Source organism: Aptenodytes patagonicus, chromosome 2 (genome assembly GCF_965638725.1).
Source record: "Aptenodytes patagonicus chromosome 2, bAptPat1.pri.cur, whole genome shotgun sequence".
Taxonomy (NCBI): domain Eukaryota; kingdom Metazoa; phylum Chordata; class Aves; order Sphenisciformes; family Spheniscidae; genus Aptenodytes; species Aptenodytes patagonicus.
This window is the reverse complement of record NC_134950.1, coordinates 124462809-124533331: the sequence shown is the minus strand read 5'-3', so window position 1 is coordinate 124533331 and position 70523 is coordinate 124462809. Positions and strand designations below refer to the sequence as shown.

Below are 70523 nucleotides of genomic sequence, written 5' to 3'. Positions count from 1 at the left end.
GGGGTTGTTTAGCCTGGAGAAGAGGAGGCTGAGGGGAGACCTCATCGCTCTCTACAACCACCTGAAAGGAGGTTGTAGCGAGGTGGGTGTCGGTCTCTTCTCCCAAGTAACTAGTGATAGGACGAGAGGAAATGGCCTCAAGTTGCGCCAGGGGAGGTTTAGATTGGACATGAGGAAAAATTTATTTACTGAAAGAGTGGTTAAATGTTGGAAGAGGCTGCCCAGGGAAGTGGTTGAGTCCCCATCCCTGGAGGTATTTAAAAGACAAGTAGATGAGGCACTTAGGGACATGGTTTAGTGGGTGGTGGTGTTGGGTCGACGGTTGGACTCGATGATCTTAGAGGTCTTTTCCAACCCCAGTGATTCTATGATTCTATGATTCTATAATAGCACGGGCTTAAGTACAACTGATCTGAATTTTCTGATGAAACGCACTCAGATTTTACTCTCTTCTTGAGAATAGCTAACTACTTGGTGGTAACTTATACCTCTACAAATCAAGTACCTATCATCCACCTGCATTTTTTCACCCTTCTTTCAAATCACCTTGCTCTCCTGCTTTCCAGGAGAGAAACTTCGAATGCTTAAGTTCAGCCTGTAAAAACTGTTCATGGGTTGGCACAGGGTGTGAGCTGAGACAAATGTTGTCCCAGGCTATCTGTCACTTCAGAAGCCATCAGTCCAACAAAGCCAGAAGCTGGTGTTACATTAAGGCATCTACGGCACGTCTGCTCCTATAAATACATCACTTACAGCGGAGACCTCTGTGGGTTGTCAAGGGGTGGGTTTGTATTTATGGTACCCATTGAATAAAAAAAGGGAAAATTAATTTCCTGTTTTGAAATGAGTCTCAATTTTATCAAAGGGAAAACTACATCATGAAGCTGACTAGCTGCCTGCAATTTAATGTACACAGCTTTCCTATTTAGCCATTAAGCAGATTATTCTCTGCTGGATGGATGTCTCATTCCTGTTAATGTTAATGATAGTCCCACATATGTCGTGACAGAATAAATGCCAAACTACGTGAACCATTTACTCCCTAAAGGGAAATGCAACTCCTTCAAGCAATGTAGGAATCTGCCAGCAAAGTGATGGGAGCCTGGGAAGAGTAGAGAGAGCTTCTAGCGAGGCTGAGATGTAGGGATGTTGCTTTGCCAGCTTTGGCAGTAAAGCCAACTGAAGACATTCCCACCCATCCTGTTCCCATCCCTGTCCCCTTGTGCTGTCGCCCCCTGCCCCCCGAGTTGAGGCAATGTAAACGAGCTGCTAACAAGACTGAGGTTTAAAACAGCCCTTCAGAAGAAACCAGAAGCTTGGTTGCGCTCGTTGGTTTTTAACCCAGCTCATTTCACAGTACAAGTGTACCAGAGCCACCGGGAGCAGCAAACCGTGGCTGGAGGCCAGGAATGAGCAATTAGGGCAAGGCTGGGGAGAAAACTTCCTATGCTGGCGTAGGAGGGAGCAGGAGAGCCGGAGGATGTGGAGTCATGCTGGGGTGCCTGCCTTGGCACACAGTGCATGTCTGTGCCACCTCCGCACAGTAACACCAGCTCACAGAGCTGTGGGTGAGCTCTGCCTCCGCAGAGGCTTGCCCAGCTGCTGGCTCCAGCAGGCCTTGGTCAGCACATGGCTTCCCGCCCAAGCCTTTGCCCAGGCTCTGAGGCAGGCTGTCCAGTCCTCCTGGATCAGAGCCTGGTCATTCAAGGTGCATCCCTGTCGTCTGCCCTCCGAGGCACCTCTGGAGGTCACATACACATGCCAGGGCAGCATGACAGGGGGCTCCATGACCTGGCAAATCCTGAAGACAGAAGGAAAAGGCTTCGCCAGAACATGTTTAGGAGTTCTCTATGCAGCCATAAAGCAGTTAGTTAGATGGACAAAAAGAGCAGGAGCTGGATGAAAATCAGCTCTCAGATTTACTGATTAAGCTGAAGAAGAGACTGGGATTTTGCTCTTTTATGAGGCTCTTGTAACTGCTGAACTACGTCAGTAAAATCAGCTTTAACCATGTGCTGTCTTTTCACACAGATTTCACATCTTAGCAAGTTTATCAGTAAACAAACGCAGTGGCACTACTTAATACCCTGAGTGCTAACTTGCCAGGGGGTCAGAGCCACTGCAGAGGAACTAAGCTTCTCCTGCCCAGCGTATTCCCAGGGGATGAAAACCCAGTGGGTATCCCCAGTAACAGCCCACCTGCAGACCTGGGATACTTCCACTCCCTGCACTTTGCCACCAAATACGTATTTCTTTACTTTAAAAAATAAAGAAGGTACTTGCATTTCTGAGGTGACCCTCATGGCGTGAATGCAAGAATACGTCATGTGGTGTTGAAGGAATCAAGTCACAGCAGAGGAGGGAAATTAAACCAGGCTTTTGCTGCTTCCACATAGAACCAATCACTGGATCAAGTTGTTTCCTCCCCACGTAGGGTTTTCTTCCATGGGTGAGTCAGGCCTAATTCACATGGAGTCTCTCATATGGTACCGATACGATATGAAAGAGAAAATAGACAGGAGGGTCCACATTGCACATCTGGCGGGTCAAACTCTGCAAGCCCTGTTTGGCTTCCCATATTCTCCTGCTTCTCAGGGACTGCTGGGGACTTTGCAAGTCCTGATGTGTTGCTGTGGCCAAGACAGCTCCATGCACAACGTTGCTGCTTACTGGTTGCAGGCAGTGGCTCCTGCTGATGTGTTTGACCTGCTCTTCTGGCTGGCTGTGGCTTGGTGAGCCACATTGCCTGCTCTGCCAGCCTGTGTTGGCTACAGCTTGCCATAGCAGTAGCAGCAACTGCAGCTGAGAGAGGGGAAGAGGACAGAGGGCAGAGGAAACTTCATGGAGAAATGCCCACCTTAGCTAGGACGGGCTGTGCTGTTCGTCAGGGAGGCTGTGAACTGTGACCAGTTCTTGGGGTCGACAGTGGAGGTGACAGTAGAGCATGTAACTCTGAGAGCGTGGTTGTCCATTCAGAAGCATGTGGCCACCACTGCCATGAAACAGGTCCAGCTACGAATGGCCAGCGCCGGCCAGCTTCATCTGTGCAGGCTGGCTGCTGGACAGGTGAGTAATGGTTGTGTACTCTGCGGCTACCACATGTTGTAAGAGTCACTGGTCATCAGCAGTAGTGGTTACCGATGGTTAGGACTGCACGGGAGCACCGCAGGGCGTCCCCACTTCTCTTAGCTGCACTCCACACTGTCCCTCAGTGGTCACCTATAGAAACAGCAATTTTTGAACTGTGTTCTAGCATAAGTTTAACAAGGCAAAATGAGCTCGATCTGGAGACATTCAGGCTGCTTGAAACTTTTCAGGAATTCTCATCTGTTTTCTTTTATGTAAAAACCTCGTTTGCCAGCATAGGTAATACAGGCATCAGTGATATCAGCAGTCTTCTTCTTCTCCTTGGAAGATCTTCTCCTCTGTTATCATGGCTAACGTATCATTTTATGGGATATTGGGATTGCAGATTGATGCTATTTAAGTACCGCTGCTGGATAAGAGTGGTGCATGCACCAATGAAGGGTAGGTGATGGGCACCGACTGGAAGCTTTACTCTGCCGAGCAGCAGCTGCAAAGGTAAAGGAGAGCAGAGGTTCAGGGACCTGCAAGACCACATGAGCTGCCCATCAGACATGCTGGCTTCAGTTGTAGTAGTCAGAAACATGTTATTCATGTCTTCTGTGTAATTTGCTTGCATGTCTAAATGTCCGATACAACAGCACGTGTCAGGCCACTGCAGGTGACTGAATGGCAGCATTTGGTCGCTCTGCTTTGGTCGTATGAACTCTCAGCATCATCATCTCATTAATTCTCAGGCCTCGGCTTGGGTGAGCACAGGGACCTGCAGGCCTGGGCAGGTCGCTTGTCTATGGGCAAGGCTTGCCATACGTTGTACAAACAACCCTGCCACAGGGCCAGTGGGAGGAAAAGAAACTTTATTAGGAAGGAAAACATGATTTTTATTGTTCCGAAAGAACAGTTGGTGGTGAAAGTGCCAACAGTGCGATAACATGTACAAGTTTGTGAAGCGTGCAAATGGACATGGTGACAAGCTGTGCCAAGGGTACGGGGGACTTTAGCCACAGAGCTGCAGAAGCGCCTCACACAGCAGCAAATAGCCCTTTCTGTTCGACGTGCTGGCTGGCTGGGTGTGGAGCACCATGGCAGCAGGCTGGTGCTTAGTCACAAAGATTTTGGGTCCTGCCAATGCTCTTTTTGCAAAGGCAGAAGAAGCGGAGTGACAGGGGTGGGCTGCAGCTCCCGGAGCCCATGACGGCTGGTGCAGGATCAGGCACAGAGCACCTCGCTGGGGGATGGTGAGGAGGAAGAAGGGTGCAGTGATTGCCTCTCAGAGGCACTTGCTACAGCCATATTTGCCTGTGTGATTTTCCATCAGATGCTGCTACATCTCCACGTCCACTTCTGTTGCCTGCTCTGGCTGAGCCAGGCTGCACTCAGCTGTCACAAGGCCTTCTCCAGCCCCATTGCAGATCAAACCGATCCCCTTCTCCACCAGTCACTTGCTGTGATGCCCTCTTCCTGGTCTCAGTCCTCTTGTATCTCCTCTTTACCATTCCCTTTCCTTGTCTCAGGTACGCAGCCAGCTCCTGAACCACAGTCCACTTTGAGGTGGGGTCTGTGACCTCCCAGGTGCCTCCTCCTTGGCTCTTTCCTTTTGCCTCGAGCTGCAGCCTGCTGGCCCGAGGTCGATGCTGCCGCTCCTCCAGGGCTGACTGTGCCAGCATCCCCCCTGTGAAGCAAGAGAAGTAACAAGCTGCTGTTCATTGCTTGGTTTCCACAGTAACAAAGATGGCTTTTTTTTTTCCCCTCCAAAAACACCCCTCCCCCCCAGTTTTCAGCTGTTATCTCCACCACTTCTCACGCGTTTCTGAAGACCCCAGAGATGGTAAGTCTATCCCTAGTTTCCCTCTTGAGCTCTTTTGTGTGCTGATGCATGAAAGCAGGTTCCCAGGGCTGGTGGTACACGCCTTTGCTGACCTGCTGCTGCGCTGCAATCTCTCTTTTACAAGGGACGCTGCATGGGGCCAGTTATCTAATTAACTGCTCATGTGTGCTTGGGAAGGGTTCAGGGTGCGCTGGTGCAGCCTGGCTAGCGATTGCATTACCGGCTCTGCAGGTAATGCCCTCCCTCCCTTTTTTGGATTACATGACAAAGAAACTGCATATTGACAAAGCCTAAAGGAATTTAGCAAGAGCCTTGCTGTGCAAGGCACAGCACCCAGAAAGGTGCTTCCTGCTATCTCGCAGAGCTGGAAAAACACGCACTCATGTGCTGGGACGAGGGAGAAGGAAGTCCTGCCGCACAGTTTGAGAGGCCTCAGCAAGCATTTCATTATCCCACTTTACATCTTCAGCTCATGGCTTGTTGCATCCATAAAACTGTATTGCCTTCAGGCTCAGACATTTCACAGAGGTGAGAAAGGGTCCACAGCTCTGTGCTTCGTAATTTAGGCTTTGCATAAATAATTTTGTTGCAGTCTGCTACACTGACTTCAGAAGGCTCAAGAAGGCTCAAAACCAGAGCTGAATTCATCCAGGTTAAGGCATACACTTTCTGTAGCCAGCGGCACATGGAGGAGAGACATGACCGGCATTGTGGTTGACCACCCTAGGCACTGCAGCCAGGAAGTCCATCGATAGCTGGGTGACCCACCAGCAGCCTTTGTCATGAGACGTAAGCAGGGCACAAACTCGCAGGCTCAGCTCCCACAGCTCTGCGCTGCCACTCCCCATTGCTGCTACGTGACTCACAGGCAGTTCAAAACCTTCCCTGATAAAGGTTTTGCAGAAACAAATACAGCAAACAAGAAGTAATAGAATAATAAAAAAAAACCCTTCAAGGAGAGCCAATATAAAGATTTCCTAACTTTTATTAATCAAAAGGGACAGCGTGATGGGGTAAAAATTGGCACTGATTTTCTGTGTGAATCACTGCATTTCCAGTATAACATGTCCTCCTGAACGAAGCCTGCAAGTCTCAGTTCTCATCAAATGCCTTTGCTGGAGCTGAACGCATGGTCCTTAAGGGTGCAGAGCTAAATGGAGAGCTGTGCTTGGAGGGTGGCCAGCTAAATAGGGGAAAGGGCAGCCACAGCCCTGGGCATGCTGACCAGGAGAAAAACTGGGGAGAAAGAGGCATATTTTGCCAACTGCACTCACAGTTATTTAGCCTGCAGCTGTAGCCAGGGAGAGAGTGAGCAGTATGTAGGGTGAATGCAAGCTCACATCCACTCAAGGTAACTCATTTTCTCATTACTGAGAAATGTAATGCACACGCTGACAGTGCCCTGCAGGCAAATGCAGCACTGGTTTTGGGTCTCCCCACCAGGGCTGCTTGCTGCAAGGCCAAGCGTCTCCAGGGGCTGGCAGCAGGAATTAGGGTCTTGGTTTTGGGTCTGGCCCCTGGATTGCTAGCACACGCAGGGTAGGACTAACTACTTGTCATCTCAGCACCCTTTAGCCTATGATGTCTGTTGTGGGTGCCTTGTGCCAAAACTCTGTCCCTCTCCTGGTACTGTGGAAAGCTGACTGGACATGGAGTGGCTGTCTGCGACCAGCTTGTCAGCCTCAAGTCATCTGAATGTGGCACAGCTTAGCTCCCTTAAAGTCACTCCAACCCCAGAAGCTGAGAAGGTCCAGGGAAAACCCAGCTCCACCTCCAGTCCTGGGCAGGGGTGACAGGTAAAATGAGTGCCTGTGCAAGGTAGGTTGGGATTGCAAGGACCTGGGCATGCAGAGAGGTGACATCTGGTCAGTGGCTGCAGCGTGGCTGAGGCCAGCATGGCATCAGGGAGGTGGCACAAGACTGAGAGTAGACCCGTGTGACCAGCAGCCACGCCACTGCAACACTGGAGTGCAGATGCACACACACAAAGTGCATCTGCAGTGGAGCTTACTCTGATGGGACATATTGCTCCTGATGCAGTGCAGTCCAGCCGCTGTCCCAGGAGGGATGGGTACCACTGGGGCCAAGAGGTGTAGGCACCAGCTCCCACTGCCCTGTGCAGCTTTGACAACGCCGGCACCCATCTTCAGGCTGCTTCTCTTCCCTTCTCCCTGTGGTTTTTCTCCATGGCAAGTTCTCAACCTATCCGTCTCCAAAGCAGGGCTTTTGGTCCCACACACTGATTCCTTTTTTCCCAGCCTGACCCCTTCTCCAGCAACAGCTGAAGTTGCAAGAGAGCAAAAGCAGGGTCTTGCAGGCCAGCAGCAAACTTGCTTTTATCATCCCTGCAATGCTACCATCGGCTCGAGTTGCTTCAAAATTTAGGCTCTGCTGACCTCTAGGGGACTGCGACAAACCCAAAAGCATAAAGGCTTCAAAGCTCATGGCATGCTACAGCCCTTCACACGCTCTTAAGGAGCCCTGTCGTGGGTATAATATAGCCAACACCCACTTCTGGGCCCTTTAGCACTACTAGAGGCTGTAAATAAAAACCTGGCTCCAACACTGCCTCTTCCATCGCACCATTATAGCAGCAATACCTTAAGAAAAGTGTACAAGCAAGGTAAATTTGTTGTGCAGAGATATTACCTGCTATCAGACTGCCCCATATAATCGCTGCTTTTATTTCAGTGTGGAGAAGCACTTCGGAGCTTGAGAGCTTGTGGCTTTCATCCCCTTCTCTATCAGTTTGTCTAATAAAAGGTATAAAAACCTTGCCTTGGTGTCACAACTACAGCACTACTCAGTGAAAAGCATGGATGCATACACCTAGGTATTGGAAATAAATGTGCTTTTTTATGGCATTTCATCACTCGCTAAACAAGTGGTGGAAGCAAGAACCTTGTCACAGAGAAGAAGGAACACAAAGACTTGTAGAAAGAAAGTGTAAAATTTGGTGTGCTCCTTAAAACAGCACATGGAGCTGCTGAGGGGGTAACTGCATTTCCCAGCTGACTCTGCCCGAGGACAGCTGTGGTAGGAGACAAAGCCTTAGGCAGGAGCCTACAGAGGCAACAGAAACTGCACACCTCTAATGGATCTGTTCTCCTTGATACAAAGCCAAAACCTATCATAGCCCTGGAATATCCCGATTTCTTGACGTGGGGAAGGCATGACATAATTCTGGAGAGCTGGAGCGTGGACAGACCCGGACTGAGGCAAAAGCTATGTACACGGCAGAGTGCTCCCAGCTGCAGCCACCACCTTGTGTGGGAGCTCCCCACCACAGCAGGGCAGCTTGTTGTCCCTGGGCTGATGTCCATATTAGCAGAGAGCTGCTATCTAAACTGTTTTAAGTTCACTCGACCTTCTGACGCAGGAAGAAGTCCATCCAGCAGACCTGAGCAGGCAGTGGGCTCCAAGTAGCTGAACACATGCTGGGACCGTCACCTCTTCCACAAGAGCGACTGTATCTGTAGCCAGAGCCTAATTGTCACGGTGGCTTCCACCATACGCAAAGGTCTCTCAAGAGGTTGTGGGGCTTGTATTGCCGGGACTGTGCACGAACACTAGGGAGTCAGTCCTGGCAGGCACTCCACCAGCCGCAGGAATGGCTTTGCAGACAACGCTGAGGGCTCTGGACACACCACAGGGCATGTAATTGGCACACTCCCTACTCAGCGCTCGTGCCCTGGGAAGTGCCAAAAATACAAGGCAAGTGCTAAGTTAAAGCACTTGCTCTTCCACAGGCTGGAAGATGTTCTTCAACCCACAGACAGAGGCTCATGACGAAAGGTAATGACTGACAGCATTCCTTCAACTGAAACAGGATGAGAAGATGTCAAAGCAGCAATTAAAAGTGCAGTGTTTAAAGAAAAGAGACAAATGAGTTGAACAGAACCACCAATATTCATTTCAGCATCGTTACATGTCTCTTAATTAGAACAGATGTCTCCCTAATCTGTGCAAAACAGAAAAGGACCCTGGAGGTCTGAAATACTGGCTCATCCACAAATATTACCACCAATTCCCATCTTCTGACAGCAAATCCACCACCTCAGACTGCGCCTGACCAAACCACCCGGCAGTTCTGGGTCCTGTCCTGCAAAGCAGGGCTTACTCTGCAGTGCCCAAAGCTCAGATGAAATAATTTTCTCCTCCTTACACCTGCAAACACCGTGTTTATCCCACCACGCACCAATAGTGCCCAGGAAATGCAAGCCTCTCATTCCCTTTGCCGCACGCATTGTAGCTACGCTTTAGCCCCTCAAAATCCCCGTTCAGTTGATTTTGCTCACAGAGAAAAGACTCCATCAGTCATCAGAGTTTGGTAAGCTCTTTAATGGCAAGCTCATGGTGTAATGACACTGCTGGATTTGATGCCTCGGTGGTGGGAGAGGAAGGAGGATCAGAAGAAAGGCAGGGCTCCACTGAAGGCTTACACCTTTTAAAGCGTTGAACAGAAGAGCAACATCTTTTGGTGACCCGTTTCACAGCTTTGTAGTCCCAAAGACAGAGAGATCTTCCAGCCAGAAAAATGGTGGAAAGCACACCAAAGACAGCCTTTGCATGGTGTGGCGCAACATGATTTCTGCTTGACGTGTTGAGTCTGACTGGTCCCTGCATTAGTAAAGGAAAACTTGACAACAAAAAAAAATTGCATTGACTGAAATCCAGAGCTGACGTTTCCACCACCACCCCCAAAGATGAAAGCAGACATCCTTTACATGCAGTGTTACCGCAGATCTTTGCCTACATGAGCAACAGCATGTCGGTACAGAAAGGGAATTTCAAAGTTCAATGTATTTTACATGAAACCGGGGAGCTTTACTGTAGTCAGCAGTAACTATTTCAAAGAAGCTTTTTTCTGCAGACAAATGAACGCCCTTTTTGTTAATCTGTATATTTGTTTATGACCAAGCTCGTACTGACAGTGCAGTGCTACGCAACTCTGTAGAAACTGGGGTTTGCAATAATGCAGATGTGCCTTTAGGGACTGTCTTTCTTTAAAAAAAAATCAGCAATGAGAAAAAAGTCAAACATAGAGCACGTAAATGATAATTTGGCTCACTGAACGGGTGGTAGTGGGTAAGTGAAGAGGTTTCCTTTGTACACCTGCCACAGATATCAGATACCAACAACGCAACTAAGTCTCAGAAGTCCCATAAAAACCTGAGGTGGCAGGGTCTGCCCTCAGAGTCTTTCCTATCAGAGGTAAGGACCAAATTTAAGGAATCTCTTTATTTTACTATCTGCCTTGGAAGTGACATCCCTGAGCCTTCAGCTCCGTGGTGACTCTGCAGGGACCACCTCAAGCCCAGCCTGTTACAGGGTCCAAGAGCCGCTGCCCTGAGTCACTCCTGCCTGGCTGTCACGTGAAGGCTTCCCAGCTGCAGCTGGCTGCAGAGACAGGCTGCGGGGGAGGAGGGGAGGTCCTGCCAGAATTAAACAGATAAAACAGAGTGTTTCCCTCTGCTCAGTGATTTACAGAAAGGGGCATCCATCTAGAGCCCCTGAAAGGATCCTTCCCAATTTCCCATGTTCTGTGGCCAGACCGAAACCAGCCAGTGCTGAGAAAGAGACCTGCAGGCTGGGCCAGGCTACCCAGCGACCGGCAGCCAGAGAGCTCTCATTTTCTGGATGCCCAGCCGGGAAAGCCTCAATGGGTCATGATTTTCACAGACTGGATTATTTAGCTAGGCATCGCTCCCTGTGAAAAGATCTTGCGTTTGGCACCTAAAATGACTGCTCTCTTCTGCATAACCGCTGTCCGGCATGGACCACTCATGGATCCTCAAGGGATAACACCTCTCCTGTGCTACCTCATCCCCCTGTGAGAAGGTGCTGCCTGTGCAGAAAGGGCAGGGCGGCTCAGTAACACACACTGCGCTGAACTGCAGCTCTCACAGATGCACCTGGCTCCAGGCTGAGGGAGATAGGTGTAGGTGTTTCTCTCCCCGTTCCTCCACTTCCCCTCTTCTGGGAGTGGGCATGTCTGAGAACAGCGTGGTGAGGCTGGACACAGGGTAAGGATGGAAACAAGATAAGGATGGATGAAGTGGTAACCTCGCCTCCTGCCACAGCTAAAGCTGACTGTGAGTAAAATAGCCATGGACTTCAGCCCTGGGTCCCTGTGAAAGATCAGGAAACATGTTGAAAGAGGCTGGGAATCTGTCCTGTATGGCAGCTTTCCAAAGCAACATCCATAATGTTATTCCAGTCACTTTCACTGTCACAGTCTCATGTCCCACCTTGCAGAGGGGGAAAGGGCAGTTACCTACTAAGCAATGCTGTAGCAGAAACTCCTCCCTGCTGCCCCCAGCCACCATCTCACACAGCACACCTTACATGGGACACAGCGCCAAGACGCAGCAGCTAGCGTGCAGGTCACTGATGCAGGAAAACTAGCTCTGGCTATTCCCATCAAAAGTGGCATTCTTACGAGCGTGCGACTTTCAAAGGCACAGCACTATGCACAGAGGGAAACTGCCTGGAAAACAACCCAGAGCAGGGCAGGAGGTGGAGCTGAAGTCTGGTAGGGTTCAGGTCATGATGCTCACGGGTGTGTTATTCCCGTTTCTGCGAGGAAAGAGTCTGCCAATTTTTTCTCTCATGAGCAAGTCCTTTTAAGAGATGTTACTGTGCACCTAATAAAGCAGCTTCCTGCCGACTGCTGCTCCTACCTACTCACACAGTATCATAAACAATAATGTTGGGGAAGAGAGGAGGAGAAGGCTTTTTAGTTTGCCTTTTCTCCATCCCTTCCTCTCTCAACCATCTCAATGCATTCATCAAGCAGGACACTAATGGAAAAACATGACCGAGCTCAAGGCCCCAGTAATGTCCAGAGCAGCTTTTTTATAAACTGCGTAAGTTCAATAAGCAGATACTTGGCAGGATGGTTTGGGCTGTCTCAGAAATCCCAGCATCTCTCTGAAAGGGGCCTTTCTCACTCTTGCCCCTGCTACCCAAACCAGTTGTTACATTTCGGAAATCTGCCCTTCCCTCTGGCATCCCACATATTTCTCATCCCCCAAGCAGCCCTCTGCTCATTGCATTCATGCAACTCATATTCAGAAGCGCCAGTTCTGCAAGAGGATCTGCTCTGGTATGTTTATATTTAGCTAGAGCATGAAATGCCTATGAAAAAAGGGCGAGGGAAAAGGGAGACTCTTCTGTCTCCTTTCACTAATGGTTTGCTTTGAGGATAGGAAATGATGATGCATACCTCTTTTCACCCACAGATCTAAAAGCACTTTATACACTGGTGGGCAAATATTACTAATGGCCCCTTTTACAAAAGGCTTAAGGTGGGACTTTCAAAGGAGTTACCCTGCTCCCACTGAATTTCATGGAGGCCTGGATGCGTAACTGGAAGCCTGCCTTGAATTCCCAGCCGCTGAGATCCACCCAAAGCTCAGGGCAAGGCAATGGCAGAGCTCTGAGCCCACATCTTCTCACCGAGTCCCCAGGCTTGCAAGCATTTATGCATGTGTTCGCAAATCTTGTGTCTCAGTCTGGCAGCCTTGCCACTGGGTCATGCTACCCCTGGTTAATTACTTAATGGCTACTAGCCTCAATATGTGGTGGGAGTGAGGGAAAAATAAAATACAAATAAAATAGAAAAATACTTTGTAATACAACTAAACCAGTTCCGCATCTCTTGCATCGTTTGGTAAGTATGGAACAAGTAACACAGTAATACAGAAATGTATTTGGTCAAAGTAAGCAATCAGTATTTTTTGATAAAATACGTTCTATATTAATGCTCATTCACATTTAATACACAAGTAAATTAAATTTTCTATGTATAAAATTCCAGTTTATTCTCAGTGCTGCCTGGTCATGCTTCAGTTCAGCAGCAGGGCTCAACACATTCGGCTCCCAGCAAAGTGAGAGGGGACAAGAGCACTCAGCTCTCTGCAGGACCAAGCCTCAGACATCCCCTGGAGCGCCCAGTCCTGCAGGTCCCGTTTGAACAAAATCTCGCTGGCTTCAGTGGGAATTTTGCAGGGGTGAGCGCTACAGAAGGGCCCCCCGGCTGTCCAGCACTTGCAGTCTGGTGTGGAAGTCACCCAAATGGCATATGGCATTCCGAAAAAAAAGTGAGTTAGTGAATGCAGAAAATAATATATCTACATAATTTACAGCATTATGTTTGCTTGCAACCATATGAATGCTCAACCGCTCATTAACAATTCAATCAATACGCAGGGTAAGGTAGCAGAGTGCAGTACATATTACAACCTCCTGTATGCAATTACAAGCACTGGATCTTAGTCCTTCCTCATTTCATGAATTCCTGCCTATCCCACTGCCACCCAGAGCCCAATTCTCCATTGAGCCTTGTGGAGTCAATCCTTCACAGCACTTAGGCCGGTTCAGATTGCGCCTGCACCTCCGCCGCAGGCCCCTAACACTGTGCAAGGGGTGCAAGGCACCTTCGCCTGTGGGTCCTCAGCTACCACCCACATCCACCTCTGCACCCTCCCCTCTGTTGTGCCGGCACTCATCTGTGCAGCCACGCGCTGAACCAGATGGCGGGACTGATGTGGCTGGAAAACTGCCTGTCCGTAAAAAGGCAGGGGGTTATTTCCCAGCCAGACCAACCCCGCAGCCCAGCTCATGATGCAGCCGTGCCCAGGGCTTGTGCAGGTGTGCGTGTGGGTGCGTGCACGTGCGTGCCGGTGCCAGCCACCTGCACCTAAGCAAAACGGGTGCAAGTGGCTAGCAAACCTGAACGGCAGGACTTTGCCCCCAGTTTGCGCTACTGTAAATTATGTCTTGCATTATGTTACAGCAGAGGAAAGTCAGCCCCAGAAGATCTACTTGTATGAGCCGCAACCAAAGGATTGGATGCTAAAAAGAGAAAGGTTCTCGTGAAGCAAGGCTCTGTTTAAGGTTATGGCATCTGTTTTAGCTGGAGAGGAAAGAAAAACTTAGGGACTTAAAGCAGGGATGGAAACCACTGGTCTTACACTTTATTTTAGTAAGCAAAAAGCCTATTGCTGCTGTACAGTGTTATACAATGAACTGCCACGGTTCTCACGTCACTAGTCCATAGAAAATGTGCTGCGACTACCATGTTTATGCCTGCATGCTGAAAGAATGTACAAAGTTGCATTAAGCTCTGTTTCTCTTCCACTTTTTTTTAATATTCTTAAACTCCGACTTTTACAGTGTTGCAGACACTTCTGTGCCTACTCAGGTACCACACACCATCCCGGTTATGGAAGGTCTTTGCCCCAGACTGGAAAAATCAAGTGCTATACACCTGTCAAGCCATCATCAGAAATGTAAACCACCAAGAAAACTTGCTCTCTTAAGTAACCTTGGGAAAAAAGTCTTTAAAAAATCTATTGAAAAGGAGACACTGCTAAACAGGGTTTTCAAAATGGTACGAGTTGTTTCTAGGAGTTGTCCAAGCATTTTCTCTTCGCTCACTTTTTGTTTTTATAAAGCTAATTCTGTATAAAAGGGCTTTTGAAGCGTGTGACCTTCATTTCACGATTTCTAAAAAATTGGAAAAAAGGAGTAAATTTAGAAACATTTTGCTCGATTGTGGAAAACAGATGTATTACAACAGAATCCCCTTTGCTTCTTATATTTTCAGTACAAAAGGCAAGTAAATAAAGAGACCCTGCCTCTTCACAGTCTGGCACTCATCCGAGTCACTTAAATCTACGCAAAATAGGTATAAAATACGAGGGGTCGTCTTCTCCTTTATACCAAGACCCCACCAAACCCCTCTGGGGAGCAAGTCCCCAGCTAAGTAAAACCTTACTAGTTTTATATCAGCCACAGTAGTAGTATTTTAGCTCCCCTCCAACGAGGTGTAAATGCCCGGGCTAGCTCAAAGGCCCAGGGAGAGGAACAGGTCCAGCATAATTTTAAGAGCCAGGTGCTGGTTTATACCCTTATGGCTTCAAAGCTAAGTTGCACTTCAATTCACGATGCCACGAGGTTTGAGTAGTAATTTGGCAGTGTATTAAAAACAGTGAAGCTTAAAGTTGGTTGTCACGCAGAAGTGGGATAGGCGACGGCTATTTTTTAATTGATTTGTAGGAAAGCAGCATTTGGATCACATTGGTGTCGGAGTACCAGGGTTGGTTATAACATGTACTGCTGATACTAATTACTCCCAGTTATTAATCCAGCACTTGTAAACTCAGGTGTCAGTAAAACGACATTAATATGTCTGACACCAATACTCCTCTGGATTTCCTGCTTCCCATTATTTTTGTCAAGCCTTCATGTGCACTTCTGCAGTACCAACCACTACTAAACTAGTGTTTTTCAGGAGAAATCTCTCCAAGTTTGGTACTTTGTCAAAAACCATAGCTGTTGAACTAAAAAGAAAAGCGCAGGTCACGTTTGCTCTCTGCGCTGGTTTCCTCGGAAAGGTCACCGGTGAGGACTCGGCACTCTCGCCACATGCTTCCTACATTCACGGTACTCTACATTCATGTCAGCGAACGCTACTCTTGAACACAAATCGAAGAGACAAGTCAGCAACAAAACTACTTCTAGACTGATAACGGCAGAATGCTACCAAGACAACTCCATAGAAAACCCACTGAAGCAGGAGCAAAATTCAGGTCACTTCTTAGCAAAGCTCATCACAGATTATTAGTATTAATTTTTTTTTTTAACCATTTTGTAAAACTTTTATCCTGGGAGCCAGATATCCCCATGTGATGCGCTAATTCGAACAGGCTAATGTGGGACCACCTGACCCCACCTGGTACCAAAGGCTTCCGAATTTTTTAGCTTCTCAGAAAATCACTGCTGACTGACACCCATCTGTTGATGATCAGCTTCTGGTTCCTCTTCTTCCACATCTGCGTTATATTCTTCAAATGCATCATCATCAACATCTGGAAGCCCAAGTAACTACAAAGAAGAGAAAATACCGTGTAATAGCGAATTACCCGCTCGTGCAGCTTCGCTGCAAATCTTCACACAATACCTAGGTGCCACTTCTTGAAAACCTCAAACCCTGGAATAACAGTATTGCATAACGAACTCGGCTCTCTTCCTCTCCCTCCTGTGACAGAGAAAGATTTGAAAATGCATCCTCACACCAAATTAACTGCTTGGAGACCGGAAGATAAATAAAACCAAAGCAAAGCACGTGCAAAAAGCTTCGCATTCTTCCCTGAGGTCATATCATGAATTGCTGAGTGTTTAGACTTGGCAGTGGTTTAACTTCAGAAAGAACCATGATAATACTATAGCAGTAGTTATCTCGGTTTAAGATTGTGTTCGGCAACCCTACAAAAGCCAAAGAAGAAAGCATCCTCATGCAGAACAGGCTAGTATGGAGTAGGCAAGGAGTCCCTAAAAATCTAAAGATCCCACCACGTTAAGTGCTTCTCTTTTACCCTTCACTCCATCGCACCAGATGAAGCCTTGCACGCTGGGTGAAGCCCTCGCAGTGAGAAATACTGTGTGTTCAACTCAAAATTGCCCGAGTCCCTTTAAATTTCTGCAAATTAGATTTGGGCTTGTGAAGAACAGCCAGCCCATTTCCTTGTACAATGTCTGGATGCTTCCACCTGATGGCTCCGATCACTGCAACGGCACTTGTTCGCTACAGGAAAAGGAGCAAACAGAGACATTTGAACTTTTCCCCTTTCTTCCAAAAGGTTGCCAAGCCAACAGAAGTCAGGAAGACAGATAAACCAAATAATAGTCAAAATAATGCATCTGTTGTGGAAAACTCATATTAGAGTCCTACACTTGCAGCTATTAATATCCACAAAGCAAAATCACATGCCAGGCATTATTGAGAATACCATGTATTTAGCTTGCCAGGGCTGGAAGAGCAGCACAGATGCATGCAACACTGTTTGGAGAGTGACGCAGCTGTTAGCTCTCAAAAGAGGCAAAACCCAGAAAAATCGGGAGGAGAATGACACTCGCTAGGTGGTAGCATGAAAATGAGAAGGCTATGACAAGGCAGATTTTTAGGGACCTAAACTAATTTGGTCTGTGATCAACATTCAAAATTATTCAGTGGGTACAAAGACAATGTACAGAATTAGCCTCTGGGTCCAATAAAGCTTGTATTCCTCACTGCCACTGGGAGAAAAACAGCTTTTTAGTTGCAGGGTTTCTTCAGGAGGGAAATGGAAGGAGAACTTACTGACTAAACCCCCTCCTTCGCATTTTAAAAATACTTATGGAGAGACCCCCAGCTGAAAATGTTCTTGTTTTCTGAACAGAACAAAGAGTAAATATTCCTATGCATACATATTTTTCAAATCAATTGCTTAACTGAACATGAAACTACTTGGTTCATTTTCAGGATGCGGGGGTTTTGTTTCATGTTGAAGCTAAAATTAAAATACTCAGTTTTTAAAATGCAAAAGTAAGACCTCTAGACTTTCTTATCCACCAGTATTATTTTCGCTAAACTGATTTGGTGTATTCAAATTAAATGTGAGTGTTGTACTGCTCTGTTTATATCACCTGGCAGAAAGAGCTTTGATCACATTTTTTTTGCCCAGCTCTGGTTATAATTCCTCCTTGATTTGTGGGGAAATGAGCCACGTGAGTCTTCATTTCATGGGATACTGTAAGCCTTTCCTGTGCAAAATTAACACAGAAAACACAACATACACCACGAGAACTGCAAAGACACGCACGATCCCGAAGGATGGGGAGCACATTTTGCCCTTGGGAAACCCAGCTCTCCTCTCCCTGGCACAGCGTAAATCAAAGAGTGATGCTGCTGACATAAACGGTTTTATGGAGCGTAGGAAGGATGGGGATGGGATGGGACGGGATGGGACGGGATGGGATGGGATGGGATGGGATGGGATGGGATGGGATGGGATGGGATGGGATGTTCCTCCAAAAGAGGCGCAGTTTTTCTCTCACGGACACTTTAGGATATTCCAAGGCACCGAGGACCTTGACCATGCAGGTCCTGCTTTTAGGGGTCGCATCTCGTCACTTCCCCCAGGACTACGGTCCCTCACCGCTGTTAACCCCTTACTGCTCTCTGGACTGCAATGACAAATCAGCCCACGCCTTGACCCCAAGGAGGGAGGATCAGGGTCCAAAGTGCAGGGAGCTCTACAAACATTGGGTCAAAGCAGAAGGAGGGTGTATAAAAGATGAGGACAAAATAAGATGATGAAGGTGGCCTGAGTTGTCCCTAGACCGACTCTCACCTTGTCTTCTTTCAAAGACACGAGTTTCTGCTTCTAGTCCGTATCTACTTCATATATTAAAGTATCAGCTATGTGCCAGACTTGAAAGCACTTTAATGGAGAGCGAAAACAAGGAGGAAAGAGGTAAAACAGGAAAGGGGTGTAGAAGGAGAGAGCTGATCCATTAACCAAACAGCCAAGGGGAGCAAAACTGCCAGGTGGGGACGTGTGGGGAGGAGGAGGACAGGAGGGTGGGGAGGAGGGAGGGACGACAACAACCAGCAGCAGCACCGCCTGAACTACATCTGTTTATTCCTGCTGGCCAAACGACCCATCTGGAGGTAAAGGAGAGGTCACTGGGACATGTATGAATTCAATGAATATGGGATAAATGGCTTTTACACTGCAGAATCCCCAGTTCAGATGTAAGCTTTTTAGGTTGAAGGTGAGCTCAATGCGGGAGCCCTGGAATTTGCTGCTGAATTGTACGACTCATCTTTTGGTTCTCTGCAAACTCTGCCAGTTGGTATGATGTCCCTCAGGCATTTTTTATTTTTTGTCTTTCTTAACTCTTTCAAAGTGCCCTGATTTTATACAAATAACCTAGTAGTTTTTAAGTCACGAAAGCAGAGTGACATTGCCTCCTACCAAAAGCTGACATACAAGCACACCGAAAAATAAACCAAGTACAAGACCGAGCTTTAGCGGTCCACACGATGCTACACTAGAGATAACGTGGTTCTGTCGAACCCCGGTGTGAAGGGCTTACTCTCCAGGCAGATGTGCTTACAAGCACCAGCATGGACACCTCTGGCACCAGAGAGACAAGGGCATCGGAGGAGCTGGGATGCTCTGAGGCAAATAGTGGTATTTGAGCCCAGTGCTACTGATATCACTTCATGTACCTGCGTGGTGCCTGGCACTTTCGGATGCTCCCTGAATGAGTGGGTAATAAGGCAAATCACAGAGTTTTGTGGAAACTGACCCAAGAAGGCAGTAATGGACAGAGACAACATCCCCACCACCACCTTCAGTAAAGAAACAGCTTGACCTCCTCTACAGCAGGATTTAGAGGTGTGGTTTAGCTGTCGCAGGTTGACCAACACTTTTTAAAAGCCTTGTCTAAATATCCTGCCCTGGCACTGTGTTTATGCCCATAAAACATAAGGGAGAGAAGCCTGAGAGCAGTGAGGGCTGGTGAGATGAGGCCTCATTGCCTCCTGAGCCCTGGGAAGAGCGGCGAGCGGAGGGAAATCTCTGTCTCTCACTGAGAGGGATGCTAACCGCTGGGCATCCCCGTTCTCACCACCTCCAAAACACGGGGCCCAGCAGTGTGAACAGCCAGTCCCTTCCCACGCCGCAGCCCCAGGGTAAGCCTGCAGAGACACAGCTGGGCTGTTATCACCAATGTGTGGAGCAGGGCTGAGATGAGTTACTGGGCAAAAATTGGTCCAGGAGCCTTCGGTTAAGGGAGGGCAGGTGCTCTTGCCACGCACAAGGGCATGGAGAGCTGCAGATGCACCACCGGTGTCTCCTCCTAAACACTTCCCTTCAAAGGACCCTGACAAAGACTTTCAAAACTGTCTAATAATCTTGGATGTCTGGCTGGATATACTGAAATGGAAAAGACTTTCAGAAGGTGCTTACCAAGCATATGCTAAAAACCTGGCCCCTCCTCAGTGTCTCAGGCTGAGTAGCCAGGACCATCAGACAATTCAGAAGAGCCCGGTCTGACCTTCAGCACCAGTTTCTCCTGAACTGCCATTTTTCAAACTGAAATTTGCCAGACCTGTTTCCAACAGCAGACTTGGTTGGGATAGTGGAGAAGAAATGCCCTGCAAATGCACTGTTACCGCCATGCTCACAGCAAGGTGGTTTCATTAGCAAAACAGGTCCAGCAGAGAAAGGACGGGGAACAGTGCAAAGTAATGCCAAGGAAATAATTTCCCCATACTGAGGAAAAGTAGTTTTGTTCTGGGAAAGGCCTGAGGGTGTAGAATAACTGTTTCCATACATCTACTGTAACACCCTTCACTTTTTAAAATCTATCCTACCATGCATGTGCTATTTTTAATAATTACAATAAGGGCGAAATGTCAATACATTCCTTATTAGACTTGTCTACACACAACCATACCTTGAATGATAAAACCGGTTTTGTTACGCTGATGCAAATCACTCAATACTAGGTCAAAGGAGAATCTGAGAAACTTAATCTTTGTGGTACATCCAAGAGAAAATGAAGAGGTACTTGACTACAGTCTGCAAGAGGTCTCTGACAATTGAGGACACTGCTCTTGAGCAGACAAAAGCATAATGAAATTCAATAGTTAGGAAGCAAAACTAGAAAAATGCAGATTGTAAATAAAAGTTTTTCTCAGGAGCATAACTAATGATGAGAAGAAAAAGCGCCCAGTAGTGTTGTATCCTTTAAGTCACCTGAAGACTTTACATCATGACTGGGTGTCTTTGGAAAAGAGATGCTCAAGCTCAACCACAATTTATGTGCTTGGTGGTAGGAACCATGGGGTGAAATGTGATGTATTAACGAAGGGCACAGACTAAATGAGCATAATGGTTCCCCTTGCTTTGAACCTTTTTATTCTGAAGAGTAGCTTAACTTGGTTTGACTGAAGCCAATTTCTCAGCAACTTAAGCTATGCTGAAGTAAATGTGGTTTAAATGAAATAAGTGATCTGTACCAATTTAATTAAGTCTTTTTGAAGTCCTCTTTAGTTAAACCAATGGAAGTTTCTCCTCAAAGACACAGCTTTTCTGAGCGGGAGAAAACAGCTATGAAGATCCAAGAGCCGAATACTGTTCTGGGAAACGTATTTATATTTTTTATGTTTTCACAATTACAAGCAGCTGTACTGATGGATCAGATTTCCAGTCCTTTCTAAGAAAAGTGTGCATCTGTTCTATTTATTTCCAGTCTCTCAAAGGATTCTTTAAAACGATGCTCTTTTATGTCGACCAGCTGCAGCGGTCCACGGCAAGGCAATGCAAGGGTGTAACACAGGGAGGGCCGGTGTTTTCATATCGGCGCTCCAGGCCCTCCCTTTTGCTCTAAATACTTGGGATACATTTTCAGCCTTCTCAATTAGTCAGCCAGAAAAAGAGAGGAGGAAAAAATGGCTACATTTTCAGTTGAGTTTAAAAACGTCCATCGGTCAGCTTTCCCATAGACATCACGGGAGCATGGCTCTGGCAACGAACCTCTGCTCTGCTTTGCACCAGCCCCTTACCCAGCCCAAGGCTCTCAAAAGGAGAGGCTGTGCAACGGGAGGATTTGGGAAAAATCAAGGACAACAGCCAGCCTAAGTCACCTCACTCTGATGCAACCCAGGCTTTGACCCAAATCTTAGTGTTCAACAAGGACAGAGAAAGCTGAACAGCAGCAAAACAGAAAAAAACACGCCCCCTCCCCACAAAAGCCAGCTTCTGCTCCAACCTCTTCTCAAGCAGTGACCAAACTGGCGTTTGCAAATACCAAGTGGCAACCATCCTAACAGCAAAATCTGGACCGCCTGGGGGAAAAAAAGCCAACCCTAAAATAAAACAAGCCACTCAGAGGAGAAACCTTATTTCCAGCTTCCCAGAGGTTTACTCTCGCTACTCAGATCCTTGCAAAACTCCCCAGTTCCAGTGCCAGGAAATAACTCTGCCACAAAGTCCCGCGGCGCTGACTCGCATCCCGTTCCTTGGAGTCAGCACTGCATCAGCAGGACGGGGGCCCCTGCGCAGCTGGGGAGCCGGTGCCACCGGCTGCCGCACCAGTTGGCCTCCCACCCTGCGCGGGAATCTCATCCTCTCAAACGCAGATGGAAATAAAAAGGCAGCTGGCTTCCAAGACACAATTTCCAATCGCCTGATAGTAGCTTATGTGCTAACACCCCTGCACCCAGGCAGCTGACTGGAGATGTAAGTCCCTGCAGAATAAAAACCACCTTGCTCCATCCAGTGCTATCCTATTAAAAGTCACAGATAATTGTCAATGTTTAGAAGTAAAAAACAGGCACTTACAGGTCTGAAGGATTTGAAGACTTTTTCCAATATTTCATGGAGTGTCTTTTTCCCACAGGAGGAGATGTAATCCTGTGCGAGCTGCAGAAAAGGTAAGCAGTCCTCGCTTTCGCTCCACACGTGCTGAAAGCCAACAGCAACACAAGAAAGAAAAGGCATTAACAGGAATTCACGCCAGCCTTTCCACGTGATTTTATAAGGAGACATGTTGTAAACATCTGCCAAAGTACACTGGGCCTCCTGCAGTTCAGACCTGCACTGGGGACAGGCACTGCAGGCTGTTTCAGAAGCCACGCTTCTGAGGAGGAACCTTGATTTTATTAACACGATGCATCAGAAAGCAGGGAAATCAATCCAGAAGAGAAAGGGCCTTATGGCTGCACCAGCAATGAAGGGTAAGCACACCTTGCGCATGCGCATTTTATGAGTAAAGGTGTTTTCGTCTGACATCAGCCCTGCTCAGACCTGGAAGTCACGTTGGGTTTTCTCTTCTTCTGCATCATCCGCTGCAATGAAGCCCTCAGGAAGAGCTAAAGCATCTCTTTGTCTTCCTGGCGTTAGTGCAAGTGTGATGCGACCCTGGAGGTGGAACTTGATGTGTAATTCTCTTGACGATGCAGAAGAAAAGATGCAAAATATACCCGCAGGTTAGACACAGAGCCAAGGACAGACATTTGGGCACTCACAACATCCTGACACTTCATGCCTCCCTCCCTGTTTTGAGGTTGACTCCTCCTAGACCCGAATCTTCTCTTCCTGGGCAGGCACATTTAAACCCATTTGGGATATTCCTCTTGTCTTGCTCTTGCTTCAGAGATGCTGGTTCCCCAGCCTGGCTCTGTGAAGCCTCTCCCGAAATTGATGCTTATTCTGCTGCTACGAGGTTGTTTGAAACAGAGCTGGTGAGCGATGGTGGAAGCACTCAGGCAACAATGCTTCTTGCACACAAGGGCAGCACGCAGCACAAGCTAATGCATACTTTTAAAGACCTTCTTTTTGAAAACTTTGTGCATGGGACTGTCTTAGGCAGTCTGCTACACAGAGAAGCGTAATACTGCAAAATTGGTTTGAGACTCTTGCATCTCTATTTTTGCACAGCAGCTCTTTTCCCCAAAGTGCCGTGCAGCTTTTTACGGTGCTATAAACAGTAGGTTATGCTTAAACAAGGAAAGAGGAGGGTCTCTTTGAAGCTTAACTAACATTCAGGGAAAGAGTCAGAACGACAGACGTTTCAATCCCTAACATAAGGCTTGCATGTCACTTTCCTGTTCAGTGGCAAATACCTGCCAGGGATGCAGTTTTACACTGATCGAAAGAAAACACTACTTAACATCACCTAAGCCGCATCTTTAAGACAAAAACTGTAACTGCCTTGCTATGAACCTCACTTGACCTACATTTTCTTTGCTGCTTGTTGCATTTTACAAGCATAAACATAGTGAAATGTTTTGTTATGAAAAGAGCCCTGCCTTACTGAGCAGGTTCTGCTCTTTCCATATAACCAGAGTCATCTCTTAACCAGTCTGGCAATAAAAATAAGTTCTTTACAGTCTTGCCAACTCTCAAAGGCACGTACCACAAGTCTCATCATACTTCATGCCATCTTAGAGTCACGGGCCTTGTAGTCCTATAAATATACAACCAAATCTCAGCTTCTGTTTACAAAAAAAAAAAAATACATGTCTGCACTTTATGATTTCTATGGCCTAAAAAGGCAGAAGGTACATGAAGTGAGCTCAAATGAACCCTCTTTAAAATATCAAATGAACACTTTCAAATCATAACATTTTAAGAACAGCCTCGAGATTTTGGAGGTCTGGCCCACGATTTCTTAATACTTGGGGTTAGCAATAACAGTTTGGTTACTTCTAATCCTTGCATCAAACTTAAGAGCTGGATGTTGCAGCTTGGCAATTCATGGCTGTTGTAATTGTTTATATGTATAAAACGTTTATGACAGCTAACATCCTGATTCTTGTTTAAATTGTGGCTTCTTTTGACTACCAGAGCTATACACAGGAGCTTCCACATCAATGAAAATCAGGCCCTGCCCTTTTATAAATACTAGCTAGTTCGTTCCCCAGGGAAAGTTAACCCCATGTTGTCCTATCATGTTTTTACAGTCTCTTTTCAAGCTGCATCATGTTTTAGACTCCAGTGTGAATTTGTCAGCAGTAGCACAGAGTAAGATGATCTAGCACGAGGGGAAAAACTAAGCGAGTAACTTGATCATTGAGCCTTTGAAGAGACTTTTTTGCATAGCATTGTAAGGCAATAAGCAAGTAAGGCTTCCAACTGAATTTCCACGTCTGCGGAAGATTGAAAACTTTGGCTGCAGCAACACACACACTATGAAAGGTCTCACGTGTCATTAGTGCATGCATCTCATTCGGAAACGGCTTGATTTCATCTTCCCCCCAAGAAAAATCCTTAACCGTAATAATGACCAGGGTTATAACACCTATATATTCAGCTGCATCAACAGTCCTCTGTGGATCTTCGGCTCTGCACTGAGGCAGTGCAGGAACTGAGTCTCACCACTGACTCACATATCTCCAGAGGAACCTGCAAAAGGAATTTTGGCCTCTCCAAATAAAAATAAACATAATTTGAGGATTCAGCTCTTGGTCAGAAAGTTAGAGCAGTCAATGAGGCTCCACATACGGAGATGCTTTTCCTGGAAAAACCCTGACACCCGAGAATCTCTTTGCAGTGGGAGAAGCGGGCTGCTGACAAACCAGTGGACCACAGCGCTCGGCCGTGGCTGCGCAATTAAAAAAATATTAACCTCATCATCTGAGTATGTGTTTTCCAAGCTTGCCCAGTTCTGCTCACGGTTGCTTTGTGTCACTACAAAAGCACACAGCCACTAATTTCCACCTCAGCTGACCTAGGATCATGGTTGAATTATTTAGTTCAGCATCTACGCACAGCACATAGCTGAGGCAATTCATAGGGTTGCATCTGGAGGGGTTTGCTTTTCCTCACGCCTTTAGATGATTCAGTGTTGCTGGATGACAGAGTCACTTGCTAGACCACCTTTTTCTAACCAGCCCACCTGCTGAGCGTGGCAGCAAAACTTTTTCTTTGTGGGGATAATTCGACTTGCAGAAAATATTCAGACTTGCTGACTGAGTTCTGAAATATTTTACAGGAAATCTTGCATCAAGGTGGCATCATATTTTTATTTGCTTTATTGGTTACTTTGAATAGCAGCAATAACATGGTGACAAAACAAATGACAGACTATAAGGAATAGCATCGCAACTCTCACCCTCACTGGTTATGGCTATACAAGTCCAATTAATTTTTTGAGAACACCATGAGCCTCAGGAGCTAAATTATACGTAGTTCAGCTGTCTAAAATGCTGATTCAGAGAGTTTTAGTGTCCGGGTGGTACTGAAAATGCCAACAGGCATCTAGATGGGTCTTCTGCATCCCTAGCATGTTAGAAACCTAGCCCAAAGATACCTTTACAGGAAATTAAAATTATATTATTGTTGTGATCTGGAATCTCTGATTTTATACAAAATTCAGAGTTATTCTCCACCAGATTGCATCTTGGCAACCTTTTCATGTTTTTCTCCTCCTCCCTCTTAAGTTCATCATGCTCATCATTTCCTCCTCACAAGTGGGTTATCATGGACTTCTGGCACCTCCTACATAGCTTTTTAAGTCGCATTATTATGAAATGAAGATGTAAAGAAAGAGAACAAGAATACCAGGCACCAGATGCTTATTAAATGTGAGGCTCCTTTATAAGAGTCAGAGGGTGCAAAAAGGCTGTAAAGTGTGCCACTGTGAATTCTGTTTATATTTACTCACTTTCACACTCCATTGTGTTACTGGAGCCATGCAACAAGGCTCAAGTGCAAATGAGAATCAGTCCCCCGGCTTATATTAAGTCTCCTTAAAATAAACTTTAGCCTGTAATTGCACGTAGAAAGGAAACTTATCTCCTGGAACATAAAAAAAGCAAAATGACTGCAAAAAAACAAGATAGCCAAGCTGGGAGCAGAAATGAAGTCCCACAGTGCTCTAGGAGCAGAAAACACGATGCTGGTGAATCAGCTCATTAGTGGTTCTTAATTGCATTAAAGAGACACCATCCACAGGAAAAGAATTAAGAATGACACCTATCTGCCTGTCTTAAAAGTATTATTACTACAAAAAGTCCCTTAAGTAATAATGCCAAAAAAAGATAGAAGAAAACACTGCTTCTAGTTTTCCACTGTTCCATGTTCTGCATTTGACAGGAGTTGGCCCTTCTGCTCAGTTTTACTACTGGCGGCTCTGGGTGGGGAGTCCTTTCCACAGCAAGCCTGGAATGAAAATATTTGCCAAAAGAAAAAGGGAAAATGTGGTTGCAAACCCACAAAAACTGGCCAGTGTTGGAAGCATGGGAATAGGGTATGAAACTGCTTAAGATTTTTTTTAAAGTTCACTAGATTTTGTTTTGAAAGAGTTCACTCAGCTATTGAGCAGCGTATAAAAAAACAATACATGTCTAAGAGAAAGAATGACCTTTCTTTGCAATTTCCAGTATCGTTAGCATCAAATCACAGCTTTAGCCTAGTCCTGCATTGGATTCATACGAATCCCTGCTTAAGAGTCCAGCAGGCACGGCCCTTTCTGGGCACAGGCACCTCTAGAAGGCAATGAGCATCGGGGTTTGACAGGCTCATAGGCGCTGGGAGATGGGTGTGCAGGGCTAGTCCGACCACAGACCGGGAGAATCCACACCCAGAGATGCTTCACTGCCATGGCTGGGACTGCGGCTGAAGGTCTCATGAATCCCTGGACAGATGCATTAACTAAACTCCAGATAACTTCTTTCATAATTCAGCATGACCATCTGCCCGACACAATAAATAAATGTCCTGCTCGCTGAGATTTGTGGTCTGGGAGAAGTCACTTCACTGCTCTTTGCTTCCATGAACGCATCTGTCAAATGGGTTCCTACTGCACTTACCTGTTGGAAAGGGAATTAATGAACATTTGTCAAGCAGGTCGAGGGATGAAAGTTGCTCCGGGAAGGGAAGGACCTACAACATTCCTACAATAATGGTCTGTGCTAGGAGCTATTTTAAAAAAAAAAAAAAAAAAAATCCTTTCATTGCAGTTAACTGGAGCTTTGCAGGTTACAAACGCCGTGGCGAGATGCCGCTTTTCGGCAACTCTTCTTGCACTTCTGCTCACCACCGGGAGGGCTGAGGGGGAGGGGAACAACCCACCCCCCCATCCCAAAGCCACGGGTTGTTTTGCCGGTGCCATTTCTGCACAAACTTGCCGCTGAACTCCGCGAGGGGCGGGGAGGGGACGCGGCGGCGCCAGGCCGGCACCTGACCGGGTCCCCCAGCCCCGGCGGGCCCGGGGGAGCGGCGCGGGGGGGGGGGGGGGGGGGGGGCGCGGCCCTCCTGTCATCCTGACTCCATTTTATTCCTGCCCATTCTCCATTTGCCGTGACAGCCCTGCCAGTCCGCCCGTCCCTGCGCCGTGCCCCGGCACCCCGGGAGGATGGAAGGGGCCGCGGGGGGGAGCAGCAGCTGCAGCCCCCGCGGGGCGCAGGAGGAGCGGGGGGGGCTCGCACCCCTCCTCCCCCCCGGAGCCCCCGGCCTCCCCGGGCCGGGGCGATGGGGAAGGAGGGGGGGGGGGGGGTGTCCCTGCCCGCAGCCCTGCCCGCGGGGCCGCCCCCCACCGGCAGCGGACTCCATTTTGCGGATGGTGGTGCGCGCTGGGGAGGCTCGCCCCCGGCCCCCCGCCCTCTCTCCGGCACCCCCGGCCCACACGCCGGGCGCCCCCGTAGCCCCCGGCACCACCGCCCTCCATGCCCGCATCCCTCCGCCCCTCCGGGGCACGGCCCCGTCCCCCGCCCCCCCGACGCTCCCCCTCGGGTGCGCCCCCAAGCACCGGGGACCTGCACGGACGGAGAGGGGGGATGTCCCAAAGCGGTGCAGGGGCTGCCCGCCCGTTCATGCACACGCACGGATACCCACGCACGCCCGTGACCGCCCCACCCCCGGTCCCCTCCCGGGGCACTCACGAAATTGTCGCCGCAGGCGGCCTCCGGGCAGAGCACGTAGAAGGAGACGCCGGGCTCGGCGTAGAAGTCCATGCGCCGCTCCGTCTCCTCGGCGGCGATGAGCTGGAAGGGCGTGCGGGCGCACCACCGCTCCGCCGCCTCCGCCAGCGCCTCGAAAGCCATCGCCGCCGCCGCCGCCGCCGCCGCCGCGATCCGCGCCCGCCCGCGCACCCCGCGCGCGCCGCCCCGCGCGCCGCCCCCCGCCGCGCGCGCCGCCCCGCGCCTCGCGCCCCGCTGCCGGCTGCCGGCTCCGGCCCCGCCGCCGGTGCGGCCGGGGAGGGAAAGGGGCGTCAGGGCTCGGCCGGCCGCCGCCGGGGAGGGAATTGGCCGCAGACAATTGACTTGACGCCTTCTGGCAACTTGGGGAAAAAAGCCCGCCTGGGAACGCGTTGTCAGCAAGACCGTGCTCCGCTTTGCTTCTCTCTTTCTCTCTTCCCAGAACCAATCCAGAATTTTGTCTTTTACTAAAGAGAAAGTCCGCCTAGCAATACCCTTCTGTGCTAAACAAACTGGTACCCCTTGCGCTGGGATTCGCGGAAGCCACCCAAATGCAAGACTGTCTAAATGTTGGGCTGTCTGAACGCAGACGGATTCACCCCGTGACATTGGAAAGCTTTACGGTTTGTGTCAATGATGCTGGGGACCGATGGATTTGCAGTTAGGTTCGTATTACCTCTTCCTCGCATATCCCGAGTGATTATCTATACGTCTCGCAAGGCATATGAGATACGAGAGCTGATCTGCAATTATAAAGGGCCTTAGATTTGCATCGGTGTCTACTGTGCCACAAAGGAAAACAAATCCCCACAGACCTGGGTGGGGTTTTGGCCGGAAGCCCAGGATCTCGTAGAGGTCACCAGGTAGCACAGAGCCCATACATGGCAGCGGGTAGAAGAGTTCGCACAGACGAAGGCAACGCTGGCCTCTAAATAATGCCCGGTGGCTGTTGCTTGTCTCCAGAGCGGTGTTTAACTGCATTTCCACCGCAGGTACCGAATGCCCAGCTGATGGGGTCTGTGTTACACATCGTACACTCCCATCGTACGTATTAGTTGGTGCATAAATCATTTGACCGCTGCCAAAGTAGTTGGTGAGGTCGCAAGCTGCGGAGGGGATGAGGCCAAGCAGGGCAGCACCGGCAAGGCTGCAGCAAGGAGGCACCCACCCTGCCTCTGGCTGGCCCGGGGCACGCTCCGAGCACCCACGCTGCTGCACTCGGCCTCACGGTCATCATCTCCTGTCCCTGGCTTCACCCAGCTGCAGACACGGGTGCAGCGGAGCTCAGTACTCATGATGCCACAGGGAAAAACCTCCACTGGCGTTGCAGCCGAGCACTGAGGTATCAGGAAATACCAGCGACATGAGTGCTCGTGCAACCGTAACTCAGCCCCTTTGTGCATATGGGATGCGATTGCCTGCTGTTTTTTCCACCAAAGGACGTTTCATTTATTCCGTGCAGATATTCGGGATATTGCCCTTGTTCCTGGGGTGCTATTAGAGTGGCAAGTGCTGAGCACCCCTCACCGCACTTGGAGCTGTGCTCTGACACTGCAAAGCATGGTAAAAATGACAAATGTTCCAAAATTCCTGGCCCAGGTGCCTCAAATCCCAGAACCTGGGGGTGCTCTTGTAGGTACTTACCCTGGTTCCACCGCACCTCCCTTCACCAGGGGAAAATGAGGCTAGTAACATCAATCTCCTACCTACTGCCCAAGCCTGGGGGAGGTGGGTGCAGTGATACCTGCGAAGCAACCAGTGGTGGCAGGGGAGCTCCACGGGGGCACTCGTGGAAGATCTGTGGTTTTGCAGGCAGCCCGGGGCAGGAGTGGTGAGTCCTGAACCGCTAGAAAGGAAATCCTAAACCACTTGCCGTTTCCCGAAGGAGGCAGGGGTCCTGCACAAACCCAAATGTGACCACAGGCTGTCGGGGCTCCCGGGGCTGGCAAGGCTGCGAGTCCAGTGCAGGGCTTTGCAACTGGAACACTCTTTCAGTGTTGGGTGTTTGGTGGGGGTTTTTTCCCAAATGTATTTACATAATTAGCATGACAATAGGACATGGAAAAATACAGCCCTTTCTCCTAAAACGTGACATTGTCAGCTTGCCTGCAGCCGGTGGGCAGGGTGCCACCAACCGGGCAGACATCTCCCCCGCCACAGTGCTCAGCCGCCAAGGTTGACCCCAATCCTGCCATCTCTTTGCACTTCTCCGAGATCCAGCCTTGTTTTCCGTCCTCCCCAAAGACGGTGCTGGCGTTGGGTAAGGACGTGGTGGTGGGAGCGAAGCCTTGGCCTTCCCTCTCGCTGGTGGGGCCATGCGCAGGGTTTGGCACCCAGGTTTGGGGCTGCCCGAGGTGGGCAGCCAGGCAGCCGTGTCCTCCCGGCTGGCAGCGCCCTGGCCTGTAGCAGCAAGAGGAGGTCAAGGCTGCATTGCAAGCAGCCACAATTTCAAATAAACGAGGTCTTGGTGTTAACACCTATGATTTATGTGCATTTTCAAAGCCCCATGTGAACATCTTTTTAGTCCTTAAAACATTGCTTTGAAGTATGTGCTGTTCATTATCTCCCTTCTGTGGGGTAGGGAAGCTGACAGGTCTCGAATGAGATTTTAAATACCTTATTGCAGCATGTGCTGCAAAATCCTTTGTCACGTCTGACAGCGTAGCCATTCAAACCAGACAGCCGTGCTTATTTGTTTACTTACATGTGACGAGTCTCTTTGCCCTTACACCTGTACCCCAAAAGCAGATTACAAAAACAACCTGGTAAAGGATGGTGATTTTGGCAATGCTAGAAGACAACCTGCAGAAGTGCTGCTTGCAGAGCAAGCCAGGCTCAGCTGTGCCGGCCATTGTGCCGATGCCAGGGGCCACAGGATGGCAGCGTGGACATGAGGCGGATGCAGTGCCCATGACAACCTTCTGTCCCTCTGCAAGTCAAAAGCAGAAGTACTCGCTGCTTGTTTGAGTAGACGGGTAGATGGGCAGCAGTGCTGTACTATGCCTCAGCTTTTCCAAAATACTGTCTAAATCACGTGCATGGTTTTGCTTCCAACTTGCTCCAAATACCCATGAGCAGTCATGCCCCGAAGGATGGCCACATAAGGGAAGCAGCTGTCTTCTTGGGAGAGGAGGAGAGGGGAGGTCAAGAAGCTGTCTGCTGTGGCAAGGACGGCTTGCAGAAGGGAAACCACACCAGAGGGAAGGTATTTCCCCCTACCCTGCGGGGATGCACCTCCATTTCCATCTCCCTCAGGGACACAGCAGCTCTGGTGCTTTCCATCGCCCCGATCCAGGCCATCGCGAGGTCAGGGAAATGTTGCTAGATCATTTCAGAGGGATGCTACTAGCCAGTAACTATTACCTACTGGAAACGGCGTTTGATTTTGAAGAGCATATGGAGACTATTAGGAAGGGAGAGCACGTGCACTGCCATAGCCCTGCTAATTGAATCAGAAATATAAATATTGGCATTTTACAGGTGACTTCTGGTTTTATGCAGGTTCTCCACCTTCCCAGAAACGAAATTGTTAGGTCAAAGGTGAATTACAGCATGAGTGTTGAGCAGACAAACCAATTTTCTACCATTTGCATGGGTTGGAGGAGGTATAGAAGGGCAAATTTTTAAAGTACCAGGTACCTGGCTCCCAGGAGTTACCTTTACAAAAGCTCTTGCCTCCGAGACGCCTGGTGATGAGCATGGTTTAGAAGGCTGGAAACTCGACAGCCCTGTGCTCAAGGGAGGAAGGGAAGAGCACCTCGCTAGGTGTTTACTATTCCCCTACTCCCCCAGGACACAGTGACATTAAATGATGTGGGGAAAAGGGATGCAGGGGAGGGGGAGCGAGAAGCTGCGGAAGGTGGACCAGCAGAAGGGTTTCTGAGATGTGTCAGACAAAGGCAACTTGCCTGCGGCCGTGGTGTCTCTCCGAAACACTGAACCACTGTCCTCCCCTGCAGCGGGTTTGAAATCTGACAAATCCAGCCCGTGGACTGGCCACCTTCAAGATATTTTTTTCTCTTTTTTCCTTATTGGAAAGGACCAATGAGAGCCCTCATTGGTCTGCTTTTGGTGAGCTGCCAAGCAATTAACATTAATTCGCCTGACCAGCTGTAAGAACCTGATTGCCCTCCTGCAGCCCTCATTACGAACCCTTCCTGCTGATCTAAATACAGAAAGGTCAGGAGAGTGAGCTCCAGTAAATTATTAGAGATACACCCTTAATTGCTGTGCTGCGTCGGCTTGTTCTCTTGCATCTCTACACTGTCTCCGCAGTTTGGTCACCTAAGGAAAGACTGGTTCCCTTGCTCCAGAAGAGAAAAGGATCAAGAAATCCTAGGGAGGAAAAAATGGGTGAGGGGGGCTGATCCACTCATGGCCAACCCCTCATAGACCTTCTTTACATGATGGACCTTGAAAAAGAAAGTACTTCTTACTGTTATCAGTACCTCAGTTGCTCATTCGCAACATGCATTTCACATGTCCAGAGCCTTGACTATGGCACTTGCTTGAGAGAGGTGCTGAAACACCTGTCCCTGCGAAAGTCTGGTCTATACAGGGCTTTTAATGGTGCTTGCACCATCACAGCTCTACACACATTTTCACCGAGCTTGTAACAGCATTAAACGTCCTACTGCAGCACAGCAGCGGTGGGTTCTTCCAGGGACTCAAGCTGAGTGACTATTGCCCAGCAGATCAGTTTTTAACTGATCTACATTGAGGTTACTAAAAAGTGAAAAATTCCTGGCTGCTATGATATTTCCAACCCACCCATCGGGTGCTGTATCCTCTCTGAGCACACAACCCCAACCACATCATCCCCCGAGGCTGGAGTCCAGGAGCCAGCATGCTGGTATCTTGCAAATTGTTCCCCACCTGACTTCCCCACTCCTGAGGATACTCAGCTTTCCAGAGTGTCTAGACAGTGATTTGTGTTTTTCTTGTCTTTAATGAGGAATGCAGCTGTGGCTGTGGTCTTTGCTTTGGGGGGTTTTTTTAACCCATTGCCGTGGTAAATGGAGTTGAGGAAAGGGCAAGAAAACTGTGAAGAATGATCCAAGCCAAGAAGATGTTGTAGAGGGAAGGTGAATTAAAAATACATGGTTTCTCGATTAAGTTTTAAACTACCAAAAAATGTTAGTTAAAAATCTATACAGAATGAAGATCCTGCTGCTCCCACAAATCCTGACACCCTCCTTTTGAAGTCAATGGTTGAACAGCCTATTGCTTTGGCAGTAAGAAATCAAGCACATAAATAGTGATGAAGATCTGGGCTATGCAAAATCCACTTGCTAATTAGCAGCTTTCCCTGGTGGCATTGCCTGCTCCAAAATATGAACTTAAATTTTAAAAAGTCATCAAACAACCCCCAGATCTGTCCTCCTCCAGTCCCTGCTTTTTAGGAATAGGAATATCATGTGCTAAATGTGAGGGAGAATGTGCTGATGCCCTGTCATCTTCTGGTCCTGCAGGCAGGCAGTTTTGAAGTCTCTATTGCTCTTGACACTCAGACTGGCAGTATCACACCACACTGCTGGGTGCTGTGCAGTAACAGTGGAGTGTCTCCAGGCTCGATAGTGCCATGCATTTATTAAAGCGATGGCACATTACATTTGTGAGCAGTATACTGAAATACAATGGAAATATTTGATGACTCAGCAAACGGAGGGTGACACAAGGGGCTGGATTCACCGTGGATCATTTCACCTGGAGCTCTGTAAACATTTTCATTCATCTTCCCTTTATTCTGACCTTCAAAGCCCAGCACGAAGCCTTCATCCCACTGCATGCAGGTAAAAACAACACCTGATTTTGAAAGAAGTTGATTTTCCTTGAAACTTTCTGAAGCACGCTTTCTGTGTACACCTCTAATATTCAGTGCCCTTTTGAAAACGGTGTGACTCATCTCAAATATAGACACGATGGTAGGAAAGAAGAGTTGTGAACTTTGTTTAGGGCTGGCCAGCTGAGGGTCAGCAAGCAGCCAGCCAGACGTGGCCAGAGATGAAGCTTAGCGAGCCCAGGCTGGACACAGGGATGGGAAAAACTGGGAGGAGAGCACTGGACAGCTTCTGCCCTTGCATCTTTTTTGGACATAGAGGTTGGAACACCACAGTTCCTGCCTTTTTCACCGGGAGGTATCTGCCAACACTTTTGTTTATCTGTGTAGCCATGAGCAGACAGTGTGGCCAGGCAAACTAAGTGGAAGGCACATTATGAATTGGCTTATTAAGAGCTGGAAGGTGATTTTGCAAAGACCTGAATGTCATAAGGCACCATAATCTCTTCAGGCAAACAAACAGGATTTTTGTCAATTTGCAATCCTTTATGATATTGAAAGGGCAGAGAGCTGCAGACTGTCCCCGATTTTCAGATGAATTGCTCCACTGGTATAAAAGATATTCTCATAATAGTCCCAAATTAGTTGATTGCTTGAAGTGCCAGAATCCTTAATGCTCTGCTATTTTAAACATATGGAAATTGATTCAACACTTATCATCTATTTAGAGATGTAAATTTATTGAAAAAGATGCCACTTCTTCCTAAGCTTCAGGCAAGCTCTGATACTTAGCTTTCTGGGCACAAGCAGGTTTTTACGAGGATTTGTGATTTTAACTACGGTGATTTATTTTCCTTCTAGAGGCTGGGAGAAGCAGAGGAAAATTGACTGTATTGTCTACAGAGGAAAAAAAGATACTGGTACAAGCACTGGTGTGAACTGACACAGATACGGCAGTATCTGGCACATCGTACCCTGAGGGTCTTCTCCCAAGCACGGACACTGGCCCAGACCTTGCCCTAACTTCTGTTGCAATTGCTCTGTCAGTAGGCCCACGCTGATGTTAGAAGCATCACTTATTTCTGTTACAGTCACTTGCTTTAGGGGAAGAGCGATGAAAAACTGAGCGCAGGCAGTGATGACAGTGACATTGGTCAGGTCAACATCCCCATGGCAAAGGAAGCTCCCCCCCTTCCCCATTTCAGCCTAAGCTTCTAAAAGCAAAAAGCATTGATCATTCATCTGCAATTAAAAGCTCTTCTCTGAAAGTCAGACCGGTTCCCAACTTGAGTCTGTCGGGATACCTTCCTGCACGGGCAAGCCCTGCGTTGATGTTGAGGGCATGAGGCTGCTATTAGGATTAGATGAGAAAACCTGCAGCCTGGTCCTAGCTCTGCTGCTGAGAGCCGCCTTTTTGATTTGGCATAGTCACTTAGCATCTTATAAGATGGAGATTTGTGTGTATTACATAGGAAAGCTGTTTGTGCCTTAAAGCTTGTGAAAATGAGAGTTTCTCCTGTGGAAAAAGATTTAAAAAAAAAAAAAACAGTTAAGTCTCAGCTATTTGATCATGTGTTATTATTCAGCATGATTCATATATTAATACCATACTGAAAATGTCTCTATAAAGCCTAATATTATGCTTCTGGGATTAAGCAATATTTCTTAATGAGTTTCTTATCCCAGTATTTTTGCAGAGAAGCTGGAATGGGGCCAGTTCACGCAAGGTGCCTACACATTAGTGGTTAGCTCAGGTCAGGAGAGCACTTACAAAGTGAATGCCCCAATCATCCCCACTTACCCTGCTTTGGTTTGCATCATGGAGAGGGCACACGAGGTGGATTCCTCTCAGATGAAAGGTGGACAGTGCGCACATTGCAATCTCAGCACTCTTCTGCATTATGGATCTGCTCCCAGGCTGTACTACTTGCTAGCGTAGACACAGCTACAGCGTATTTACTGCACCTTAAAATCTCTTGATGGCATTTGGGAAGCGAGTTCACTGGCTGGATTAACTAACCACCAAACCAGGTATCTTGATTGGCTCATGTTTAATCAGGGGCTTTATTTTCTTGTTTACACCAGTTTGTTTATGATGCTGAGTCCAGCCTCAGTAGCATGGAACAAAAATCTGGCTCCGTTCCTGAGGTAAAGCACCTTAGTCTTTTGCATAAGCCTGAAAGAATTAATTTGGAGTAAGATAGGGTTACCACAGAGCTGGTTTTTGAAGTGCCCACTCACTTCTGGGGGTCAGGTTCAATCAGTATCTTTTCTCCCAGTGGGAACTGGTGATCTCCCTTGACTTAAGACCACTAGCTCCCCTTTGAAAAGAGCAGGGAACCACCAGAGCCTGCTGCTGCTGAGTGGTCCCCATCCCTACCCTTCCCTTCTGCCTTCGCTCTCCACCATCCAGACCCAAGGGACCAGCTCTCTTCCCTAATTATGCAATGACTGCATACCTAAATATACTTCATAAAGGAGAAGGTGACAACAACCAGCATGTCTCAGTGCATTCAAAGCCTCTCCTCTATGCCGGTGACCTCTCATGTTGGTTGTGCTGGGCTGCTATGGGGCTATGGTGTGAGCCAGCTGACGGGACCCTGTGGCTGGTGTTACTGGATGGGCATTCACCTTCATGTCCCCTCCACCTCAGTCCCATCAGTGTCCCTGCTGTCATCTCCTCTGTGCAAACCACTCCCAAACCTCTCCTCCCATTCAGCTTCCCAACGCTCACGGGGCACAGCCTGTGGCTCTGGTGTAACTGAAAATGTTGGTATGCGTCCCATACGCTTACAAAGTTTTGGCCACCTTTCTTATGTGTGATCAGCATCCAGGTCTTGTATCGCAGGCTTTGTGTTCCTAGCAGACTGTCACAATCCTGAGACTTATTTGAAGCATTGGAGTAAAACCCATGCCGCTCACTGAAATATTTAATCGCTGTTTTCCCGAGCAGATGCTTGTTTATTTTCGTTAGCGATTATAATGTCTGGCAGTCAGAAAATGTTAAGGAGCTATCAGAGCTACGAAGGAAAAAGCCAACTCCCAAGTTACGAAGGGGTGATGGCAGAATTTATGGGCCGGCTGGGGTTGCAAAGAGGTGGACAATTATATCTTACTTGACCAGGCCCTGTACAAGTGTGCCTCAAAGGTTTTTGCACAGGGTCCTACAACAAAGCGAGCTGGTCTGGGAAGAAATGCAGGTCAAAATTTTCATGCAAAATCTTCGATACAATATTTAGTGCATTTTTACACTCTGCCCTTCAGAAAGCCCTGTTTTTACAAAAGTTTGGGAGAGTTAAGATCACTGGCAGATGTACCAGAACCTACGGATTCTGTGGGATTTCAGGTCAAATTCATATGATTCCTTCCAAGACATCCCATCAATTGTCTCATTTAGCTTGTCAGTGCCATTTTTAAAACACACAGTTCAACTGAATCCAACAGCACACGGAGAAAAAACATGTCAGCCTTGCTCCAGCCCCTGCTTCCACCAGCATCTGCCCAAAAAGTCAGGGAGACAGGGACTCCCCCACTACACACAGCACATAAAAACTCACTGGCAGAGCTAAATGAAACTTAGCAGGGCCAAACATCTCACCAAAACTCTTGCGCAAATCCCTTTAGCAAGATATTTTTAATCCACTTTTTCTCCTAACTCCACTTCTCTCCTCCCAGCCACAGGGCAATGGTAGCAATGAATTTTGTGTTTTATTTGCAACGATGCTGCGAGGTCAAGTCAGGCTAGCTCAGGCCATGGCTTTGCTAGGGAGCATCCTCAATGTAGGCAGCAGCAGTTTGAGGTATTTCATCCTCTGACATCCCACCACTTGTTTGTTTGCTGTCCAAAGGGACAGTGTTTAGTCCCAGTAAAGGCAAAGCCAAGGAGGGGGAGGAAGATGGGTCCATTCACGAGGTCTTTGTCATTTACAATGAATTTAGAGCAAGGGTGAATACAGCTAATCCATTTGTAACATTTCGACACCCACCCCCTTTCCTGTAAATTCCTGCAGGACTTTGGCGGCAGAAAGCATTCATGTGCTAGAAATAATGGAATAACAAAAGAAAGAAAGGAAGGGAGTGTAAGCAGTGGGAATAGGGAGAAATAGCTAAACCGATAACCTTTCGATTTATATACACACCCTTCTCACATAAACCAGAGGTAGTTACCAGCTAACTATTAGTTCATTAATCAGCTTATCTTTTGAGAACAGGTTTGGGTGTACAATACACATAACAATCAACTACTTTGAATTCACGTCTGTCCCAACAATTCCCCAACACCGCAGCTTTTGTTTTTAAGGCAAGCATCAGCAATGCTTATTTTCCTGTGATGTTACATGTATTTATGCGTGCATAAAAAAACCTGTAAATAACCAGGTAGATTCAGCTGAACCCGAGACCCTCAGAGTTACCAGCAGAAGCCTTCATCCCATCAAGATGCCCATTGCTGGGCAGCTGTGTTTTCCATAGGATCTCTCTGACTCAGCGGCTAGCAGGAAACGCATAGCACGCTGAACAATGAAGCGCGGGCAATTACCGAAAATAAGTGTTCTCCATTACAAATAATTCCAGGCTACATTTCTCTTAGTTTCCAAATTAAAAAAAAAAAAAAAAAGTAAAAAAACCAGACATGCATAGATTGTTGAACTTCATTTTTTTTATTCAAATAAATGGACTTTGAAGGAGGAAAAAAGACTATAAAGCTTTGCACAGCGAACTGTTTCTATACGTAGCTATAAACAGGCATATAGCTAGTCTGCAACAAAGCACACTGTGCAAATGAATTTAGGCAAAGATTCTTCAAAACAGATGTACTACCCACAGTTAAGCTCCGAGCTATTCCAAGCAATGCTGAAGAAAACAAACGTTTTCCTATCAGTCTGCCTTCTCCACAAAATCGGTTCAGCCAAGACTTATGACAGGAGGGGGATGCTTTCGTGGAACACGAGAGGGTCGTGCTGTGCGCTCTTACAAACGTGTGACTCTCGTCAGAGGACTGGGACACCTTTCGCCCGGAGGTGACCGTGCCTTGTGGTTTAGCTGGAGTGAGCCAAGCCGTGCCTGCTCCTAGGGCTGGTCGGCCCTCGGGGGTGGAACAAGGGCAGAGGTGGGTGGAAGCTTTTCTGCACAGGACTGAAATTTGAAACACCAGCTTGGGCATTGCTGCAATCGTATTCTAAGGTGTCCAAGATGGGCAAGCAGGTGACTGAACCTGTCCTTTTTGAAACAAAACCTTTTTATTTTAAAAAATTAGTAACTATAGTTGAAATTATGACAATCTAGTTGAATAAATTTAAATCATTATTGACTATTACTTCTAGAGCAATTCTGATTATGGGAAAAGTCATGAGCAGGCCACGTTTGCTGCTGAAGTTTTAAGCAACGTCAAACCACTGAAATGGATGAAGTCACTGAACAGAAGAAACCATCAGAAACCAAAGCTGCCTTGAACTGCTAACCTCGCCATAGCCAGCAGGCAGCCTTCCCATGAATGCAAAGAAATATTCACTTAGTTTCAGCTCATTCAGATAATTGCATTCCATATGCACTGTTAATTCACTTTTAAACTAATTGGCATATAAAAGATGTTCCTACTTTATGTGGGAAAAGTAGCGTAAGGTGGCAAGATCCTCTAGTGCTAAAATCCTGCAGGATTACAGGAATAATTAGGAATACTTTGTTTCATTACCAGGTTTAATAAGAACATAGTCAACTTACTTCTCCAGCATGTTAAAGATATTTAACAACTAATTAAAAGAATTCTAAATAACTGCTTTTCTGCAAGTAATTTGAATTCCAATTTCCATCTGAATAAAACTTGCTGCAAATCATGAACAAATGAACAACCATCTAATAGGAACTGATAGACAACTTTTACTATTTCTTAATATATGAAACAAAATTTTAAGAGCCCCAATCAAAATGTCAGGCTGGCAATGGCTTTAAACACACTCAAGTGTATTTAGAAAAAGGAAAAAATGGGGCAGCCACCCTTTCTGATCTTACGAGTCGCCCACTAAAGTCTCCACATGGTTCACCTTCACAAAACACATGCCACGTACCTGTGAGAGCTGTGGGAAAGGTGGAGATCCCAGAGAGCTGCTCTGGCAGGAGGTGCCGGGAGCCGCTCGGGAGGGAGGGGACGGGCTGGTCACACACGCATAGGGACTGTCCTGCTTGCACCCAGGAGCGGGCTGCGGGCCACCGCGTTACTCACCAGCCCCATGGACAGCCAGATGCTGTAGTCTGGGTGTGGGATGTGCAGCTAAACAGCTCACGAACAGGTTGGCCACCCTTGATGCAACGCATCTCCAGGGGGCATGGAAGATGGCCAAATGTCGTTTGAAAGCCGTATGTAATTTGTGTGAAAAAAATGTCCATTTCGTTACCAACAGAGAGGGGAAGAAATCTTTTAGGGAGGGATAGCAGGGAAACGTGACCTAGAGTACAAATACAAAACAAGGCAGAAATTGATTATCTGAATGAAGCTTTCCCACTTGCTGATCTAAACCATAATTAAATTGGCAATTCAAATCAATGTAGCCTGGTGTAGTCTTGTCCTCTTAAGTTTCATATATTTTATTTACACATAATTAGTAAACTTCCTATGACATGTCCTGGATTTTAGAATGCACAAGCTGCCAGTGAATGATATGCACTGAAAATGCTGCACTGCTGCTTTTCCATTTAAGTGCAAATAATGTCAACAGAACTCGGGGATAAGCTCCAGTAACGGGGAAATAGCATCAGAGAAATGTCTCCCTGCTTATTCAAATCTTAAGCTGGGGAAAAGTCAGGAGCAGTATTAGCATTAATTAGACTGCCAACTACCATGCGGGTCTCCTGCACCAAAGTGTAAAATCCCAAATTGGTACAAGCTTGTTAGAACAGAGCACTTTTACTGTCGGAGGAGGAACGGGGCGGGGGGGAGAGAAGAAAAAAAAAAGGAGAGCAATTGTGGCTTTACATCAAGTATATTTCATAATTGTCTGTTAAAATATGTACCCACATCATAAAACACTTTTAAAAAACCAAGTATTTTTAAATGTATGTACAATAATGCAAAAATATGCCTAAATATGTATCTAATGCAAAAAAATAAACCATTTAATAAAATCTCCCTTCAAATGTCCCCTTGCTCTTCAACACCTTAAAAAAAAAAAGGAAAGAGCTCAGTAAACAAACAGGAGTTAAAACACAAACTAACAGACAGACAAAAGCAGTGCAAAGCAGACACTTAAGAAGGGAGAGGCATCCAATTCAGCTTCCCATTCCCCTGGATTACACCACAACTACAGCGCCACTTGTCCTATGCCAGTTTAATTTTCATTTTAAAAAGTCAGCCTGGTGTTCAAGCTGTAAGAGGCTGCCTGTGGCACTCATTTTCCATGCGAGCAAAAAAAGTTAATGATAATCCAACTAGGCACCCTTTATACCCCCTTAAACAGGGGTGAATTTCACCCTAGGCAAATATTTCATGTTCTGTATAATCCTGCCAAGCACAGAGATCCCGTCCAACAAACAACATGAACTAAAGTCTACCTAGACAACTGTGGTGGGAGAGAGACGTCTGCTGTTTCACAATTGTTTAGTCATCTCTTCCTTCTGCGTTCTCTAGGAAACTGCAGACAGGGTCTGGTCTTACAATTTCAGTAAGCCCGGTATCTTGTATTTGTGACATTGCAATTACACTAGTAATCGGGCTCCTAGTATTTCCTCAGGCTGAATGTCCGAGTTAAATGAGACACTTCAGTTGCACAAGAAAATGCTGATCTGGTTCTTATTTGGACATGTTCAGGTGACTGATGTATATCCTTTATCTTGCTAGAGTAACTACCCTCAGAGTACTGTCGGCTGTATGTGAAATACAGCTCTTGTTTGCAAAAGCAATCTGAAGAGGTTTCAGTATTGCTCCCTATAAAACGCGGCAGGAATTGAAGCTCTGCTTAAAAAAACCTGCTTATAAGGCACTGATGCAGCAAGGTTTGTGACGAACATGGTTTTATGATTTTCTTTTCCAACTGTTTAAAAGTAAGTCCATTAAATCAACCATAAATAGCAATAAAAAGACATTAGAAAAGTCCCAAACCAAAGAAATCAACTTAGCATTGAAACTTAATTTATAAGAGTCCCACTTCAGTGCACACACTAGCTCCTGCATGTTTTTTTAAACTCATTCTTGGCTCATACTCATGCTATATACAAAAGTCCCCCCCCAAAGTCATGATGGGCTGAATATCTTCTACAAACAAAGAAATTTTTAGATGACATCATAAAGTTACACATTAAACTTACAGATGATGGACAGGAACATAGGAACATATATTGGCTTACCCACTGTACATATCTATTCAAAGCTTTAAAAGAATAAGAATATACACAAAATATACACTTAATTCACAAAGTAAAACAGCCCTCAACATCTGCTATTTTGTAGGGCTATGCATTTCTTCTATTAAAATTCCACACATGGAACTATCTCTGTGCCAGCTCCTCTTCGTAAGCAATAGGATCACTTCAAGGTAAATTAGTTCTTCATGTATATGTAACAGAAACAGCAAAAGCTCAGCCTCTAGTCATCACTGTCACTCCCAGACTCGCTCAACTGCAAGTCATTTCCTATGGAAAACAAAAAACAACAAAACACAACAAGTGGGTAGGCGTTAATTCACATTTCATGGCAATCAAACCAAAGAACAGTCACATTTACACTGGAAGACTTAAATAAGAATAACACAAGACATGAACGCAAATATCATCTGTCATTTAATGGAACTGCTCCCCATGTCCAAGAACATTAAGAGCTGCATGGGGCTAATACACGGTCGGATGCGGGCCAAACCGAGCATCCTTGGCTCCCCAGCCACCAAAGCTGCTCCCTAGTGGGAGAACAGCACTCCCCACCTCAGCAGCTGCGAAAGGCATCCCACAGCCTCCACCCAGCCAAGCTCCCGTATATGGCTCTGGGACAAGGCACTGGGGAATTCCCTGGCTTTCTCGGCCCTTTTAAAATAGATTTTTTTGTTTTAAGGCCATTTGGGTAGCCAAGGCAAGGCCTCCACATGTCAATAAACCAAAAGGAATGTTAAAGCCGTCGCAACTCAAGGCTATCGGCTGAACTAAGCTGACACATGCTGTGACAGTGAAGGCCCCCCTCCAAAGTGCAAAGAGAGATCAGACAAAAGGCAGCCAGGATATGGACCAAACCTGCAGTCTCAGACCCTGTTTGGCAGAGCACTTGTGATTTGGCGAGGTGGAGGGGATAAAAAGGGGCAAGAATCATGCTTGTGTTCTGGTAAGTGAACCTAGCTCTTCCAGCATTCTCCCATGGCCCTGCCCCAAACAGCTGCAGAGCAGCTATGCAGCGGCTATGCCCTGGATTTCTTCATCTCCTCTCCCCTTTTATGAAACAAGCACTTGGGTTGGGGGTGATTCTCCCCACGTAGATGGTCACCAGTGACTTCAGTGCTCAAGGACATATTAATCCTTGGCAAAAGGATTTTAAATCCAAAGGCAAAAATCATTGCCTGAAAAAAGGAGCTAGGCTACCAGTTCCCAGATTCTCCTGGAGTCAGAGGCTTCTTGACATTCAATGACCTATGCAGTATTGTTGTTGTGGCCCAGGAGAAGCAGGGAAGAGGCAGCTCACAACCAGAAACAGGGAAATGGAAAGAGTCCTACTGACTTTGTTGAACTTTGGATTTCATTTAGATATTCATTACTGACAGGAAGACTGACAGGCTTCTCCAGTTTTCCAGCAGGCCTTTTCAGTATTGTCTGTATAATATACTTGTCTTCTCGAAGCTGGAAACCCTACATTTATCTGTATTTAAACTCCACCAGTTCACTATGTGTGGGTGCCAAGAGACATACGCAAACATGCCTCAGGAGGAATTAAGAACAATTTATGATAACTAAGTTCTAGTTTCTTGTAAATGCAGTATTTTAACTCCACTGAGTTAGAATATACCTGATCTAGCATAAGGAAAGAGCAACACAGACATACACCATTTTCCCAGACGCAGTCTCATGGGACAAAACTACGCTTTAAAAACATTTTTTACACTTTTTAAAGGGTGGAGTGAGTTTGTACTGATTCAATGCTTGCAAACGCCATAGCTGTAATATTTTAAACAAATACATGGCACTTTAAATTTCCCTTTGAAATGTGGTATTTGTGAAGATGCAGCTGAGACCAACACAGTATAGGCTAAATACTCTGACAAAGCAATACAGCTAATAACGAAGATCACAGAGACTGTGCATTTATGACCACAGGACAGCCTTGTGCCATTCACAATCCTTTAACTGACACACGTAACAACCCCACTATTTATGTCTAATCTGTGTTTTCACATAATTCCTATCCTCTGGTGCACCAGATCCTCCCACACTGATGCTTTTCTACCCAGTCATTCCACCTGGAGGCCTGAATCAAGGCTCAGCACAGTCAATGGGGGCCCTTGCACTGATGCCCACAGGCTCTAGACCAGACTGTAGCAATCTCCATACCTTCAGATAGATCTCAGCCCTCTGTTCAAAAAACCTGCCCACATATTTCAGCCAGTGCAACTCCCTAGGATTACTGTTTGGCAAACTGCACTTCATGGATTTAGCCTAACATGCTAAGAAAATGAGTGGTCTCAAGCAGCTTCCCACAGCGATAAGACGCAAGCCTTTACTTACGGAGCGTGTTCATGAGCTGATTGCTTCCTTGTGGCCTGCTGGTGCCGTTAGCAACAGCATTCCTGTTGTTATACTGCTGGTGCGGTGGCTGGGAGGGGGAAACATGTGCTGGCTCTTCCCCCTCACTGCTGGAGCTTTCATCTTCACTCCCAGATGAGCTTTCTGAATCCGATGAGCTGCTTCCACTGCTGCTGCTCATCTGCTCAATAATTTCAACCTCTGCTCTCAGCTCTGAAATAAAAGGACATTCATCTGGTTGAAACCATAAACAGGGCCCCATGGAATTTTGGAAAAGAATGTGAAATCGCAATAGTTTTGTCAAGTATAATTTATCACATCAAAATATCTCACATGAAAGAGAGAGACAGGAAGGAAAACCAAAAAATTCTGAAAACTTTTTTACTTAGTTGTTGTAGCTAAATTTAAAGAAGCAACAGCATAGGTTAGTATCATAAAACCTTCACTTCCACTATTATTACTTATATACTTTATACTCCTGAAAGCACTTCCTGCTTCATTATTTTCAACAGGTTATATGCTCTACATACAAAGTAAGTACATTGCATATTTAAGTACATAAGGCATGGTGGTGTTGGGTTGACGGTTGGACTCGATGATCTTAGAGGTCTTTTCCAACCTTAACGATTCTATGATTCCTGATTGAGTTTTACAGGCCAGCAGCCAGCCCATTTTTTAAAAGCATCTTAATCTGGAGGAATCTAAATTGTTAGATGTCAGCGACATTTAGGCTTTTGGAAAACAAAAATGGGGCCAGGGGGCATAGGCACATGATCATAACAGAAACTGCCTTGACTTCAGATAATGTATGAAACTGCTCCAGCGCAAAGTCACACAACTCATTTAAACAAACTTCAGAAGCAGATGGATGACATCAGATAACTTTGCAGCGGGGCAGATGAGAATAGTTGAGAATATTCACATGTTGGGGAGTGGTAATAACACCTTAACCTGCTACAGAGGTTACAAATAGCCAGGAAAATACAGATGCTACTCTGAAACTGGGAAGTTATTCAAGTCAGACACACCCCACTTCAGCATTTCCAGTGCAAAGAAACACTGGAATACCACAACAGCACCTAACAAATAATGTTACTATAGAGTAACAGCTAAGTTTTCAGCCTCCACATTATTTGCTGGAGAGAGTTCCTCTCGCTCAGCTGTATTGGTTTGAGAAATCAAGTTTTCTTTTGCTGGTTTTAAAACTGCTATTTTTCAATTTCAAAGTTCAGAGCTCAATTTCAAATGCTATAGTTACATTGAATCAGAGACAAGGAAGGTGTATTGAAAGGAAACAACCATATGACTAACTCCAGCTGGGTATTTAAGGATAGTGGGGTTGTTCCTCCAACTTACTTCCTAAATCTAGATCCCTGACTAAACTGCCTGTGTCCTCTGTACTTTATTCATATGCCAGGTAAAATTTACTTTTTCATCTTGAAGACATAGCATAAGAGACCACTGGAAGAGGGAGGAAGAATATATGATTAGGCCAACAGAAGATACTACTTTGTACTGTAATGTCTTTCTCCCTTATTCCCTCCCAACACAGCCTTGCAGGCTTTAAAAATCCGTTTCATGCCTGGAGTCTGATACACAGGCAAATGAGCACTTGTAAGTCACTGTTCTCAGCCTACCCATATCGAGGAGTTCAAATTGTAAATGTTCCCTGTGTTCAGGGCTAAGAAATTCATAGGCAAAAGCTAAAGGAAAGTTAAACAGGAATAAGGGTTCTTTCCCTTTAAAATGCCCAGATTTAATTTTTTTTTCCCCTAGCTTAATGATGTAAAATTTCCACATACTTCTAGTGATGGAGTTGTTAGTTGTAAGTTATAGTGATGATAATAATACACTGTTAGAATATCCTGGATTGCAGCAAGCACAATCACCTATAGACCACACTCCATATTGCAAAAAGATACAATAAACAAGTCTAATAAAGGACAAGTGTCTGAGAATTACACACATATGCTTACAGAGCTAGAGAGTCTATGGCTGAAATGGAGAAGCGTTGGCACACGGGCTGAGAAGAACATAGCAGCCCAGAAAGCAGCACATAAAATAGTGTGAAGAAGGTGAAGCGATCTAAGAGGCATTGGTGGTGAAAGGGAAAAGATGCAACAAGAAACGCAATCCAGAGAACTAGAAAAAAAAATCTAAACAAGAAGTTTGAACTCAATACAGTAGGCGATGGGATAACTGAAGGAAGGAAGTGAGGCAGTCTGACGAATGGGGAAGGAAGATTAGCCTGGCTAATTTTAAACAGAATTAGAGATTAGTGTCAGATTGAAAAGTGAGGGTTTTCTGCCGGGGAAGCAGAAAACTAAGAGCCCATAAAAGAGGTTTGGTTATGAGGAGGGAAAGGGAGAATGCCTTGGAAGAAGTGGTAAGGCCCACTATGCTGAATACAGGCAGGAAAAGCAAAACAGCGCCACTATCACAAGCTTCAAGGTCTGGGAAGTTAAGGGGGTTATCAGTGACAGTGGTCACTGGTGGAAACTTGGTCTGAGCCCATCTTCTAGTCAACTTTTGCCTCACAGGCTGTCAGCTTCCCCTCAGGTCTCTCTTGTCTCTTAATTCCTTGAGCCCAGAATTCTAAACATCTCGTCTGTGCAGATGACAAAAAAGTAATTGTTTTCACTAATGTTATAGTGGCTGCTGCATCGCTAAAAGTCTGTCAGGCAGAACTCCAGCAGGACCACACTAAGGAAGTCTGTTCAAAACCCTCTTGTGTCACACTGTCAAAGACGGTGGCTAAGCCAATGATGACACCAAAGCCTTGTAGGAAAAACACATCTGCTTTAAAATTGTCCGATCTTGCATTTTCCTATTTGCCTGTTATGCTTAGTGCAGATTTATAGGTACTGAAGCCTTGGCTAAACATTTCCTTGTGGTGCCTCCAATTAAAATAGCTGTGTGTGCATATGCGTACATATACGCTAAGCTGAACAATGAAGGAGTCAGACCTTTCCCAGATCTTTTTGCGCCGTAAGATCAAACGCCTCATGTTGATGTGCCTTTAAGGTTTAAAAGATGACAAGAGTTAGGATGTGCAGCAGTTACTTTTAAAAAAGCTTTCTATATAGTATAGTTTTGAACACTTGCCTTAATTGAGTCTACATCATCTGAAAAAGCTGACATTGCTAGGGGAACCTTACCTTTTGCACATTTCATGTTACAACTGTAGGCTTTCTTTCAAGAAAACAAAACGGCTTACTGTTTCATACTGTCAGTCAATGCAGTTTATTTAGAGTAAAAAAGATTCAAGGTCAGGTATCATTATACAATCAGAACAGCCTTTCTCAACAGGGCTGTCTTCTGTATATATTCAGTATCAAATGCCCTAATTTCTTTCCATAATCATACCTAAGGGTTCTTACTTCTTCTCTCAATTCCAATAGGCTATGCAGATTTTTTTAACCAAAGCCCTAACCTTGGGCTGCAAAAATACCAAGGACTTTTGGAAATAAAGTAATTCAGCTTTAGGGAGGATAAGGTTGTATGCCCATAGCAGAGTGCTCACTGTTAATAATGGTATGCAAGGTGGAGAGAAATCAACTTGATACTGGCACTTCGAGTATGCGGAGATTGCAGCTAGAAGAGGCAGTATTTTACACTGAAGTGCAAAAAATTTGATTGAGATGTTCTTGAGAGACAAACACAGTGCTATGGCATAATCCTTATAGACTACAGCTGCATTTTAGGTAAACAAGATCTGCTCAGATTTTTAAGCACTGAATTTACAGTCTCCAAACCAGAAATATGTTTCTGTGGTTTTTTTTTTCAAGTACGGCATGCGGTAATTATGTCAATGTTATTAAAAACATTTCTGTTGTGGTCAAATATGTCTGATAAACACCGATTATTTCATGCACATAAATGGCTGCATTGTGGTATATGTGTGCAAATGTTCACCGCTTAATGAAATGTTATCAGATGTAGCCAAGTATTCAAAAGAACAAGCTCTTACTCTCTCTTTTGCTCCCTTCAGGCAGGAGGACAATATAAAAGCTTGCAGAAGATTCCTCTGGTGCAGGACCCTAGACACAGCCTCCCAAAGGCCTCTCTGCATGAAGGAAAGGACTGGTTCAACTCCCACATGCTCTGAATCTGTCCTCAAGCACTGTTGTTTGGACAGCTGTGTAATGGGACAGAGAACTGACCTACCTGAAAGTTTGTTTCCCAGCTCATCTGTAAGGGGAGCTATGGGAATGCACAGCTGAGGGTACCGGGGGAAAGCAGAAACCTGTACTGAGGTTACTGTAAAACTATTGTTAAACATCACGAGGGCTGTGTGTCTTACCACACCCTTAAGTAGGGCATACTGGGAGCAAGAGAATGTCATAGTGCCAGAGGTGCTTTCAACCACCGCCTTTGGGGATTGTAAGTTCTGTGCTGTGTCCATTAAAGAAAAAACATGGAATTTCAGCTTTATGTTTTCTTTTGTACAAAGGGGGTACTTCACCCAAAAGGAAAGCTACTGTTGAATGGAAAGAACACAGTCTCTTCAGAACTTACAAGTCTTTGTTCATAAAAAGACACATTAAGGGAAGATAACAGGACTGAAGACTCTCTCACAGCTTTTACAGTTAAGTTTTATTCATTATTTTCATTGTACGATGGTGCCATTTTAGTTCTACCTTTCCCAAGTAGGTTCTTAGGATATAAATGGTTTAGTAATGCTGACGCTCTAGATAATCAATGCTGGAAAAAAGTTATAAAGAGTATATACTGTAAGCAAAAAACCCCCTACCCAGGTATTTGCACTCTCTCTTTTTGGGCCTTGAATGACTCTCTCTATAAAACACCAACTCGAAGTCCTATTTTTAGTACAAGCCAGGTGTTCTTTTGCTTGATTTTGGAAACAAAACTCTACGGGTTATTTATTTCAAGGTACTTTCCAATAAAAGATGATCAGGTGGCAAAAAATTACTAAGACAGTTCTAAACAATGTAACTTGTATTTTAGACCACTAGAAAATGGTCTTTGTAGACTAGTTGTCACATTAGACAAATGTAATTATTTTACTATAAAGACCTTTACAAATAGCCGTATGTATATAAAAGAATGCCCCAATGGTTAAGTAACTTATTACACACCACAAGAAAAGACATTTAAAATTCACAACTGATTAAATTTTTAAATTAATGTATCACCTGTTATCTTTCTCCTTACCTATTACACAGAAAATAAAAATGGCAATGCAGCTAAGGGAACTGTAGCTAACAGACTCTCAGACGTTGATTCTGTCTGCTGACCAGCATCCAGGTATTGAAAATACTACTGCTGCGAAAGAGTGAGACCAGTCAGCACCTATGCAAACACACAGATAGCTTAGCAGTAAAAATGTCACCTAGTGATTACCATGAACTGAAAAAATACCCTGCTAAGTAATTAACATAGTCTGGGCAATTAACATAGGCTAAGTCTACAGGCAAAAATAGCTATATGGGACAGAGGAAAAAAGAGAAAGAAAGACCCGGAAAAAAAAAACTAGACAGAAAGAACAATCTTAAAATAAAATTGCGTCTGGTGCCAGACAAGAAACACAAGAGAACCAAATAAAAATTTGAATTTAAAGTCTTCCTCATTCTGACTGTGTTATCCACAGAAAAACCAGATATCACAAAGAAAGTGCACCCCGCCCGCAGCAAAACACTGAGCCAAAGCGTTGCTTGAGCAGGAGACTGAGTTGAGCCAGTCATCCCTTCAAGGTACTTTAATAAACTATATGGCAGATGTGATCAAAGTTGCAGAGCAGTGGCTGTGGTAAAGGGGAAGCTGCAGGGTTGTTCACTCTCTCATCCCTCCCCTACTAGCACTGCTTGGCATGGCACAAACTCCACGTCTTGTGATGGGGGCACGGCCACCCAGCCCTTCCGTCCCACTGGCAAATAGCTCCAACCTTACTCAGTGCAGGAGTAACTTTCATCCAAGTTACTCGATTGCATAACTAGATCTTGGACCATTAGCTTTTCTTGTTGTTGTTGCCTAAGACACCCATTCAACTCGTCTAGCACTCAGCTGCAGGTTTCTGAATTCATGCTTGTCGTCTTTTCAGAACAGAGAAATAGTTTGGAAGAGAGAAAATTATCCACAAAGAGGAAGTTCTCTCATGCCAGAGAAATATCTATGCTGGCAGAAGAGAATAAATAATTCACTAAGATGCCTTAAAATGAGATATAAAGATGACAAACCAGCTGTCAAGTACCATCTTTTAATCCCGGAACATTCTAACATGTTTTTATAAATTGCACAGTCACGGTTTTTATTATAAAGAAGAAAGACAAAACCAACCAAAACCCAGGAAACTACAAACCCTTCTTTACCTCTTTTAATGTCATCCAGCTGAGGCTCAGGTGAAGGATTATCTTTCAGAGGAGAAGTTTTAGGTCCAACTGCTGGCTTGGTTGGGGCTCTGAACTGTGAAGGAGGCTGAGATGCTCGGGCAGACTGTTGTTCTATTCGGGCTTGGATCTTACTGCTGCCCTCTGCTCTGAAAAAACAACCAGAGATATTCAGCAGTACTGTGCAACTGTGTTCCATTTTTTCAATATGCTTGCACTAATGCATCATCTGTGACTTCCTATTGTACAGATCTCTACTTTGTTTTATAAAGATAAACAGTGAATTACAGCTTTCTATACGCAACGCTTGCTTCCAATAGCAAATATACATATACAACTACACTGCAACACATACAACTACACTGCAACACCCTTACAAAATGTATTTTCAAATCCAGATGTGGTTCAGTGGTGCCAAATTCTCTACTTGAAGAACAATGAAGGCTTTAATTTAGCAATTAGTATTTGTATTTTTAAAGAAGAATAAGCAATCATAGCAATTTAAAGCAACTACATGCTAAAACAAATCCACTCATAACAAAATCCTGCTTAAAACAATCACAGCAAAAGAAACAATTTTCTCACTTGCAATTAAATAATCTCAAACCAAACTCTCTTAGAGGTTAACCTGACTAGAGCAATCATTCTTACTGCTAAATACAGCATGCAAGCACTTAATTCCTGTTTTTCATTCATTTGCTATTATCCCTTAAAAATAGTTTAAGCTGTTTCCTTAGTGGGAAATCGTCTTCAGAGTAATGCTATGCCTAGCTGTTCAAATCAAATCAGGTATTTCTTCCTTTTACTGAATCAATGATGTGATTCAGACTGTAGAACAGTCAATATCCTTGGCAGAAAAGAACCCCGAAACAAAATACTTATACAGGTCCCTCTATGGTACACCATAATGAGGTTAAAATGTGTGGTGTAGTTATCGTGTAACACCAAAGCCTTTGGGGGTTATGGCTTTATGTAGCATAGCACAGAAGCAGCTTATGTGGGTATTAGAGCTCAGTTTCGGTTCTAGGTGGGTCCCAGATCAGCAATGTTACACTTTGTGCTTGTGAGCTAATCTCGCCGAGAAACAAGTTAAACTAGCCCACATGGAACTTCCTGGGACTTCACCTAAACCGCTTCTGGTATCTGAGCTAGTACATTTAGCACTAACTCAGGTGTATCTCTGCCCCATTGAATTGTAGATGCAACCTCAAAAATTAAGCACAGAACCACCTCTTAATTCATCGCTAAAATGCAGCTATTAGATACCACATTAATACAGCTTACACAGTCATTTACAATACAAGTGAGGATTTGGGAATACTTTATCATGTGAAAGGTAAACGCAAAGGATTGTTTCCAGTATTAATTATGCTCTTGGAACTACAGAAGGTTTTATGTAGAGTAAGTGCAATTACTCCACCGCGAATGTCATCAGGACGTTAACGCTAAAAACTCTGCTCCCACAGTGTCAACAGGTTGTTAAAGATCAAAGGAGCCATGAAAAAGATGACACTTCTGATCCAGAAAACTGAATGACTTTGCAAAGCACTATTCCTCAAAACAGGGATCCCCAATTTTTTACTACCCTGCCTCTGCTTGAAAAAAGTTGAAATATTTTTCACCTCACCAGAGCCAAAACTCAGTGGATCCAAACACCTCACTGAACCCAGGCCCTCCTGTACTTCTTTGCTCCTTTCTGATGTAAGCTTCACCTGGACAAAGTCCAGCAGAACTTAAATTGGGAATTCAAATCTCATCTATGATGTGTTCATGTCCATTGGACAAGATGAATGCCACATGGATGACTTTTCACATCACTGAATCAGAGGAGTGTTACGGTCCATTTTGAACTCAAAGTGTTCTTGGTAAACTTCCAGCCAACTGCTGATGAGCTGCAACCCACATTTCTAGTAGTTTTAGCAGCTAAAAGTTCTACACTGCAATAAAGTGTTTTTTCTTTTTTGTTAATGCAAAACTTGTAAAATTATTTAAGAGCTGCTTCTTCACGAGACATTTGAATAACTGCTTTGTCTTTAGATCTCAATAACCTGTGGTCCAGTGATGCTGAAAGAACGTGATCCAGAGAGTTCAAGTACTTGCAGAGCAGCAAGACTACTAAAAATGTTCCAACTGTACACTTTGTAGCATTTGTGCATTGAAGTAAGAATATTGGGTCAGAGAGGATTTCTGGCCTCAGCAATTCTTCTAGGCAAAACCTCACAACCATTATTTCTACAGCTTTTCTCTCCCTCCCCGCCCCAGCTGGAGGCTTTGGACTTGTGTTCCACTTTATATATCATTGACCCAATATAGGGATGAGTGTTTCTTGTTCCTTAAGAGTATGTTATTAAAGCATCATGACTCCCACAGGAAGCTGTAGGGAACAAACCTAGAAAGTCCAACAACCCTTTTGACAGCCTAATATTTCCATGGTCTTTTTCAGCTAAGTAGAGATTCCTGAAACACATCTCATCCTTCAGCCAGATTCCAAAGCTTCAAATCATCAGAGGTGTTTAATTGCAAACTATAATTATGTCCTTTCAGCAGTGGAGAATTTACATATTCTTTACTTGTGGATTCACACTCCTATTTGCATTTTTAGGCAAGATAATTGGCCATGTAAAGCCCATAAGGCTTAGTAATTAAACATCACTACAAATAAAAAGACGAGTTCTGGTTCAAAAGTCTGAAGAAACTTCAGCAAGAATTAATCCTATCAACAGCCCTGTCCCCAGCTTTACCTTGTTTTCTTGACTTGAATGCTGCTACTAAGTTTTTCCAGCACATATTCCCCAGTGTCATGATTGATAATAAGCACACAGTCCTTCTGATACGGCCTTTTATTTCCTTTAAACACAGTCATTGGTGGAGTTGAACCCTGGTATCAAAGAAAGAGCACACATTTTTTTGGTTATATTTCCCTACCCAAAAGTTTACAAACACTAAGAGAAATGAATACATATATTATTCTGACCAAGAGGCTAAGCAGTTAATGTTTAGTTTCTACAGAAAATGTTCATTCATGAAAAGGGAAAAATACAGTTATATGCAGTAGATCAGATGTTTCCCCATAGCAATATTATGCCTTTCGTCATTTTAAGTGTCTCTGCAGTGACAAAACATCTTCTCCATGGTTGCCATTATTTACAGTTCTCATTCCCAAAATAGTAGCATAGCTGAATTTGCATAGCTGGCTCTGACAAGTGTCAGAAATCTTCTTGACATTTCTGCTCTGGAAATGTTGGGGTTTGGATAAGAAATAAAGTTCTAATTATTCATGTAGCAGAACTGTTGCCTAAAGAAATATGTGGTCAATTGAAAAATAATTTAAGCTGCTTTGTATTTAATCTATAAAAAAAAGACAGTATTTTCATAGTGCATTACAAGCAACTGTCACAAACTATGTAAGAACAGCTACCTTCTTCAAAGTCAGATTAGCATGTAGATGCCATGCAATTACGCCAAAATGCCTTCTGAAAAGCAAATGGGGTATTTTGACGCCTTCCAGAAAGTCCTCAAGTCCACACAATGCTGCACAGAGCCATAAAAGTCTAATGGCTTAGACTGAGAAGCCATAAAGACAAACTTATGTGGTGGTACACGCTGGCTAACTGATGCTGCTGAGGTTATGCTCAGCTGTACTGCATCGATGCGCAGGCTGGCTCATACACCTGGGTTTGGGCTTACAGGAGGCAGAATCTATGGTCTATCTGCACATAGCAGTATGGACACACACCTGGCCATGTCAAAAAAGGACATGTTACTCAAAGGGGATATACGGAAATATGTTCTCAGCTATGAAACCTCAGACTTCTCTGTAATGTATAGCTACTGTACAAAAGAAACTTAAAAAAAGTTTATTCATGTGCACCTTTGCACATGCTGTAAGAAAGCAACCAAAATCGGGGAGAAAAGGAAAAAATACACTCTTCTACATTTCATTCTGAGTAGCAAAAATGAACAATCATATTTTAACCACTCAGAATGCAATTCCTATTCTCCATATTGCTAATAAATAGAATATGTTTTAATTTAAAATGACTTTGAAACAGTAAGGGAGAAAAACCTGAATTCCCAACAAAGATACAGTAAGAGATATAGATAGGATTCAGAAAAGATGTCTCAACAAAGTCTGGTCTTCAAAGGCATGTTACATTTTTATCATTCCTACATTTAAGAGAGGAAAGCAACATTTAAGAGAATAAAAAGCAAGCTGAAAGTCAAATCCTGCTTGCTGCTGACAACTAAGTCAAGAAATGTGTAAAGCACAAATTCAATGAAAATTCATCAGTTTGTTGGCTATCGTTCTGCTACCCAGAAGCCTCCTAACTGAGGAAAGACTGTGATTTTGGCTAAAAAAATACGCAGAAATGGAACCCTGCTTAATCAAATTAACAGTCCCGCCCTTCTACTTAAAATTAAATGTTTAGGTTTTATGTTAGTGCCTAAATAACACTGGCTTACAGATTCTGCTGATTACAGTATAGAAGAAGGTAGGTGAAACAGGTGACATTTAATCAATTTTTTTTCCATGCGTGAGGGTTTTTTAACAAACAGAAATTCTTCACTTCCCCAACCAAGACTGTTTATCAAATATTAAAGCCACTAAATTCACGTGTAGAAATAGTACCTCAGTTTATCCAAGCAGCAAGGGACACCAAAACGCCTCCACTGAGCAAATTACCAGAGGTATCCTCAGGGACCAGGCAATTTCAAAAAACAACTTAGAATCTGAATACTATCCAGTTGTTGGGCCACTGAGAAGCAAAGCAGGATCCAAGAAATTCAGTAAATCTTGTCAGGATGAAACGATCTCAAAACTTCTCACTCTTTTCCAGCATGCTCAGTGTTCTCCAGTTCTCTGTCTGGGACACAGGCAGCACTGCCTTGGAACAGCATACGCACGGTGGCTGCATTTAGTGCAGTTAGCTGCCTAAGCCTCCGAAGCATACTATAAGCTTAAAGCTGTTCATACTCATGGGAAGACAACCAAATTAAACTCATCAGTACAGAGATTCGGAAAGGAACATTACAAGTGATGTTGTTCAACACAAAAGATGAATGAACAACACTGTTCCCAGTCGATCGAAGATGAATGCCACTGCTATTAATCGTACTGTTACCTGCTCTCAAATAGCGCTACCACATTCATCATTTTTATAGACAAAAACCAGTACGTGACCTCCTGCAGCACTAAAGGTGACCAAAGCCATATAAAAAACAGGAGCGGGGGAAGCAGGCTAAAGCCTCATTCAGTGCAAATTTAATTGGTAGGTGATGGTACTGTGATAAAACACCAACATGCTAGAATAAACAATACCAAAAGGATCTGACACACGGCTTCCAAACTGACTGGTACCCCCCTGCAACCACCAAACCCATCGATGTCTGTGAATTCTGATTTATTGGCTTGACACATAGCATTAGCTTCAGCTAATAAACAAATTCGGTTCCGGCATGCAAGCACTTTCTTTTGTTTTGGTAAGGAAACCACTGAACCTTCAATTACAAAACAGCTACGCCTATAAACAGTTTGATCACTTGTTTTATGGCTGTTCGACCATCATCCTCACACAGTAGATCTTTATGGCATAATTTGAGGAGGAAGTGGATGGGAAACCACTTCATTGCCACTCACCAGAACCATCTCCCTTGCTTCCACTGATAAAGCTAAAGGCAGGGAACCCTCTACGCTATCTGTACATTTTTTAGTAATAGGAAGAATATCCTTACAGACCTACCTGTGGCTTCTGAACATCAAACATTGACTAAAGCCCAAATTACTCTGCCTTTCTTCATTAAGCCATAGCACTAAAAATGGATGGAAACCAGGTATAGAGCTTCAGCTAACAGTAAAAGTCTTCTTGTTATTCAAGGAAGAGTAGGAAGGAAGGAATCAAAAGTAAAGAACAAACTGGAACCTCACAAATATAACCCTTCACAAAGATTCAGTTGTACAGTCCTTTCCTAAGGTAACACACTACCAGTCTGGCTGCTCAAATATTGAACCCACTTGTATTAACAAAGATGAAAGTGAAAACAACATTTACATTAGACTGTAACTACATTGCAAATTTGTTGGAGAGTAAACAAGGACACATATATAACAAACTTACTGGAATATGTGGCAAAGTGATTGTTACGTCATCTCCTTTACCAACTTGGAGGTCCCCCTCACAAGATGTATCAATCGATGCTGGCTTAAAATCATCTAAAGAGGAAAACAATTACGATTACATTTCTTAGAGTCTTCAGAAGCGTCATCCTGCCCTGCAAAGAGTCACTGCACATTTACTGTGATTATAGGGAATGCTAAAATACATGCTAGTGTTTACAGCAGGGGTGGAATAACACACCAGTACAGTGTGTCTATGCTCAGCGCCCTAGTCTCACGATGTTACCAGATTCTGAACTTCCTTTTTAAAATGGAAATAAGGTTCTAGACCTTGTGTTTGAAGACCAAACCCCAGGCTTTGAGCGACACTTAATTTTGCAGGCAAGTGTAAAACTGTACCATGCATCTCAAAAGAGTATCAACTTCAAGACCCAGGACTCTGTGTGGCTCCTGCCAATTCCAAACCTGAGGACTCTCTCTGTGACAAAGACTAATTTAGTGACACCAACTTATTTAGCCTTACTGATATTTCTGGCTATTTAACAGCCATCTTGCCTCCACAATACCTCCTCAAGGGTAGAGGAGACCTCAGATCTCACTTATGAGGAAAAAAGAGACGCTGATCTTACTTCAGCAGGCTCCATGCTAGTCCGAAGCCACTGTGGATAGAAAGCATGACTAAGGTGAGACACTGTAATGGCTTTAAACTAACCCTAGTTTTAAGTATTTTTGCTGCATTGTGTAGAATGCTTTGTCTCCCAAACAAAGCACTTCTGCTTAGTGTATTTATTTGAACTAAGAACATTTTAACTTAAAGTATTTTCCCCTTGTTATTCTGTCGTGCTGATGAGCCATAAAAACCAGAAAAACCTATCAGAACCTGTAATATTTTGGCAGAGGATTTAGACAAAGTGAAATAAGATCAGACAGATATACTTTCTGTTTTGTTTGTTTTTAAAATAAGCCTCCATTCCATTCTAGCATCTTTGGATATGAAAAGGTGCAATCATATTCACGATCAAGGCTTTTAATTACTGCATTAGTTAAGAAATTAATATCTCAGAACAAATGTAAAATATAATTCCACTATGCAAAGCACATTTGTAGAAAAAACCCAAAACCCCAGCTTGTAATAAATTCTCATTAAGAGGACATTAATGTCTAATTGAGTTTTACTTTAACAGCACAAGCAGCAGAATCAAGCACACTTGACTTAATACTCACGCCTTAACTGCCAGACCAAATCATACCCTTCATTTTTATCTCAGCAATCTATTTCTAGCCATTGTTTCCCACCTACTTTATGTGCAAGCTTGCTAAATAAAACAAACCAGCTGTACAAGAGCTAGTGTCTTTGCCAAAAAGGGATCAAGAGTTTCAACAGCACAGTCACTAAATTAAAAGGATATCACTATCACACTTCTTTCTTAGGTATCAGCAAAATATAGTTACTCTAAACAAACACTCAACAAATTGTTTTCATTTGGTTAGCTTACTAGGTGTATGTGCTTGGCTAATCTTGCTGTAGATGGAGTGCACATATGTCCCTCCAAATGTAACCACAGTCCTTTTTCCAAAAGTCAAATGTTTTTTAAGATGTGTTTTTCAGGGATAATCCAGTTTTTCTGTACAGTATTTCATAAACATTACGGAAAGGAATGAAGTATTTTAAGAAGGCCGAAACAAATTTAGCCTGCAAAATCCTCTTATTGTAGTTTGTGTGAAGAGGATTATAGGAACAATATAATGCTCGGATCCCAGATAAATCATTCCAGATCAACAATTAGAAAAAAAAATTTATAACCAGGAAATGAAGAGATCTCACTTGAAAGTCATGGATGGGAAATACAGCACACAGAAAGCTCTTTTGAAATAAAACTGCATTCTTCCAGTTGTAGTCTGAAGAGCTTTGGCTTTGCAATCTCTTAAGAAATTAATTATTGAAGCACTTTCAATTCTAGAAATCCAGTGTATTTCTATCTGGGTATGGCTTGGGTTTAATTCATGCACTATCAGACAACAATCTCATTCATTTGATAGTTGGGCTATTTTAAAATTCTGATTTATAAATGGAGATTTTTGAGTATGTTAGTGCTGGATAAAACTGTTCAGTATTATGTATAAACAGTTAAATGTACCAAACAGATGGTATGGTATTTTTTAGCATGGTGTAATTATGTATAACCAGAGGGGTGAAACACACAAAATTTAAGTGTTAATCCACTAGACAGAGTTTACTATTGAGCAAAATAGCTTTGCCTCAGTCATTGACCATCTGCTTGAGTAACAGCTCAATCTAGAAAGTTGTTCTTTCAAGTTGCACTCGGGTGACTAATATCACCAGAATTACTTACTCGTAGTGTATGAATACAGGCCATGAGACTGGGCCCAGGATTATGCATCACAAAACAAAAAATCCTACTGCTAACCGTGTAAATTCCCCACCTTAATACAAAGCTACTGAAATATGTTTAGCATCATTTTCATTTACTGTTGGTGATTTACTACTTATTTTAAATCCTGGATTCATTTAGGGGATGAAAAAGCAATTTCTTGCCCACAGAATTCAAATACAGAGATACAGTGATCTCCTCTTCAAAACAATCTTCTAATACGAAATTAAACATACCCAATGCTAGAATAGAGCAGTTGGAATAATATCTGGTGTCTTTAAAAAAAACACATATTCTTCCAATTATTCAAAAGACTTCATAACTGCTCGAGACCCTACCTCAGGTTTTATCTTACACTTATTAGGCAGTACTGTACGCGTTTGAGTCATTTCTGCTCGCTTTCGTGGGAAGTGACTTATTACAGCTGGCTGGAATCGGCACAGCCAGGGACGGGGCTGCTGGGTTACACGTTGCCTCACCGCGAACATAACCAGCTAAAAATCAAACTGCGGGCGCTTGGGCTGCCGACCAGCCGTGCTCCTCTCCACGCGCTCCCGCCAGGCCGAGGCCTGCGGTGACCTGTCCTGCAACTGCCAGAAAAAAAAAAAAAAAAAAAAAATACAATGGCAAGCCACCCCCTCACGGAGGGGACGGCTTTGTGCTCCTAAGCGATTCACGCACGTTTCATGAAAATCTTCACAAGCAGTTCGTCCTCCCCGGCCTGCCTCGCTCAAACCTCCTCCCTACCAGAGCTCTCAGCCGGCATCCACCTTCCCTTTCTCCCCTCACGCTGCCCGCCGGGGATGGTCATCTCTGTGGGGAAAACACTCGTGGGAGGGAAGATGGGCGCTGAGGCGGGGGCGGGACAGGGGGGAGACGGGCGCTGAGGGGGGCGGGAGACGGGCGCTGAGGGGGGACGAAGCCCTGGGGTGGCGGCACGAAGGAAGCGGTGAGGAGCAGGGGCGGCCAGGGCAACTGGAAGGCTTCGTCGTGGCGGGCCGGAGGCCCCCGTAGGCTGGCGGGGAAGGGACGGCTCTTAACGAGTAAGAAACCGCGGCGGGACCCCGGGAGGAAACCTTGGCGAAGATGGCGGGGCGCCGGGCAGGTACTGCCCCCCGCCCCGGAGCCGCCCGGCGGGAAGGGGTCCGAGGACAGGGGGTCGCCGGCAGGAGGGGTGGGTGCGGCAGAAAGAGAAGTGCCGCCGGTGCAGGGGGACGGGACGCGGGGAGCGGGAGGAGAGGGGGGAGGAAGGGGCGGCCGCGGCGGGGCCCGCCGGCGGGGAGAGGGGGTGGGCGCTCACAGCGGATGGTGTGGAAGGAGGCCTTGGGCCGCCGCTCGAAGCTCTCGCCCAGCTGCAGCGGGTGCTCCTCCTTGTCCAGCAGCGAGTTGGCCGAGCCGTTCATGGCCCCGGTCCGGTCCGGTCCCGTCCCGTCCCCTCCCCTCCCGATCCTGCCGGTCCCTTCCTCTCCTCCGTGCGCTGCCGCCCGGCGCCCTTCCGGGGGCCGAGTGCAGCCGGGAAACTGCTCCGGGGCCGGCGGCGGCGGGTACAGCGGAGCGAGGCGAGGCGAGACGGGGGCGCTGGGCCGAGCAGGTGCTGCTGTCCCCGTGGAGGGGGCGCGGGTCCCTGGGGGGGCGTCCCTCAGAGGAGAGGTGGGAGCCCGGTGCTCCCCGCCCTCGGGAGGGCAAGGCAGGAGGGGCCTTCCCTGCCGGGATATTCAGCGCGGCGGTGGCGGCCCCGGCCCCTCTGAGGGAGCAGCTGTTGGCGGGAAGCCAGTTTCCCTGTGAGGGGACCGGGGGCTTGCATAGAGGTATCATCTGTTTGCGGTCTTAGGGGTGGATTAAACACCTTTTAAAAGGCTCGTTAGCTTAAACATAGGCTGTTAAAACCGTGTTTATCATCGTGCTAGCTTCCCACCACAGCGTTTTCTGAGCGCAAATGGGTCAGTGAAAGGACTAGCTTGGATTTTTTTTTCTAGCTTGTCCTATGAAGAAATATAAACGTTGATCTTTTTGTAGCGTGCCAGGCACGTAGTAGAAATTTTGCTGATTAAGCTTTTTGTTGAGGATATACTCTTCTTGAAGAGACTTCTTTCAAGGGAGCTTCTTCTCTGTAACCTTTTCTGTTGTTTTCGAAGGAAAAAGAGTGTCATCTGTTTCCCATGAAGCTGGCCAAAATTTTGACAGTTCTTTATTTCATTTGCACACGTTTGTATTTTATGTTCGTGTTTGTATCATGTAAGATAAAACATATAAGTGAAGTACTACTTTTTTTTGCTTTAGGGTGGGTATTGGGTTTTTCTCATTTCCATTTTGGTGGAATGACACTAATGCCCGGTTCTGGGCACTGGCGTACATGAGTGCCACGTTTTGGCTGCCTGGGCTTCCCTGGGAGTTACTGAGCCATGCAGCATTTAATTCACATGTGCCATCTTCCAGGATCTGGATGTTTGTGGCAAGGCAGAGGTCAGAACTAGTTTAACATGAGGAAAAGGATTTGGATCCCTTCCCAGCCTATGCAGAACTCTTTTCATTGCTCCATTTTTGTTAGCTTCTGAAAGTAAAACCACGTGTGATTGTTAAAACCGGTGTAGATCCTCAGGAGGAGGCAGTGGAAGGAGTGCTGACACAGGCCGGCTATGGGCATTTTGGCCACAGTACTGGTTTTGCTCTTGTGTTCGAGTGACGTGGTGTTGTAAATGCTGATGTTTTCACAGAGGTGAGAGCAGGAAGGAGAAACGCTAACATGAATACAGTTTGTTTCATCAACTTTAATGGGACTTTTAAATGTCACCTGTTTTTCAGTTACGATTTTTCTGAGGTGTTTTAACTGGGGTTAACAAACAAAGCCCTTGCTTTCCTTTTAAAGTCAGTTTTAGTGAAAATAAGCTTAGAGCTGCACCATCTTTCTCTTGTTAGGTAGCTTTCTAGGATGCAGAGGGGAAGACCAGCAGACTCTGTTAAGTATCTTCTTTAACTTTGACATCAGCGTGATGTCGTATGCAGTTGTTAGTTTGGATGGAGGATTTCTGAAATTAAGAGAAATCTGGTGGCGTGCAGTCCATCAGGTAGGACAGATCACTGTAAAATCGTAGTAAGTGCACACTGTAACTTTCTCATTTTTTCTTCTGCTTCTAGATCCTCAGTTATTTTACCTAAGTTAAGTGATGGAAACATACACTAAAGAAAAAAAATCCCCCTTGGGTGTTTGGCATTCATATTTGCATGAAAGAATCTAGGATGTTCCAAGAAAACACATCAGCCAATTGCTTAAATATAGTAACAACATCTACTGAAGATGGTGCTTTCCAAAAAAAAGGCCATAGTGCAAGAATCCTTAGCCCAGAAGAAGCTGAGAGACTGGCAAAAGATCGGGTTTTGGTGTCTGAGTTCAAACAACTAAAACTGGAGAAGGAGGCACAGAAGAACTGGGATTTGTTTTACAAAAGAAACAGCACCAACTTCTTCAAAGACAGACATTGGACAACCAGAGAGTTTCAAGAGTTAAAAGCATGCCGGGAGGTGAGATCTATACACTTCCTCTGTAAAAGATGGGATTGATTGTTTCCAAATGATTTAATAATACTTACAACAAAGCCATTAGGGTAACAGCTGTCACATGTTAAGTTTGCAGTGCCCTGTGTAGTTTCTCTTGATATCAAAGATACCGCCTCAGAATCAGATGCATCAGTTCGGTTTCAGTTTATAATTGACATACTGGATACTAAGAACAAAATCTGGAATATTTGTTTTGTGTCCTAAATAGACAACTTGTCTCTCTGTGATGTGATGTTTTCAGATGCAAGTTGGTGCACTTCAGAACACTACTTTAAAGAAAAGCATCCAGAATTACAAGCTAATTGCAAAACCTTGTTGAGGGGAATAGCCAGATGCATTTGTTCTTCATTATAGCTGAACGAAAGACAAGACAGAAATGGTACAACAATCTGTTGATTACTTAAGGGGTAGATGACTAAAGAAATATTAATGTATTCTAAAAAGATTTGTAATTTTGCAGAAATCAAGATTTGTTTTGTAGTGTCAGATTATCCAATGGATGCCTACTTTGGTTTTTGAATCAATGGTAATTAAAATTGATTATAGCTTTTAAAATGCTGATTGAACAGTGTCTCTACTAATATCATGAGGAAAACAAAAATGATGTGCTTTATCTTGGATTTCTTCCTCCCCAGTTTGCAGATCAGAAACTGACCATTCTGGAAGCAGGCTGTGGGGTTGGGAACTGCTTGTTTCCACTCCTAGAAGAAGATCCGAATATTTTTGCATATGCCTGTGATTTCTCTCCTAGAGCTGTTGAGTATGTGAAGGTTGGTGTGATATTTGGAACTTCTTTTAGAGTTTAGTTACTTTTTAGAGTAAAGACACTTTAGAGTGTCTTTAGAAGCTTCTGAAATTACAAATGACTGGAAGGACACACTTCTCTTGCCTTCCTTTTTGTAAGAAGGGTAGAATAGCTTTTGCCAAAAAATGGAGACTGATCCATTTCGGTGGAGCTCCTATGCAAGAAGCCGAATCATTGCTCAAGACCTAGTTTTTCAGCGTCAAATTGTAGCATTGTGGTAATATATGTATATTACTTGAATGATTTGTGAAGACTGTTTTTTTGGGAGCACTACTATGTCTCTGCTGACTGTACAGTACAAGCAAAATTTGTTTGGGATGGAAGTTTGCCCTTGATATTTGTGGGGCAGAGGAGGTCCCAGGGAGAATCTTGAAAACAGGGCTATGAAAGTTATTGTTAAGGAAATGTGTAGCCTGATTAGAAATAGGTATGTTTGTACTTATTCATAGGTAAGTGGTACTGCAGTCCAAAGTTAAGTCTTCCAGCAAGGCTGGTGGGGGCTTTGGGCTTTAAAAGTCTCCTGGTTTATTAAGTTTGTAATCACAGGTAAATTTCTATGTATCTGTTATTTGAAAGCATTCCCTTGTGGGACATTTGTGACTGAGAACCACAAGACACATACTGCATGTCTCATGGGAAAGAGGGGAAGAAATATGTGTGGCAAACAGGAGAGGACAGCAGCTCCCTGGGATGCCACAGCTGCACTGCAAGATGCAGTTGGGCTGAGTGTGTCCTTGGGTTTTGGATGACTTAGTGGTGTCTGCCTCCACAGCTCTTGCTGAACTTTCTTGCCAAGACCAGGTTTCCTTTTACCCAGCAAAACTGTGGGCTAGAACAGCCCAGCTGCAGGTTATGTGACATGAACCCAAACTGTTTACAGTCTACTTGTAGCTCAAGAACTGTACTTTGATCACCTTGTAAGACAGAATTTCTTTTAATAATATTTCTGTATTTTTAAAGAGTAGAAGCAGTGGTAAAATGGAACTGGTATGTTTTCTGAACGGTCTTAACACACATTCCTTCTCAAATTCCTGAGAACAGACTATTCTAGTAGTTGTACTTTCACTACAGCAGCAAGGAATTTCTGATTGCATTAGTCACCTGTTGGAAGTTAATGTTCTTTTGCCACCATGTTTTGTGTCACTTTACTGATTAGTTTCACAAGTTTTTTACTTTTTTGCAATAACAAATGCTGCTAATTTTCAGTGAAGGCATGCTCTTTTCATTTCCCTAGAAAAATGCCTTATACAGTACTGAAAGATGTAAAGTGTTCCAATGTGATCTTACCAAAGATGATCTTCTAGAAAATATACCAGCAGATTCTGTGGATGTTGTCACACTTATATTTGTGCTTTCTGCCATTCATCCTGACAAAATGCATCTTGTCTTGAAGAACATTTACAAGGTAAAACCAGCTGATTTTACAGCCTTTAAAGCACTTTCCTTCTTTTTAGCTTGAAAGTACAATTTTTTTTCTGAGAAAATAAGCCCTCTTGTAATGGTGATCTTTAATACTATATTCCATGGATGTATTTAGTTAGTTCACCTAGTGTACGGGACTAAAATATGTTTTACAGTGTTTTTTTTTCTCTCTTGGTATTGTGAAGTTGTTTGGATTCTGGCCTAATGCATACCATCAACATAACAAAAAGGTATCTTGATCCTGTGACTTGGGCTCCTAGGTTGTATGCTACAAATAATGTTTATGTATTGCAGAAATGTTTGTATTGATAAGGTGTGAATGACAGTGAACCAAAATTGACTTCCAGAAGATACAGTGACTTGCAGTTAGGATGTTATTGTTATTATTAAACACACTTACTGTGGTGATTTAGAAGTGGGGTGTTCAGAGATCAACATTAATCTAGAGAGACTTATCTCTGTGGGCTGCCTTTGTTAGTTGATAGGCTAGGATAGGCCCATCCAGAGGGTGGTTTAAACAATCTGAATTGTGATTGTTCTGAATTTCCCCGAGATGTCATATATTGACTGCAGAGGCAAATAGTCAACATATTTTTTATTTATGCATATGTGTGTATTTGGGGTTTTATATTATCAGATATCCTGTTTGTTTTATCATCAGTAGTTCGAAAGGGAATGTTAGATTTTTTGGTATATCTTCAGCTGTTTTCCAAAGTCAGGATTGGTTCTTAGCTTGTGCACATGAGAAGGCTAATTACTGTTTTCTTTGTGGAGATGCCTGGCTCATTTAACTCGCTTGTAGGTTTCTGCACAAACTTGCAAGTGGCAAGTACTCCTTTTCTCCTCTAACAAATACAGCTGGTATTTGATAAGGTAGGAAAGTTGCATGCATTAAATATCTAAAGTCAGCATGGCCAATGACCACGTATTTCTAAATTTTAAAGTCTTTATGGCTTGATTTCTTTACCAAAGAGCAATTTAAAAAAAACCCAAACCTGCAACCCATTTTCCTGAAATTGTTCCTTTTTTATTTCTTACTATATTGCAACATTTTTCTTTCTCACATGAAAAAAGAAATGTCATGGTATTCTAAATTTTGTTGTTAATCATTAAGCAAAATCCGGTGCTAGACAGTATACTACCCAACAAAGAAAATGCCCTGTTAGGACTTAATTGTTGTTGTTAAACTGTATATTTTCTTCTTTCCTCTGTATTTGAAGAGTGTTACAAAAAGCTTATCTAGCTGATCAGCACCCAAACAGGTATCTTAAAACTATTTGTAGTCTACTGTTCATGGGGAAGCATTTTTAAGAGCGGACAATCCAGTTTATATACAACTTTTTGTGGCACAGGGAATGAATTCAATATATATATATTGCTTTTGTATTGAATGTGTTAGGATACCTTGTCCTAGTTATATGTGTATGTGTCTGTATGTGTATACAAATAAATATATATATAGCTAAATCCATTTACCTTACTAAAACATATATGTATTATGTGACAGGTATTAAAGCCAGGCAAGTGTGTCTTGTTCAGAGACTATGGACTGTATGATCATGCAATGCTCAGGTTTAAATCTGGCAGCAAACTTGGAGAAAACTTTTATGTTAGACAAGATGGGACAAGATCATATTTTTTTACTGAAGGTAAGACATACTGTAGAGTGCTTTCTTTTCTGTGAATCTTCTGTTTAAATTTGCTTCAGGGAATTGCCAACATGCCCATGGAAGTTTTGTTTTACACAGATGAACTGTTAAATCGTGGTGTACTTCATTTGCCATCCTTTTTGGGAGGAAGAGGGTATTTAGACTGGCAGGACTTTTTGGAGCACTTTCTTGTTTACAGGCTTTTTGTATGTGCTATAATGTGCCAAGAGCAGCAGTTTCTGAATTTGCTGAATTTCATTCAGATTTATATCTGAGGGAAAAAGAACAATGTTCAGTAACTTAACTCATCATCTTCATGAAGCAACTAAGCAGTTATCTTGGCATCGTTCTTTTTGCAAGGCTATGCCTTGTTTGCAAGATGAGGTCTAGTGAAGAAGTCCATGACTTCTAAAGCAGAACCATGACTACAGCGCTTGAAAAGCTTGTGCACAAATCCTGCTGAGATAGTACTGACTGGCTGCGGTCACTCTGTCTTCTGTTTTTTTAGTAAAGATGATGCAAAAAACATTTTCATGTGATACACTATTTAAACAGTTTGTCGTTCAGTGCTCGTAATGCTTTAGGAAGGAAGGTCATTATTGCAGTTTACTGGTGGAGAATTTGAAGCGCATAGACATGAAGGAATTTGCTTAGACTCTCACAATGAGTTGGGATTATAGCTCGTCTTCTAACTCCCAATTCCTCATGCTAAACTTTAGTGAACTGTTACTTCCCCCTATCAGTTATAGGGCATTGTGTAATAAGAGCTGTGTGTCTGTTTCTGTGGGGCTCTCTGTTCTTAGTCTAAAGCAAAATACAGCCACTGAAGAGACCGATTTGGAGCCAAGTAAATGTTATTCACATTTTATGACATAACATATTACTTAATTGCTTCTGATACATAAAAATCATTAATCTTGTCTGAGCTCTCTCTATTCTTTATAGGACAATGATGAAATCTAAGATAATGCAGGCTGTGCTACAGCTTCATTGAAGCATTTCTAGAACTGTTATTTATTGAGTGATTTTTTTAGTTCTGTTTAAACAATTAGCTCTTGCAAAGAGAATGGATGCTAAAGGGAACAAATAAGAGACTGACCTAGCTGTGGAATTTTAAATCCCATTTTTATTGTGTGTTAGAATTGTTTCTGAATGAGAAATTCCTTGCTAGTATGCATGTTTGCTTTGGGGGAAGAATTGAGGTAGGGAGGAGGAAGAGGAAGGAAGGAGAAAAGAGAGAATTTGTCTTATATTGCTCATGTTAGCAATTATTTTGTCTTGGGCTGGTCTGTGACTGTCTCATGGACCACCTCTGCTCCCATTTTTAATCATTATGATCTCATTCGTCTCACTAGTTTTCATATAAATATTGCTTAATGCTTGAGAATTCTTTTGTTACTAGAAACATGACTCCCATCATTTCCACACAGTTTGCAACCCATGCTATTTTTCATTTGTTTAGCACTACACTGGTAGACCAAGTAATTGCTGCATGGGATGATTTGAATGATGCTTATTTATAACATGTCTGGCCTCAGATAACAACACTGAGCTTCTTCCATGGAAAAAAAAAATCCATTCTTCCACTGTTTGAAAGAATATTAAATTTGTGGAGGAATGCATGGTTGTAATTTTGAGTTATGAAATATGTGCAACTTCCTCACAATGAGATTTCAATAGGTCCACAATTAAGTGCTGTTTATTTATATTTCATTGATGTGGGTCTCCCATTTTACATGAACACACTATGTTTACAACCAGTGCTTGTGGCTTCATGATGAGCTTAGGTTGACATAAGCCTGCACTACCACCAAAGTGGGTGGTCTCATCTTTCTTCCTCAACGCACCACCTTTTCTAGTGCTGGGGTTCCTGTACCCACATGATCAGCTGTTTCATCTAGCTGATCCCCCTGAGCAGTGAAAAAATGGCATGTCTTTATTTTCTATCAAGTAGCACAAGTTTAGAATGGCTTAAATTTATTGTGAAATTACCACCTGAGTTAATGATACGAGGTGCGGGAAAGGAAAAGTGATGATTTTTAATTAACATGACAAGTCAACAGCATGAGCAGCCCTCTCTGCTGCATAGGTCACGCTGTTTGTGAGGTGCTTCTGCCTTCCCTAAGGGAGATATGCTTTGAGTAAGATTCTTTTGTTTATGGAAAGTACTTTCAGTTTGACTTAGTGGAGGCTTGGTACCACTATATCCACTTTGCCATTTTGTCTGTTTTTCTGTTGAGCAGTGGCATGTGAATGTGTGGTAACATAGGGTGGTATTCTTCCTCAAGCAGAGATGCATCTACAAGGCTGAATTACCTTTGAAATATTTGAAATAAGTGATGTATTCAGCTAGCGAAGGTCAGCTGCACAAAGCGAAAATGCACTGGTGTCAGTCACAAAGGAGAATGACAAGGCTCAATAAAACTAAGAGATCACATCCAAGACTCATTTAGTTTTGGAAACTAAACTGAGTAACTAGCTTAAGCCCCAGTTTTGCAAGCTGTTTGGCTAAGGTTGATGTTTCTAAGGGAGATCTGTATTGATTTTTTATTCAGTAGTCTGCCTGCATAGAACAGCTTGAAACCTGAAGGCCTGTGTGATTTTTCATGCTGTAACACATAAGAACATATGCTTATATAAATGCTGACTAGTGTTTTAAAAATAGCTTAAACATAATATTTCATCTTATTTTTTAAATTCTTTTTCAGAGTTCTTGTCTCAGCTTTTCAAGGCTGAGGGATATGAGCAAGTGGTCAATGAATATGTGCAGCGAGAAACTGTGAATAGGAAAGAAGACTTGCGTGTTCCAAGAGTTTTTCTTCAAAGCAAATTTCAAAAGCCTTTCAGTAAGACATAAGTTCTTGCTGATTAGCAACAGCATTGCTTGTTTGAAATGGAAGCTAGCACGTAGTTTTTCCTTGTGTGTGCTCATCTTTCTGGTAAACCAGAAATGACTGCATCCAGTACCTCTTGTTGGTTTTCATCCTCAGATACAAAATATGAATGCTATTTCTAATTCAGATTTAAGATAGTTTAGTGATGCAGGCAACCTGTTGAGTATCTGTATTCCTGCTTCTAAAGTAAATCCTGTGCAGCATTGTTGGAGGATCAGGTAAAGCACACTGAATATGGTTAATAACTAATGAAAACTAGTGCTTAAAATTATCATAACTGTTATTTCCGTTTTTATTAAAAACTATTTTTTAAATAAGTATCCTGTGTTTCCTATCACTCATGTTTTTTGTGGCCTGTTAAAGTTACAGTATTTCATCTGCTTTCAGTACTTGTAGGGCTTCTGAGTATAATTTCTCAGATACAGGAATGAAACAGACTCAGTGAGTGGTATAATGTAAGCTGCTTTGGTATTTTAATAATGGTATCTTTTTAATGTGCTCAGCATTTAGATATGTAAACAAATGTTTATATTCTAAATAAGATCCTAATTTATCTGATTTCATGCTTGAAGAAAGTTGTTAGAAGATCAGGTTGTCATTATCCCTAATTAATTTCAGACATTCCTCATTTGATGAGCAGAAATAGTTGAGGTTTTGCAAGTCAGTTTCTCATTTGGAACTC

The 70523-nt window shown here is 44.5% G+C and overlaps 3 protein-coding genes across 7 annotated transcripts; 1 reads left to right on the top strand and 2 right to left on the bottom strand.

Annotated features, from left to right (window-relative positions):
* Positions 1 to 3927: 3927 nt before the first annotated feature.
* Positions 3928 to 28312, bottom strand: MTURN (maturin, neural progenitor differentiation regulator homolog). Of its 2 annotated transcripts, XM_076331094.1 has the most exons (4): positions 28143 to 28312; positions 22099 to 22221; positions 15654 to 15805; positions 3928 to 4756 (listed from the first exon to the last, which is right to left on the bottom strand). In XM_076331094.1, exons 1-3 carry the CDS (start codon positions 28302 to 28304, stop codon positions 15695 to 15697), a joined length of 396 nt encoding a protein of 131 aa, XP_076187209.1. In that variant the 5' UTR covers positions 28305 to 28312; the 3' UTR covers positions 3928 to 4756; positions 15654 to 15694. The 2 variants fall into 2 exon arrangements, with proteins under 2 accessions (XP_076187209.1, XP_076187208.1); XM_076331093.1 differs by lacking the exon at positions 3928 to 4756 and having other exon boundaries at positions 13872 to 15805.
* A 12600-nt stretch (positions 28313 to 40912) lies between these two features.
* Positions 40913 to 60930, bottom strand: EAF1 (ELL associated factor 1). Its single transcript, XM_076331092.1, has 6 exons — positions 60817 to 60930; positions 57125 to 57219; positions 53750 to 53886; positions 50991 to 51157; positions 44644 to 44874; positions 40913 to 42576 (listed from the first exon to the last, which is right to left on the bottom strand). The coding sequence occupies exons 1-6, from the start codon at positions 60917 to 60919 to the stop codon at positions 42530 to 42532; spliced, it is 780 nt and encodes a 259-aa protein (XP_076187207.1). The 5' UTR covers positions 60920 to 60930; the 3' UTR covers positions 40913 to 42529.
* METTL6 (methyltransferase 6, tRNA N3-cytidine) lies at positions 60543 to 70158 on the top strand. 4 transcript variants are annotated; one of them, XM_076331089.1, is made up of 6 exons: positions 60543 to 60559; positions 62652 to 63035; positions 63707 to 63841; positions 65111 to 65281; positions 66806 to 66947; positions 69656 to 70158. In XM_076331089.1, exons 2-6 carry the CDS (start codon positions 62739 to 62741, stop codon positions 69802 to 69804), a joined length of 894 nt encoding a protein of 297 aa, XP_076187204.1. In that variant the 5' UTR covers positions 60543 to 60559; positions 62652 to 62738; the 3' UTR covers positions 69805 to 70158. The 4 variants fall into 4 exon arrangements, with proteins under 4 accessions (XP_076187204.1, XP_076187205.1, XP_076187202.1 ...); XM_076331090.1 differs by lacking the exon at positions 60543 to 60559 and adding an exon at positions 61038 to 61060; XM_076331087.1 differs by lacking the exon at positions 60543 to 60559 and adding an exon at positions 61044 to 61107.
* Positions 70159 to 70523: the final 365 nt, after the last annotated feature.

What these genes read in the sequence shown, in the direction of transcription:
- EAF1 (XM_076331092.1), bottom strand. Translation starts at nt 60,919, where the DNA reads ATGAACGGCTCGGCCAACTCGCTGCTGGACAAGGAGGAGCACCCGCTG. An exon ending in CTCCTTCCACACCATCCGCT is followed by an intron (nt 57,220 to 60,816) that starts GTGAGCGCCCAC and finishes TTTCCTCTTTAG; the next exon opens with ATGATTTTAAGCCAGCATCG. An exon ending in TCAGCTCATGAACACGCTCC is followed by an intron (nt 42,577 to 44,643) that starts GTAAGTAAAGGC and finishes TGTTTTCCATAG; the next exon opens with GAAATGACTTGCAGTTGAGC.
- MTURN (XM_076331094.1), bottom strand. Translation starts at nt 28,304, where the DNA reads ATGGCTTTCGAGGCGCTGGCGGAGGCGGCGGAGCGGTGGTGCGCCCGC. An exon ending in CCGCCTGCGGCGACAATTTC is followed by an intron (nt 22,222 to 28,142) that starts GTGAGTGCCCCG and finishes GTTGGCTTTCAG; the next exon opens with CACGTGTGGAGCGAAAGCGA. An exon ending in TCTTCAAATCCTTCAGACCT is followed by an intron (nt 15,806 to 22,098) that starts GTAAGTGCCTGT and finishes TCTTCTTTGTAG; the next exon opens with TTACTTGGGCTTCCAGATGT.
- METTL6 (XM_076331089.1), top strand. Translation starts at nt 62,739, where the DNA reads ATGAAAGAATCTAGGATGTTCCAAGAAAACACATCAGCCAATTGCTTA. An exon ending in GAGCTGTTGAGTATGTGAAG is followed by an intron (nt 63,842 to 65,110) that starts GTTGGTGTGATA and finishes TCATTTCCCTAG; the next exon opens with AAAAATGCCTTATACAGTAC. An exon ending in ATCATATTTTTTTACTGAAG is followed by an intron (nt 66,948 to 69,655) that starts GTAAGACATACT and finishes ATTCTTTTTCAG; the next exon opens with AGTTCTTGTCTCAGCTTTTC.